Source organism: Lithobates pipiens, unplaced genomic scaffold (genome assembly GCF_037356315.1).
Source record: "Lithobates pipiens isolate NorthernLeopardFrog02 unplaced genomic scaffold, aLitPip1_a1.2 Scaffold_13, whole genome shotgun sequence".
Taxonomy (NCBI): Eukaryota; Metazoa; Chordata; class Amphibia; order Anura; family Ranidae; genus Lithobates; species Lithobates pipiens.
The window spans coordinates 119905621-119977709 of NW_027507718.1; the positions used below are offsets into that span (position 1 = coordinate 119905621).

Below are 72089 nucleotides of genomic sequence, written 5' to 3' on the forward strand. Positions count from 1 at the left end.
CATGTGTCTGTGGCAATCTGCATCTGGTGGCATGTGTCTGTGGCAATCCGCATCTGGTGGCATGTGGCAAGTGACTGTGGCAATCTGCATCTGGTGACATGTGGCAATCTGCATCTGGTGGCATGTGTCTGTGGCAATGCGCATCTGGTGGCATGTGGCAAGTGACTGTGGCAATCTGCATCTGGTGGCATGTGTCTGTGGCAATCCGCATCTGGTGGCATGTGGCAAGTGACTGTGGCAATCTGCATCTGGTGACATGTGGCAATCTGCATCTGGTGGCATGTGTCTGTGGCAATGCGCATCTGGTGGCATGTGGCAAGTGACTGTGGCAATCTGCATCTGGTGGCATGTGTCTGTGGCAATCTGCATCTGGTGGCATGTGTCTGTGGCAATCCGCATCTGGTGGCATGTGGCAAGTGACTGTGGCAATCTGCATCTGGTGACATGTGGCAATCTGCATCTGGTGGCATGTGTCTGTGGCAATGCGCATCTGGTGGCATGTGGCAAGTGACTGTGGCAAGCTGCATCTGGTGGCATGTGTCTGTGGCAATCTGCATCTGGTGGCATGTGTCTGTGGCAATCCGCATCTGGTGGCATGTGGCAAGTGACTGTGGCAATCTGCATCTGGTGACATGTGGCAATCTGCATCTGGTGGCATGTGTCTGTGGCAATGCGCATCTGGTGGCATGTGGCAAGTGACTGTGGCAAGCTGCATCTGGTGGCATGTGTCTGTGGCAATGCGCATCTGGTGGCAAGTGACTGTGGAAATCTGTATCTGGTGACATGTGGCAATCTGCATCTGGTGGCATGTGGCTGGTGGTGACATGTGGCAATCTGCATCTGGTGGCACGTGGCAAGTGACTGTGGCAATCTGCATCTGGTGGCATGTGGCAAGTGACTGTGGCAATCTGCATCTTGGTGGCATGTGTCTGTGGTAATCTGCATCTGGTGACGTGGCAATCTGGTGGCATTGAACTGTGGCAATCTGCATCTGGTGACATGTGACTGTGGCAATGCGCATCTGGTGGCATGTGGCAAGTGACTGTGGCAATCTGCATCTGGTGGCATGTGTCTGTGGAAATGCGCATCTGGTGGCAAGTGACTGTGGCAATCTGTATCTGGTGACATGTGGCAATCTGCATCTGGTGGCATGTGGTTGGTGACCTGTGGCAATCTGTATCTGATGGCAGGTGGCAAGTGACGGTGGCAATCTGCATCTGGTGGCACGTGGCAAGTGACTGTGGCAATCTGCATCTGGTGGCATGTGGCAAGTGACTGTGGCAATCTGCATCTGGTGGCATGTGGCAAGTGACTGTAGCAATCTGCATCTGGTGGCATGTGGCTTGTGACATGTGGCAATCTGCATCTGGTGGCACGTGGCAAGTGACTGTGGCAATCTGCATCTGGTGGCATGTGGCAAGTGACTGTGGCAATCTGCATCTGGTGGCATGTGTCTGTGGCAATCTGCATCTGGTGACGTGGCAATCTGGTGGCATTGAACTGTGGCAATCTGCATCTGGTGACATGTGACTGTGGCATGTGTCAGTCTGCATCTGATGGCATGTGGCAGTCTGCATCTGGTGGCATGTGGAAATCTGGTGATAGGCAACGTGGCAAGCTGGTAGCAAGTGACAAGCTGCATCTAGTGACAGATTCTGCATTATGGTGAGTTGAACTATTTCATTTTATATTACAGTATAATAATAAAAATGATGCACTTCAATCATCCTGACACCATATTAACCATGGTGTTGTGATGAAGTGCTAACACCAGCCATTTCCTGACAAAATTGGCCGCGAAAAGCCATCGTCCCCCATGCGCCCACTCCCCCGGGCCTTGCCATAATTTTCATCCACAATGCCGGTCCCCGGTGCCAAAAAGGTTGGGGACCACTGCTATACCTGACTCAAGCTGGGCCCCCTCCACATGTTGCTGCCTGGAAGGCCCAGGTTGGACATCGGAAGCCTCAACTAGGGGGAAAGGAAGCCTTTGAAGTAAGATGGTAGAGTGGTGGCCTGAGTTCCCTCGGGTCTGACAGAAAATGCAGCCTGTCTTAGTACAACATCCTGGGGACATAAATGTCATCTGCATCTCCTGATCTCATGGACTCCCGGCCCTTCTTGCTCACCCTCAGATATGTATTTCTCAGGCCACCAATTTTGGCCTTCACATAAGTGATGTCTGCCGTGGGGACCATCGTCTTCACCAAAGCAAGCAGTTTCTCCAGCGCTGCCTTCCCCTTTCTTAGGTCCGTAAAAAAGGGGTGGTTCATCTTCCACAGGCAGGGCAGCTCCCTGAGCATATCAATGAATAGGCCCAGAAAATGTGGCTCCTTGAAGGGATCCATATTCTCTGCAAGACACAACACAAGACAAACCCTAATGTCAGGCTAAATTCTCCTAATCTTGTCCCAATATAAGCCTCAATCTATAAGCAGTATAGGCTAGTGATGTACCAAGTTAAAATGATACCTTTGTTCGAACGATCGGCGCTTCAGTTCCTCCTTCCTCCGCTCACAGATCGTACGTACACATGTTACGTTTTATATACATTGCGCATGCGTGAGACTCTGCCCGCCCTTGACGTTCTTTCTAGTCTATTCCCCACCACTTCTCTTTCGGAGCAGTGGGGAGAGCACATGGTGGAGACACAGCAGGTGCGTGCTATTCCAGTAATGAGGAGGACGAGGAAAGCCCGAAGCCAGAAACATCACTATCCCGGAGGAGATTTATGGCCTCAAATATGTCTTTTGTAGAGATGTTGGATATATTGAAGAGGAACGACTCTTACCCAAGAGGAAAAGGAGGCCCCAATAACTTTAGGAGAATTACAACAGGCAGTGTATGGGATGGCTAACAAAGAATCCCCAGGGCCAGATGGTCTCCCGGTGGAGACGGATAAACATGGAGAGATTTTGCTCCCAGAGCTGCTTAGAACATTAAGGGGTGCAGCGGAGGAGGGGAAACTGCCCGCCTTGATGATGGAAGCAACTATCATCATGATGCCCAAGGAAGGAAAGGAAAGGACCCATTGGATGTAGCCTCATACAGACCGATATCTTTGTTCTGCTCAGATGTCAGAATCTTAGCTAAGGGATTATCAAATAGGCTGAACAAACTGTCACAAAACTTGTACACCCAGATTACTCAGACCTTTCGCTCCTATACTCTTGATCCGGTCTGCCTCCACCTTACTGCCGAGTATGCAGAGCATATGTCCGATGCTTTCCACCTTCCAGTACCCCACACACTCCAGGGAGGTGTCCCTCCCCGGCTACACCCGAGCCCCCAGGACCCAGCGCTAGACACTCTGCATGCTCGTCTTCTCGCGGTATCCCACAGTGAGCGTTTGGCCCTCATTCCGCATTCGGCAATCCTCTGTGATTCTCGGCAGTTCCCGGGGAGTTCCGGCAATCCTCTGTAATTCTCAGTTAGTCTCCGCGTCCTCAGCACACTCCGCCTTCTCAATCAGCACACACCAGCACATCCATCACAGGGGGAGAGCATGGAGACAGGCTGCTCACATCCTCTCACACGCTCACATGCCGCTCCAACTCACGTCCGGCCACTCCCCCGTCTCACCAAACTGGGTCCACGGTCGGAATTTCTGACCATAAGCTCACATCTGACTTTTGCTGGCAGAATTTCTGATCGTGTGTATGGGGCTTTAGGCAATCACATGAGCAGGAAATGCCATTTTTCGGAGGTGTTGTGTACACCATCTGTGCCCTCTACCATTGCTATTATCAACAGTTGTACCCATATACTACAGATAGGTGAGAGTGTTTGGGACCTTTTATGTTTCCCCTCTCTCTTCTATGCTCTATAAACTCTTGTTTTTACCATCGTATGTTCTTGGCTCTTCTATTATAGATACCCCCAAATTATGCATCTGCTCCTGATGAGTGTTATTGTAACCACGAAACGTGTAGAGCTTTTTTCATGATGCTACGTCACAGTTTCCACATCCAACATCTTACTATATTATAGTCTATTATAATGTACCAATCTATCTTTGTGATTATGTTTATATGCTACCATTACAACTCCGGTCTACATACCTAAGATTTATTATTATGTATATTATCCATGTCGAGACAATTGTTGTTTACCATGAATTGTTCAGACTTCACTTATTGAAACCTATTATCATATTGTAATATTTTATTCATTTTCTATTAATTCTATATGTACACCGATTTGTTAACAAATGGCAATGTTCTACATTGATTGATTTGTTCAAATAGTAATGTGCTTCACATAAAGTCCCAAATAGTTTCCTCTTGTATAAACAATTATTGGGGATGGAGGTACAGTGGTGTGAAAAAGTGTTTGCCCCCTTCCTCATTTCCTGTTCCTTTGCATGTTTGTCACACTTAAGTGTTTCGGAACATCAAACCAATTTAAACAATAGTCAAGGACAACACAAGTAAACACAAAATGCAATTTGTAAATGAAGGTGTTTATTATTAAAGGTGAAAAAAAATCCAAACCATCATGGCCCTGTGTGAAAAAGTGATTGCCCCCTAAACCTAATAACTGGTTGGGCCACCCTTAGCAGCAACAACTGCAACCAAGCGTTTGCGATAACGTGCAATGAGGCTTTTACAGCGTCCTGGAGGAATTTTGGCCCACTCATCTTTGCAGAATTGTCCTAATTCAGTTACATTAGAGGGTTTTCGAGCATGAACGGCCTTTTTAAGGTCATACCACAACATCTCAATAGGATTCAGGTCAGGACTTTGGCTAGGCCACTCCAAAGTCTTCATTTTGTTTTTCTTCAGCCATTCGGTGGTGGACTTGCTGGTGTGTTTAGGATCATTGTCCTGCTGCAGAACCCAAGTTGGTTTCAGCTTGAGTACACCAACAGATGGTCGGACATTCTCCTTCAGGATCTCTTGGTAGACAGCAGAATTCATAGTTCCTTTTATCACGGCAAGTCTTCCAGGTCCTGAAGCAGCAAAACAGCCCCAGACCATCACACTACCACCACCATATTTTACTGTTGGTATAATGTTCTTTTTATGAAATGCAGTGTTCCTTCTACGCCAGATATACTTGGACACACACCTTCCAAAGAGTTCCACTTTTGTCTCATCGGTCCACAGAATGTTGTCCCAAAAGTCTTGGGGATCATCAAGATGTGTTGTGGAGAAATTGAGACGAGCTTTGATGTTCTTTTTGCTCAGCAGTGGTTTTCTCCTTGGAACTCTGCCATGCAGGCCATTTTTGCCCAGTCTTTTCCTGATGGTGGAGGCATGAACGCTGACCTTAACTGAGGCAAGTGAGGCCTGCAGTTCCTTGGACGTTGTTGTGGGGTCTTTTGTGACCTCTTGGATGAGTCGTCGCTGCGCTCTTGGGGTCATTTTGGGCGGCCGGCCACTCCTGGGAAGGTTCACCACTGTTCCATGTCTTCGCCATTTGTGGATAATGGCTCTCACTGTGGTTCGCTGGATTCCCAAAGCTTTGGAAATGGCTTTATAACCCTTTCCAGACTGATAGATCTCAATTACTTTCTTTCTCAATTGTTCCTGAATTTCTTTGGGTCTCGGCATGATGTGTAGCTTTTAAGGATCTTCTGGTGGACCTTACTGTGTCAAGCAGCTCCTATTTAAGTGATGCCTTGATTGTGAACAGGTGTGGCAATAATCAGGCCTGGGTGTGGCTAGAGAAATTGAACTCAGGTGTGGACAACCACAGTTATAGTATGTTTTAACAAGGGGGGCAATCACTTTTTCACACAGGGCCATGATGGTTTGGATTTTTTTTCACCTTTAATAATAAACACCTTCATTTACAAATTGCATTTTGTGTTTACTTGTGTTGTCCTTGACTATTGTTTAAATTGGTTTGATGTTCCGAAACACTTAAGTGTGACAAACATGCAAAGGAACAGGAAATGAGGAAGGGGGCAAACACTTTTTCACACCACTGTATATACTATTATTGCCTCATATAAAGTCCCATTTTTAGCTTTAGTCGTAGGTCTTTTTCTTCTCACCTTCCCAGCTAGTGTCATTAGTACAGTGACGGTGCATTTTTTTAGCACTAATCACTGTATAGTGTCGCTTATTGTCTGGTCAGTCTGTGGCAATATCAGTCCCGCTATAAGTCCGCTATAAGTCGCTGATTACCGCCATTACACGCCATTAAAAACCGCAGAGGTGATTAAATACCACCAAAACAAAGCTCTATTTGTGGGGGAAAAAAAGGACATCAGTTTTTAGGTTCGACCGCGTAGTTGTCAATTAAAGCAACGCAGTGCCGTATCGCAAAAAATGGCTTGGTCATTTTTGGTTAATTTCTGCCAATTTTCCACCTATTACGATTAGTGTCAGGAGCGTGGACAGATAAAAAGACAAAAAAAGGGTAACTAAAAGGATATTATATATATATATATATATATATATATATATATATATATATATATATATATATATATATAAATGAAAATATAAATAAAATACATAAATAAAACATACAGAGGTTAGCTTTTTTTTTTTTTTTTAAGTGGATGGAGGGATTCGATTGTAGCAAACTTCAACTTTTGAGTGAAGGTCACCTTTAACTCTTCATGGTTCAGGTAGGACAAGTGTGGAGCTCTCTTTTGTACCATAATATATCACTTTCCCTCCCTCCCGAAGTGTTAAAACTATATAACATCCCAAACACATAAAACTAAATGAACCATGAAGACCAGCACACAGAGAGCGAACTAAAAGCTCAAGCCGCGTTCCCAAATCAGAACTCATCAGAACTCATCACTACACATCCTACAAATCCCAGCATGCTTCACGCATGACCTCACTCTACCCGGAATCACTGAGTGAATATAAATAACAAAGGTACCGCCTTCTCTAGTCCATTCCGACCTACCATTGGTGCTAGAATTGTCACACAAAGCTAATTCGTCTCCTGAGTGGCTGAGACGATAAAAGTGGTTCTAACTTCCTTAAAGGGACAGCACACTGCCCTTCCTGCAGCTGTTCTGTCATCACATGGCTTAGGAAACGTGAATTATAATTCAAAGCAGGGTCTGGGAATACACATCAACATGGTGAGCAATTGCTTCATACAGGCTTTGTCCTTATATCATGTGTGTTGTGCGGTTTACTTGCTGGGTACTTTACAATGAGTTAACTTCTGCAAGTACATGCTAAAACATTACATGGCGAATCTTAGTGTAGGATGGGGTTGCTTAGGTAATGTTATAGATATAAAGGTGTAGGTTGAAATCGGTGGAGAATTATTTGCAGTGTGAGACTCTAATACTAATGATAGTAGATTCCTGGTGCACAACCTGTGATCCGTGGGCCCCATGCAGCCATTTAGCACTGTTTGTGTGACACTAATCTGTCTTCCCAATTGCCCTGCTATAGTAGTGCAGTCTCATGTTTTATGTCTCCTAAAACATATCCCCAGTCTAATAACTCCTATAGCATTTATACAGTCTCTGACCGTCTCCTGTATCGTGTCCGCAGTCTCTGACCGTCTCCTGTATCGTGTCCGCAGTCTCTGACCGTTTCCTGTATCGTGTCCCCAGTTAGGGATGAGCTCAGGCGTGTTCGCATGGAACACGTGCAGAGCCCGCCAGGAAGTGGGCGCAGCGCTTCGCTAATCACAGGCAGTTAGACATTGCCCGATCTCTGCAGCCGCACATCGGGGCAATGTCTCACTGCCTGTGATTAGCTCCGACTTCCTGGCGGGCTCTGCACGTGTTCCATGCAAACACGCCTGAGCTCATCCCTATCTGCAGTCTCTGACCGTCTCCTGTATCGTGTCCGCAGTCAGGGATGAGCTCAGGCGTGTTCGCATGGAAAACGTGCAGAGCCCGCCAGGAAGTGAGCGCAGCGCTGCGCTAATCACAGGCAGTGAGACATTGCCCGATCTCTGCAGCTGCACATCGAGGCAATGTCTCACTGCCTGTGATTAGCGCAGCGCTGCGCTCACTTCCTGGTGGGCTCTGCACGTGTTCCATGCGAACACGCCTCAGCTCATCCCTATCCGCAGTCTCTGACCATCTCCTGTATCGTGCCCGCAGTCTCTGACTATATGCTGTTGTGTGTCTGCTTCCTCTGTGACTGAATATTCACAGAATTTTCTGTGAAGCCCTTTGATCTTAAAGGTCGCTCTGGGGGGGCTATATCAACAAAGTTGACCACGAATGTAGTAGATGTTTTCTTGTAGGTTATGTTCTTGGTTCTTTGCACCAGTGTACAACTGCTGCCTGTTTACAGCCTTGCAGCAACACACATTGCAACAAAAAAGATTACCTCTTATCACTAAACCCCTTTTTTATTTTATTTATTTTTTATTTATTTTTTTATTTTTTATGTTAAATCTGTTTTATTCAGTTTTAGGCTGGGTTCACACTGAAGCGATGCGGGAATGCCGCGAATCCGCGGCGGGTTCCCGCATCGCATGCCTCCCGGCGGCAGTTCACACTGCCCTATGCGAACTGCTGGGAGTGTCAGTGAAACGTTAATGACACCCCCAGATCAGTTTGCATATCGCAGTGCGATCTGCAAACGCGGACAGGAATCGGATCGCAGGGTGTGAACACCCATGCGATCCGATTCTGCTGCAGACCAAAAAAAGGGTCCTGTGTGAGTTTGGGGCGGGTGCGATGCGAATTCAGCCATACTATCTGTATGGCTGAACTCGCATCGCACAGAGATCGGATGTGATTTGCACTGCTGTGCGGTGCGAATCACATCCGGGTCTCCTAGCCGCAGCAGTGTGAACCCAGCCTTAAACAATATAGAGTGAAAACATGAATATCAGTCCATTTCCAATGCAAAGGTCTATTTTTAAGTGCTGTAACTAGCGATGATTTCAGGTGTGTTAAGATCCTAATCCAAACCCACCTGATCAAGCCCATCAGGAAGCTGTCACTGTCACTGTACTGGGTCATCTGCGGCCAGGGCATTCCCTGCCCATGGGCAAAAGGAATGCCTCAGCCGCTTATGGTTGGCTCAGTAGATTGACCGCTTACTTGTTTAGGTGCGTATGGACTAGGATCTTAAACCGCCTGACTGTAACCTATAGCAACCAGTTTGCTGGTATTGCAGTCAAGATCAATTCTGATTGGTAGCTATAGGTTACTGCACCTAAAGCACTTGTGATCCTTTAAAGGGGTTGTAAAGGTAAGTGTTTATTCACCTTAATGCATCCTATGCATTAAGGTGAAAAAACAACTCGCAGTGATTGCTCACCAAACCCCCCCCCCCCATTTTACTTACTGGAGCCCTTGGCATTTCATCCACGGGGGAGCGCTGTCTCTAGGCTGGGGGTTCTCGGCTGTTGATTGGATAGATTGGGAGCCGCTGCTGTCAATAAAATCCATTGACGCCTCTGCCGGGGGCGGGGCCAGAGTCCTGAATGCGGCGTCAATGGGTGGCAAATGCTGGACTTGGGAGCACGCGCACAAGGTATCCCCCCCCCCCAGGAGAGCGCTTCTCCCAGGGGGTTATCTAATGCAGGAAGGAGCTGAGAGAGCCGCAGAGGGACCACAGAAGAGCAGATTCGGGGCCCCTCTGTGCAAAAGATGTCAGTGGGCTGCCCTATGCATGAGAAACATAGAAAATAACCCTCTTTTAAAATCGTGCGGTACCATGCATTTTGGCACGTGTGAAAAGACCCACATTAGCAGTTGCATGGAGATACTATTAACACTTCTAAATAATGTAGCAAAAATTATGACGGTGCAGCTGGTGTGAATGAGAAATGGAGCAAAATGCAGTTGTAATGCAATAGGCAAAGGCTGCTTGAGAGGTTAAATACTTTTGTGTGTAACACACACACACCCACTATACTGTATTTTAGTTCTATAGTTATCTCATGTCCTATATGTGCTGTGCTAAAATAGTACTTTCTCCCTTGTATAACCAGAGGCTATTCATTGATTATTCTGCTATTTCATCTTTCTCTGTAGGCTGTGATGGGAATACAGTTGGTGGTCACTTTATTGGTGGCCAGTATCATGCAGAGAGTGTCCCCCCACTACTCTTTTGCACGATGGATCCTCTGTAATGGAAGGTGAGTTTACTTTTCTGCAGATTCTAAAGGGTTGTTGTGGGTTTTTTTTTATTTTTATTTTTTAATTGGTGCGTCCTTTTTTAACTTTATGTAACTTAAGAGGTACTATGTGTTGCAATAGGTTTTCAATAATGATGCTGGGAACACTTTATTTTTTGTTTCACCAAAACAATGAAAAATTTGCATGAAAATCCCCAAAACTTAGTCTCCAGTAATAGTTTTTAGGGATCTTTTCTGTTATTCTTTTAGGAATGCCATGTGAGACTGATATTTTAGGCTTTTGTTGTAATATTGTCCACATCCCATTAAAATATTTCAGTATCTGCAATGGCTGCTAAAGCTTCCTTCAAGCACTATAGTATTATTGTTTTACTAATATTGGCACAGAGATTGTGTACAGTATAGTTCTTTAATACTGTCCCAATGATTTTCTTTTGTTTTTATTTTAAATAGCTTGTTTCGTTTCAAACACCCAACTGAGGATGAACTGCGAGCACTTGCTGGGAAGCAGAAACCCAAAGCCAAGAGAGAAAGGTGAGGCCATCTACTATGTCTTCCAAAGAGAACAACCTTCATTTGTAAAGTCTATGTCTGGATCTTGATGTTTATCACTACTTAGTCATTTGCAGTGCCTTGAAAAAGTAATCATACCCCTTGAATTCCCCCCCCCCATATCTCACCCTGACCAGAACACCACCTTCTTTCACAGGTTTGCTGTGTTGCCGCATGGCTTTGCACAAATGGGATTTCTTATGGCTTTCTTTCAACAATGACTTTCTTCTTGCCACTCTTCCATAAAGGCCATTTGTGTAGTGCGCGACTAATAGTTCTCCTGCGGACAGGTTCTCCCACCTGAGCTGTGACTCTCTGCAGCTCCTCCAGACCTACCATGGCCCCCTTGGCTGCTTATCTGATTAATGCTCTCCTTTCCTGGGCTGTCAGTTTAGGTGGACGGCCATGTCTTGGTAGGTTTGCAGTTGTGCCTTCCTCTTTCTATTTTTGGATGATGGATTGAACCGTGCTTTGTGAGATGTTCAAAGCTTGGAATATTTATTTATTTTATACCCTAACCCTGCTTTCAACTTCTCTACACCTTTATCCCTGACCTGTCTGGTGTGTTCTTTTGCCTTCATGGCCTGTTTGTTCATTAAGGTTCTCTAACAAACCTCCTGAGGGCTTCACAGAAAAGGGGTGTGTGTGTGTGTGTGTGTGTGTGTGTGTATGTGTATATATACTGAGATTAAATTGCACAAAGGTGGACTCTACTAATTGGGTGACTTCTGAAGGCAATTGGCTCCATTTCCATTAGGGGTATCAGAGTAAAGGGGGCTAAATACAAATGCACGCCACACTTTTCAGATTATTATTTATTATACAGGTTTTATATAGCGCCAACTGTTTGCGCAGCGCTTTATAACATGAGGACAGACATTACAGTTCCATTAAAATTTGGTACAAGAGGAATCAGATGGCCCTGCTCGTTAGATCTTACAATCTAAAAAGCAAGGGTCAATTGATACAAAAGATATTTATTTATAAAAAAGTTTGGAAAACCATTTATCATTTTCCTTCCATTTCACAATTATGTGCCACTTTGTGTTGGTCTATCACATAAAATCCCAATAAAGTACATTTACGTTTTTGGTTGTAACATGAAAAAATGTGGAAAATTTCAAGGTGTATGAATAGTTTTCAAGGCACTGTAGTAAACATGTCCAAGGAAGTATTCAGTATTCACCAACGTATCCTTTTATGTACATTTTGTTGTTCTGTGTTCATGGATACCCTGGATGGCACAGTATATGGCACTTTTTAGGTGGATATTCTCTCAAAGAAACATTAAAAAATCCATAAATATGGCTTTTATTTTCATCCTAGCTTTGTGCCATAGTGCCTTGGTTTTCATTAAAAAGACAAAACTGGTTGCAACAAGCACAATATCATTTAAAATCAGCAAAAAACATAGCAAAACAAAGCAATTGGCAAACAAAATTCAACCCTCTCAGAAAATTCAACCCAGCGGTAAGTATGCAAATACTGCTAAGTCAAACACATCACTACCCTGGGAGCAAACAATTGGAGTTCCGACTATCCAAAATTAACTTGCTTAGGATGAATGAAAGATCCAAATGCTTTCGCTGGTAAGCCTTCTTCACGGAGGAAGATGGGAGGTTTTAATCAGAAAAATAGTAGGTGTTGAAATAGTAGCACACACAAAGGTCGCATCGCCTAAATTCCACTTCTTAAAAGGAAGCAAAACCTAAGCTAGGCATTGAATGATATGCTGGGGCAGCCTCCTGTGTTTTCCTGTTCAGGGTATGTCCTACAAATAAGCCCACGGTAATTGAGACTTTGTACCCAAAAAGGAAAGACTGGGTGTATGTACCCACTGCATAACGGGTTCAAAGACCCAATGATTTCCAAAACATCAGAGCACACTCAAAAATTGAAAAATGCTGCCAGGTAACCCTGTAGAATGATCTGAGCTCTGTCGTTTAAATAACGTTAACCATATAGGGGTTCATTAACAGCTACAGGGATTATGGGGGGGGGGGGGGGAAACATTGTAATGAAGGAAAAGCATTTACTGTGTGTGACAACAGACTTAAAAGGAAACTCTAACAGTTTTTGGTCAGTTCTATTTATGCGTGCAAATGTATAATCTATTTTGATTTTCTGTCTAAATTTACAAAAAAACTTGCAGTACAGGACATTTCCAGAACCTGCTGGGCCTTGCTAAGAACTGCACATGTTTACTGCTCTGCAGGTTAAAAATCCAGATGAGTTTATCTCTACTAGCAGAGAGGGACAGTGTGTACCTCCTCTGAGTCATTCAGCTATGTATGTAATCTCCACCCTGCCCTTACACATCCTCTAGCTCGGACAGTGGTTAGTGAGTCGGTGGAGGAGAAGAAAAGTGGGTCTTCAGGGTCAGACGAGGCGGAAGGTGAGGAAAAAAGAGGTATCTTCCTCCCGTTACAGGTTGTCTTTGGAAGAGGTAGACGACCTTTTAAAGACCATAGAAGATTGCACGTAAGTTTGGAAACTACATTTGACGCAGCTTTCTTGCAAGCATCACGTAACATTGACTTAGCTTTTGCGGACATGGGTGTCTTGAAAGACAGGACACTATGGACAAGAGCGCTTATTCTTTGGCTAGCATAGAATCCCAAGCCTTATTTAAAAATCTCAAACCAGCAATGGCATCAACAGTGGTAGCCAGGAATTTAGAACACTGGTTGGAACAACTAAAAGGCCATATTGAGGCAGGGACCTCTCGCAAAGATTTGCTGGATACCCTCCCAGGCCTACGAAAGGCAGTAGATTATATGGCAGATGCCTCAGCTGAGTCATCGAGGAAGCAAAAGCTTTAACAGATGCGAGCTCCTGGGGGTGGGGGGCACATCTGGAGAACAGGATGGCCCAAGGGTCCAGGACAGTGGAGGAATCCAGAAGGCCCTCCAACTGGAGGGAACTAAGGGCCATTGCTCTGGGTCCTTCAAAGAGATTGTCAAGGACCAACACATCCAGGTGTTGTCAGACAACGCCACGGCGGTGGCATACATCTCAAGGCAAGGGGGCACAAGAAGCAAGTGTCTTCTAACCTTGGCCTTACAGATTCTGACATGGGCAGAAGACAACATGGCATCCCCAACAACAATACACCCGAAGGGTAGCCTAAACCAGATAGCAGACTTCTTTAAGTAGAAGAAGGTTGCTAGAATCTGAATAAAATCTTAAGTACAGAGATTTTTCAGAGGATAGTAGGCAGATAGTGCTCCCAGGGTAGACCTGTTTGCATCCCAAGCAAATGCAAAAGTTCCAGTTTACTTTTCCCTGAACAGGCAAGACCAAGCAGCCAGTCTGGACGCATCAGCTCAGCGCTGGACCTTCCGCTTGTGTTACGCCTCCCCCCCCCCCCCCCGCATGTGCAGATGATCCCTTTAGTGCTGAGAAAATTACAGGGAGATAATATGACCCTGATTCTAGTAGCTCCGTATTGGCCCAAGAGAGCTTGGTTTTCAATTCTATTAAAGCTAGCAGTAGATCACCATTGGTTGCTTCAGGTTCAGAGGGACCTGCTGACTCAGGGTCCCCTTCTGCATCCCGATGTAGGTCAACTCAGGCTGGCAGCCTGGATTATGAGGAGCAGATCCTGAGGAGAAAGGGTTTCCCTGAAGGTTTAGTTTTGTATCCTGCTAAAAAGCAGGAAGAAGGTCACAAGGGTTATTTTATTTTAAAACGTGGAAGAGTTAACTCCTGGTGTATGTCAAAAAGTTGCTCTCCACAGGAGGACATTTCCGTTCTCGAATTTCTCCATGACACAATGGAGAAGGGTTTGGCAGCCATTACCTTTTAAAAGTTCAAGTAGGGGCACTGTCACTGTTTCTAGAGAGAAGGGTTATCTCTAGACCCTTTTGATACTTCGGTTTTTCAAGGCACTAGCTAGGGCTAGGCCGGTTCCATTTAAGTTTATCCCCAAATGGGATTTATCAGTTATTTTGCAGGGTCTGACTAGAAGACCTTTTCGAACCACCAGACAAAGCCACAATAAAATTTTGGCCATTAAAACTGTCACTGCTGATAAGTCACTTCGGCTAGAAGGGTAAGTGAACTTCAGGCAATCAATCTATCTATCATTGAGACTTTCTTGACAGCTTTCCCAGATTGGGTAGTACAGAGGATAGACCCCGGGTTTTTTTTCTGAAGGTTGCTTCAGTTTTTCACAGATCCCAAGAGCTAATTCTGCCAACGTTCTGTCCATTTCCAACATGCCAACTAAGAGGAGAGAATTTCATAGTCTGGACGTAAAGCGATGCATTTTATGCTAACTGGAGGTTACAAGAGAATTTAGAAAGTCAAATTCTCTATTTGTTTTGTTTTCTGGGTCTCGTAAAGGGTTACGGAGCTTCTAAAAGCACGATTTGGAAAGTGGTCTCGGATGCCTATCCACAAAGCTTATAAGGATGTGGAAGTAGAACACCCCACCCCCACCATATGGGTAGTGACCCATTTATTTCGGCCTGTAGCAACATCCTGGGTGGAACGAGCTGGGGCTTCACCAGGGCGAATCTGCAAGGCGGCCACATGGACGAGTTATTCCACCTTCACTCGTCACTATAGGATGAATCTGCTCTCTGCAGCAGAGCAGTCGTTTGACAGACAGGTCCTGCAGACAGTGGTCCCACCCTAGGAGTAAGTACTCGGTTATCTATAGGTGCTGTCCTGAAAGATGAGGTGAGAAAACCTTAGTTAGGCTTACCGGTAACTGTGTTTCTACGAGTCTTTTGGGACCGTACCGATGACCCTCCAAATATGGTGTTATTGCTTATACAATTTCAGCATGGCTGGAGGTACTCAACAACGACTGAGGCCATGGTGGAAGTGTCTAGGCTTTAAATAAATGACTGCAGTGTTTTCTGGGAAGTGGGTGGAGCTGCGCTCTCTCCAGGTCCTGTCCTGAAAGACTTATAGAAATACCATTACCGGTAAGTCTAACTAAGGTTTGTGTGGGGGGGGGGGGGGGTTATTTTATTTTTCCCGCTTCAGGACTTGCTGCCATATGCTGGGTCAGGTTTGTCCAGATGGGGAGATTATCTGCTTGGAAGATAACCAGAAATGGTGTCTGCTGCAAGACAGCATTTGGGGGTCCAAAACTTGAACTCTTTTCCAGAATCAACCTCTCCATTCTTTTAGATCCTTACCTTTAAAGACCAGCATTCAACTTTTCAATTACTTCTTGCTGATGTACCAACAGTTGCTAAACATTGGAGCAATCACTTTTGCCAAGTCCATGAGGTCTGTAGATGTCCAAAAATATCACTGCATTGGTGTACCTTGATAGTCAGAAAGAGGATCTTCTTGAATGTTTGATACACCCTAACTAAAAATCAATGCCGCTAATTACTTGCTGTGGTTACAGGTTTGTGGCTCCATTGATTTTAAACTTAAAGTACCACATGCGTAGAGACTTCATTTAACTTTTATGTAACTGGACTATTCCTTCAATTATTGCAGTAAATACAGTTATACTTTGCACTTCTCCTGTGAAAGTTTGAAGGGAAGAGCTGCTAAAAAAGGACAAGAATGTTACTGTGTGTGTGGTTTTTTTTATTTTTTTATTCTAGAAGAGTTAATGGGATGGCAGAAGAGAAACCCCTGACCGTGCCAAGAGACATAGACTTGCACTTGGATGTTCAGCCAAACTTGCACTTGGATGTTCAGCCAATCACTACTGTTGATGCCCTCGGTAATGTGTTTTTTTTATTTTTTATTTTTTTAAGCCTAAAATGTAAAGCTGTAACAAAATAAACAATGGGTGACAAGTGTTTTTAAAATGTACTGTACATGCTGAAAAAGATAAAATAAAATCGATGTTTCCCTTAACCACTTAAGGACCGCCTCCTGCACATATACGTTGGCAGAATGGCACAGCTGGGCACAAGCACGTACCAGCACATTGCTCTTTAAATGCCCAGCCATGGGTCCTGAGCTCCGTGGCCGCGGGACCAGTGGACCCGATCGCCGCTGGTGTCCCGTGATCGGGTCACAGAGCTGAAGAACGAGGAGAGGTCTGTGTAAACTATCCCCTATTTTGTATAACTTTTGCACAAACCAATCAGCAATTGCTAACTGCGAAAAAAAATGTAGAAGAATACGTATCGGCCTAAACTGAGGAGAACTTTTTTTTTTTTTTTTTTTTTTTTTGGGGGGTGGGGGGGGGGGGGGATATTTACTATAGCAAAAAGTAAAAAATATTGCATTTTTTTTTTTTTTTTTTTTTTTTTTTAATTGTTGCTCTATTTTTGTTTATAGCGCAAAAAATGAAAAAAATCGCAGAGGTGATCAAATGCCACCAAAAGAAAGCTCTATTTGTGGGGGGGAAAAAGGATGCTAATTTTGTTTGGGAGTCACATCGCACGACCGCACAATTGTCAGTTAAAGCATCGCAGTGCCCAATCGCAAAAAGGGGCTTGATCCTTTGACTGCAAGTTGGTCCAGGGCTTAAGTGGTTAAAGAGGAAGGAAACCCTGATGGATTTTACTTCCTTTTTTGTTCCCTGCAAAGTAAAAGCATAATGTGACACTTACCTGCAAACTAAGCCCACGCTGTCCCCGCTGGAGGTCACATTCATGTTCACCCCTCTTTCTTCCAGGGCCTCTGATCTGGCTATGTGACTGGCCTGAGTCGCGTGATGTCACTCCCACGCATGTGGATGGGAGCCCCCAGTCACGGCACTCGCTAGTGAAGAAACAGCACGGCGGGCCGTTTCTTCACAGCGCATGCACCGATGACATTATCGGCGCAGTACAAAGTAAATATCTCCTAAACTGCGCACGTTTAGGAGATATTTACTGTCCATATAGCTAAGCCTTATTGTAGGCTTGCCTATAGGTACAACTTGAAAATGGAGGTTTACAACCTCTTTAACTAGAGCAAATCAAACACTTTGTTTTTTTTGTTTTTTTTGTATGTCTGATGCCCAACTACTTATTTAGTTTGTTTATACTGAAATGCTTTTTGAGCACAAGATCATAGAATAGTACTCCTCTCTCTCTCATCGGCTTTAAGAAAGGGGATGGATGTTTCTGGGGCTTGAAGATAAAGACGGCAACAAAAAGAGGTTAAAGTTTCCTATCTGCTAGAAAAACGGTTTTTGTTACTGCCAATGTTGAAGAGGCTTTGCATAATTTTCTGTTCTTCTGACACCACCTCACAATAATAGGAGCAGAATGGCAAACAAAACCTGATAGACTCTATCTCTCTATCTCTATCTCTATCTCTATCTCTATCTCTATCTCTATCTCTATCTCTATCTCTATCTCTATCTCTATCTCTATCTCTATCTCTATCTCTATCTCTATCTCTATCTCTATCTCTATCTCTATCTCTATCTCTATCTCTATCTCTATCTCTATCTCTATCTCTATCTCTATCTCTATCTCTATCTCTATCTCTATCTCTATCTCTATCTCTATCTCTATCTCTATCTCTATCTCTATCTCTATCTCTATCTCTATCTCTATCTCTATCTCTATCTCTATCTCTATCTCTATCTCTATCTCTATCTCTATCTCTATCTCTATCTCTATCTCTATCTCTATCTCTATCTCTATCTCTATCTCTATCTCTATCTCTATCTCTATCTCTATCTCTATCTCTATCTCTATCTCTATCTCTATCTCTATCTCTATCTCTATCTCTATCTCTATCTCTATCTCTATCTCTATCTCTATCTCTATCTCTATCTCTATCTCTATCTCTATCTCTATCTCTATCTCTATCTCTATCTCTATCTCTATCTCTATCTCTATCTCTATCTCTATCTCTATCTCTATCTCTATCTCTATCTCTATCTCTATCTCTATCTCTATCTCTATCTCTATCTCTATCTCTATCTCTATCTCTATCTCTATCTCTATCTCTATCTCTATCTCTATCTCTATCTCTATCTCTATCTCTATCTCTATCTCTATCTCTATCTCTATCTCTATCTCTATCTCTATCTCTATCTCTATCTCTATCTCTATCTCTATCTCTATCTCTATCTCTATCTCTATCTCTATCTCTATCTCTATCTCTATCTCTATCTCTATCTCTATCTCTATCTCTATCTCTATCTCTATCTCTATCTCTATCTCTATCTCTATCTCTATCTCTATCTCTATCTCTATCTCTATCTCTATCTCTATCTCTATCTCTATCTCTATCTCTATCTCTATCTCTATCTCTATCTCTATCTCTATCTCTATCTCTATCTCTATCTCTATCTCTATCTCTATCTCTATCTCTATCTCTATCTCTATCTCTATCTCTATCTCTATCTCTATCTCTATCTCTATCTCTATCTCTATCTCTATCTCTATCTCTATCTCTATCTCTATCTCTATCTCTATCTCTATCTCTATCTCTATCTCTATCTCTATCTCTATCTCTATCTCTATCTCTATCTCTATCTCTATCTCTATCTCTATCTCTATCTCTATCTCTATCTCTATCTCTATCTCTATCTCTATCTCTATCTCTATCTCTATCTCTATCTCTATCTCTATCTCTATCTCTATCTCTATCTCTATCTCTATCTCTATCTCTATCTCTATCTCTATCTCTATCTCTATCTCTATCTCTATCTCTATCTCTATCTCTATCTCTATCTCTATCTCTATCTCTATCTCTATCTCTATCTCTATCTCTATCTCTATCTCTATCTCTATCTCTATCTCTATCTCTATCTCTATCTCTATCTCTATCTCTATCTCTATCTCTATCTCTATCTCTATCTCTATCTCTATCTCTATCTCTATCTCTATCTCTATCTCTATCTCTATCTCTATCTCTATCTCTATCTCTATCTCTATCTCTATCTCTATCTCTATCTCTATCTCTATCTCTATCTCTATCTCTATCTCTATCTCTATCTCTATCTCTATCTCTATCTCTATCTCTATCTCTATCTCTATCTCTATCTCTATCTCTATCTCTATCTCTATCTCTATCTCTATCTCTATCTCTATCTCTATCTCTATCTCTATCTCTATCTCTATCTCTATCTCTATCTCTATCTCTATCTCTATCTCTATCTCTATCTCTATCTCTATCTCTATCTCTATCTCTATCTCTATCTCTATCTCTATCTCTATCTCTATCTCTATCTCTATCTCTATCTCTATCTCTATCTCTATCTCTATCTCTATCTCTATCTCTATCTCTATCTCTATCTCTATCTCTATCTCTATCTCTATCTCTATCTCTATCTCTATCTCTATCTCTATCTCTATCTCTATCTCTATCTCTATCTCTATCTCTATCTCTATCTCTATCTCTATCTCTATCTCTATCTCTATCTCTATCTCTATCTCTATCTCTATCTCTATCTCTATCTCTATCTCTATCTCTATCTCTATCTCTATCTCTATCTCTATCTCTATCTCTATCTCTATCTCTATCTCTATCTCTCCGCTCACGTCTGACGGCTCTTAAATAACTAAGGGGCGGGGTCACTGGTTTGCTCCAAAGCATACCCCCAATGTTGAGGGCATGTGGCCTAGTATGGTTTGGAGGGGGCTCGCCCATCCCTCTCCCTTTCCTGACCTGCCGGGCTGCATGTTTGGCTAAGGGTCTGGTATGGATTTTGCAGGGGGGACGGTGTGGGGTCCCCCCTTCAAATCCATGCCAGACCCCACGGAGTGGTAAGGATTGGGAGGGGGGTGTTCACCTTTTTTTTATTTTTATTTTATTTTTTTCTCCTCAGTTGTCAGCGGTAGTCAAGGATGTAGCAGCCGCCTGCTCCTTAGTACAGTACACATACCACATGCCTCACCCACTACTTAATTTCCACATGCATTTAATTATTTCCTTCTGTGACTGAATTTTAACACCTTTTGCTTAACCAGCACTTTCAGCGTTTCTCTGTAAATACAGCAAAATGGTCTAGTGAATTGACCATTTCAGAATCGCATGCAATATTTAGGCAAAATGTGTCCTGACATCTAAATATCTCAGGCTAGCTCATTCTGTTAATGGAGCCCACTGTCCCTTTGCCCAAGCAGGGCAAAGTGCCAGTGTCTCTACAAAGGGCACCCTCCCATATTCTCACCTTGCCTGCTCTACCTTACAGCTTCTTGTTGCTTCACAGCCTATGTTGAAATTGACTTTGCCATTGATCCAGAGAGCGGTGATATTGCTCCCCCAAGTTGTGACAGTCTGCAGTTTGCTGCTAGTCTTGGGCAATGCCACAGGGGAGCATGTTGCATGCTCTCACATACCTGGGAGTGCCAGGTATTTTTGTCAGAGAATATGAGGAGCTGTGAGTATATGGGCATTAAGGGATCCCCTTGGAAAAAAAAGCCGTTGCTTTGTCCTGCATGGTTAAGGTGACAGTCTATCGTTAGGATGAATAATGAAACTGCTTCCTTGCAGTATGTTTAGTAGAGACAAACGCAGTGTTTACTGTATAATTTCCATAATTTTAATTTATGCTCTGTTTTATTTGCAGTACTTCGCTATTTCCTGGAGTATCAGTGGTTTATCGACTTTTCTTTGTATTCAACCATCATCTACCTGTTTACTGAGGGATACTACTGCTTCGTAGATGCGCAAAATGAAGTGAACATTGGGGTTCTATGGTGTCTGATAACTGTAATTTTCTCCATGTATCCTTATGACACAGAAATATAGGAATTGGGGAAAACTTAGTGTCTAAAATGAGTGGACTTGTATATGTTAGTCTCTCCCTCTCCCTCCTGAAGCTTATCCTGCTTAAAATTTGCCATCTCTGGTTCTTCCCTTCCCACATTTCTTTTCAAGAGTCCTCAGTGGAAATGTCTCTTTGATAGGTGAGGGGTCATTCCCAGACATTCTGCATTTGATGCAAAATTTCCATGATTGAAAGGGGGAGGCTAGGGACAGTCAGGCAGGCTGGGGATAAAAGAGCTTGATGATTCTGGCTGTCCTGCAGCCAGGCTTTATCTGAATTGCTGCAGCTTCCAATGCACACTATGAGAACTTGCGTGCAGTGAAATTGGAGTAAGCAATTTCAGTTTAGGAGAGGGTCCTTTGTAAGACTGGAAGTAAGGGTTCAGCTTTAACCAAACGCCCAAATCCAAGTTTGTATTTATTGCCAAGTTCAACCTGTGGTTTGTGTGTGTGTTTGTTTGTTGGTTTGTTTTTTTTCCCCCTCAGTTTAGGCCGATATGTATTCTTCTACATATGTTTGGTAATAAAAATCGCAAAAGGTGCATAATGATTGGTTTGTGCAAAAGTTATAGCGTCTAGAAAATAGGAGATAGAGAGAGATATATATATATATATATATATATATATATATATATATATATATATATATATATATATATATATATATATATATATATATATATATAAAAACATTTATATCGGGACTGTGACATTGTGGTGGACATATTGGACACTTTTGACACATTTTTGTCAAAAGATCAGTGCTATAAAGATGCACCAATTACTGTGTAAATGTCACTGGCAGGGAGGGGGGTTAACACTAGGGGGCGATCAAGGGGTTACCTGTGTTCCCTATGTGCGTGTTCTAACCAGTGAGGGATGGGACTGACTATAGGAGATGAGAGCTTGTGGTTCCCACAAATTTATTTTTTTTTTTTACAGACCCGCTTAGATCGTATTTTCATAGCCACTGTATAAACAAAACAAAAAGCTGGAACAAACATTTTTGAGCTCTTTGGGGCACTAGCTCCTCTCAAAAATGCAAGTTTGGTGGGGGGGGTTTTCTGCCTGTAGGCGCATATGCCTGAAAAGCCATAGTGTGCATGGACACATTGGCTAACATGGGGGGGAGTTTCCAAGCAGAAAAAAAAGAGCTCAAAGGCCTGTAGGAGCCACTTCTTTGAGCTGCAGTGTGCATGAGCCCTAAAAATGTAAAAGTAAGTTTCTTTTTAAGGATGATGTTTGTATCTCTCAAGTCATGTTGTCCTTATCTTGAGTCATTCAGTAAAGTCCTTATGACCATGATGAAGCATTACTTCCGCTCTGAAGAAGGAGGAGAGCGTTCTGTCTGTCTGACGTTTTCTTTCTTATTTCTTATCATTGCCATGATGGTAATGATTGTGAGGGAAGAGTATCTAGAGTTTGGACTGGAATCAGGTGAGCCTAAGCACCTATTTATATTTGTCTTGCACAAAAAAAAAAAAAAGCATTGTTATTATCTCCGAAGCATGATTAGTCACTTGCTTAAACCCTTTAGCCTGTTATTTTTATGGTCCAGTTCCTCACTTGTAATGTTTCTAATGTGCTATGAAACATCAGCTCATGTAATTTTCCACACACTATGGGCAACAACTCAACATTACTTGTGCAGTGTTACCAAATAAAAAATAAAAGCAAATTTAAGTCCCTGACCCGTGTGACTTGTCATGCGATTTGGAACCATTTATTCCCATGACAAGTCACACCCTATTGTCTGCAACGGAAGCAGTCAAATTGGTGCGACTCCGATCCACTGATTTTTGAAAGTAGTTCCTGCACTACTTTTTGTAAGTTCAGGTGCGACTTGCATAGACATTTGTGCATAAAGTTGCACAGATGTCTTCCAAGTTGCACTGTAATGGGACTTTGAAACCGCATGAAGGTAAAGTCGCATGATTTCAAACTATGATTTAGTGTGACCGAAGACTAAGATGCAGATTAAAGCTTTGTCCATGCAACAGCAAAGAATCTTTGGGAATAAGCTGAAGACTAGCCAAGCTTAATCTTCAGCTCTTAAATATAAAAGAAAGCATTGCGTATTTGTGAGTGTATAATGCTAATTTAAAAAAAAAAAATAGATATAGACGTATAATAAACTGCATCCTGAAGCCCATGCATCAATCACACATATATTAAATCGGTATCATTGACCACTTTTGCTCTCCTTTTTTTAGCTTTTATAATTTAAAGTTACCCAAATAGCTTACTTGTTTCATTATAGGTGTTTCTTATATAAGTCATCTACTTCATACACTATGTACTTTCTTTACAGGTCTGAACAGTGTCTGTCACAATCTGGAACTTTTAATGAAGCAGCAGGGCTGGCAGGTGTCGTAAGTATCTGTTCTGTTCGCAAAGCTTTAACCTCCCTGGTGGTATGATTATGTCAGATTTCAATTATTTTGCATAGAAATTTGGTGTTTTTATATTGTAGGCCTCTAATTTTTAGCAATAACTCACTTAAATCTGTCCAAACAAGAGTCTAGTAGACATCCCGGGTATGATAACGTTTGAAACACAAACACAATTCTGAAAGTGTTCTAATTTACTAGCGCTGTTTTCTAGCTGGTCTAAAACCACTTTTGAAATAAAGGAACACTTTTTTTGGTTGCTATGGACAATCTCCAGTTTCCAGGCAGAAAGAACAGTATATATAATCTAAAACGGCATGCAGGGCACTGGACAAAGCACTGGGGACAAAAGGGATGTAAAATGATTTCTTACAGTAATATAATCTGTAAAGAATTTTGTGCCTGGCTCTGCCCCCGTGCGCCGTGCCGCTCGCAGGTAATGGAGCCTGGCACGGAGAGGCATCGGACAAAGGACAGAGCCCACGGACATAGCGGGGGGAGATCGCAGGATCTTGGGGACAAGGGAAGTACACTGCACCAGGATCCTGCAATGCAATCCCGAGTGTGGCTCGGGGTTACCGCTAATGGTGCTGAAATTTAACCCCGAGCCACACTCAAGAAAACTGCCAGGGAGGTTAACTAAAACTATACACAGTTCAGTGTTATTTATTAAAGCATTAGGCATTCTAGGTCTACATCTGAATTGCTTTCATGTAGATCTAAACCAAATCACCAAAATCTTAAATAAGATCACCTCAAATGATGATTTTCAAACCTTTTAAATCTGCAGCTTTTATTAAAGAATACCTGCTTATCTTGCCTTGAAAGCATGTTCTGTTATAGGATGACAACTGTATGCTTCTGCATCGGCACCCTGTCACATGCACCAGTTGGAGAAACAAGCCGCTGAGCCAACACACATTCTGTAGACATGTAACACTATCCTTATTAGGAACCAATCCTGAACAGTGAACTGCAGCATATGCTACAGTGACTGGGGCAGAGTTAGTAAAACTGGTGCATACAGAATCTGGTGCAGCTGTGCACAGTAACCAATCGGCTTCTAGGTTTTAGGCAGGGTTCACACTGGTACGACAAACGCTCCGACATTGGGAGGGTTTTGATCCTACTTCAGCCCATTGACTATCATTGAAGTAGGATCAAAGTCGGATCCTTGTCCTAACCATCCGACTTTGGAATCCGACATTATGTTATTTCCTGCCCCCTGCTGTAGCCCCTCCCATTGAGTTAGTACAACTTGTCCTTTAACCAATTAAAACTATCTGAAAAGTTGGATCAAAGTCATATCCTGTTCATGAAAGTCGGGTGGATGTAGGACTGATGTTGCAGAGCAAAGTAGGATGAAAGTCGTACTACTGTAGTGTAGTATGAACCCAGCTTGAGGCTGGGTTTACACTATACTACACCACAGTAGTACGACTTTCATCCTACTTTGCTCTGCGACATTGGTCCTACATTGTTCTTACATTTGTCCTACATCCATCCGACTTCAATGAACAGGGATCTGACTTGGATCCCCGCCAATACCAGGAACTGTTTGGTATGAATCTTGAGAGGGGTATGGATTTTAAGGGGAACCCCTACGCTGAAAAACTGCATGGGGGTCCCCCCAAAATCCATACCAGACCCTTATCCGAGCACGCAGCCCGGGCGGTCAGGAAAGGGGATGGGATGAGCGATTTAAATAATTATTTTTTTTTCCTGGCTGTTGGTTGTCGGTTTGTGGGGGTGCTAATTGGAATCCGGGAGCTCCCCTTTTGGGGGTCTCTTCTGACTTCTCCGTGCTTTCCAGGCCTCTTCTGCCGGGCTCCTCCGCTATCTTCTTCCAGCTCTTTTACTGGCATTGGCCCGGTCTTCTCCCTAGTCGTCTTCTTCCCTCTTCTGTTTTTCCGATGTTGACACTACGCTCTCTCCCGCAGTAATGCCGTGTGCGCAAAGATTTATATAGGCATGGGGTGTGGTTACCAGGTGATGTCATCCGGTGACCCCGTCCCTTATGACGTCACCACCCCATCATGCCTGGGCGGTGACGTCATACTATGTACCCCATACTCATTCACATAGGGTGGGGGGCTGGGATCTGGGGGCCCTCTTATTAAAGGGGACTCCCAGATTCCGATAAGTCCCCCGTCCGCAGACCTCGACAACCAACGGCCAGGGTTGTTGGGAAGAGACACTTGTGCCCATCAACATGGGGACAAGGTGCTTTAGGGTGCCCATGTTGATGAGGACAAGGGCCTCTTCCCGACCCCCCCCACCCCCTTTCCTGACCGGCCAGGCTGCATGCTCAGATAAGGGTCTGGTATGGATTTTGGGGGGACCCCCACACCGTTTTATTTTTTTGGGCGTAGGGGGGTTCTCCTTAGAATCCATACCACCGAAGGGCCTGGTATGCCCTTGGTAGGGAACCCATACCGGTTTTTAATTTAAAATTTGACGTGACGTTCCCCCCTCAAGATCATCAGAGCACAAGTTGCATGCCAAAGTCGGATCGTGCAACATTTGTTGGCCGACAATTGGAAAACAATTGTTGAAAGGTGCATACCAACGGTAAGAACTTTGGACAATGGCCTGTCAAACTACAATCCCCTTCTTATTTTTGTACCGTGTGTACGAGGCTTAACCACTTCCCGACCAGCGCACGACGATGTACGTCGACAGAATGGCACGGGCAGGCATATTGGCGTACATGTACGTCCAATATTCGTTGCCGCCGTGCCATCGGGGGGGCGCACCCGCGCTGGTCGAGACCCCCGTGAGTCCGGTCGCGGGACCCGCGGACTCGATCGCCGCAGGCATCCCCGCGATCGTCTCATGGAGCGGCCGAATGGAGGAAATGCTGTATAAACAACATTTTCCCATTCTGCCTAGCAACTAGTGACGCTGATCTCTGCTCCATGTGATTGGAGCAGAGATCAGTGTACACTAAATGACAGCCCAACCCCCCCACAGTTAGTAACACATCCCTAGGAACACTTAACCCCTACACTGCCACCCACTGGTTAACCCTTTCACTGCCAGTGTCATTTACACAGGAATCGCTGCATTTATATAGCAGTGATTACTGTATAAATGACAATGGTCCCAAAAATGTGTCAAAAATGTCCGATGGGTCCCCCACAATGTCGCAGTCACAATAAAAATCGCAGATCGCCGCCATTACTAGTAAAAAAAAAAAATAATAAAAAATTATTAATAAAAATGCTATAAAACTATCCCTATTTTGTAAACGCTATAACTTTTGCGCAAACCAATCAATCGCTTATTGCGATTTTTTTTTTTTTTTTTTTTTTTTTTTTTTTTACCACAAATATGTAGAAGAATGCGTATCGGCCTAAACTGAGGGAAAAAAATGTTTTTTTATATATTTTTGGGGGATATTTATTATTACAAAAAGTAAAAAATAATGCGTTTTTTTCAAAATTATCGCTCTATTTTTGTTTATAGCGCAAAAAAAAAAAACCGCAGGGGTGATCAAATACCACCAAAAGAAAGCTCTATTTGTGGGAAAAAAAGGACGTTAATTTTGTTTGGGAGCCACGTCGCACGACCGCGCAATTGTCAGTTAAAGCGACGCAGTGCCGAATCGCAAAAAGTGGTCTGGTCTTTGACCAGCAAATTGGTCCGGTCTGAAAGTGGTTAAGAGGCAAATACGGGATGAAAATAAGTATTTTATGGAATAAAACATGGCATTTCTTTACGATGTGTGCACAGTGCTCTAGCAAGTCATACAGGTTTAGGGTCTACATCCACTTTGAGCACCTTTCATGCACAATAGTTACACTGCTTCAGTGGTTGTAAACTAGTAAAACAAATTATAATACTCTGTTTTTTTTTTTTTTTTTTTTGCCCCTCAGGACTCCTTTCATTAAACTTGCCTTCAAAATTGCCTTGGTGGCACTTTGCTCTTTCCTTGGTGCCTGTCTGACATTTCCTGGCCTTCGTTTGGCTCAGACTCACCTTGATGCTCTTAAAATGGCTGCAGATAGACCAATACTACAGTAAGTTATGATCTCCATGTAAAAAAAATGAAAATATTGAAAAAGCACTCTTATAAAAATCCAAAATTCAATCATATACAGCCGTGGCAAAAAGTTTTGAGAATGACAAATATTAATTTTCAGTCTTCTGCTTCAGTGTGTGTGTGTGTGTGTGTGTGTGTGTGTGTGTGTGTGTGTGTGTGTGTTGGTTTTTTTTTTTTTTTTTTTTTTTTTTTTTTAAGATCTTTGTCAGATGTTACTTTTGGTATACGGAAGTATAATTATAAGCATTTCATAAGTGTCAAAGGCCAAACAATCATCAGAGAAAATGACTTTACCCCAGCCCTCAGATCCCTGTACCTTTTTGTAGATTTTCAGTCTGTCCCTGGAGAGAAGTGGCTTCTTTGCTGCCCTTCTTGACACCGGGCCATCCTCCTCCAAAAGTCTTCACCAGATGCACTCACACCTGCCTGCTGCCATTTCTTAGCAAGCTCTGCACTGGTGGTGCCCTGATCCCAGAGCTGAATAAACTGTAGGAGACAGTCCTGGTGCTTGCTGGACTTTCTTTGATGCCCTGAACCTTCTTCACAAATGCAGTAACAATGTGGTTTGTTTTTTTATATAAGATTAGGTTCATTTTCATGGCAAAAGAGGGACTTTGAAATCATTTTTTCTGTTCACTCAATAACATTTGTGAAACAAAAAAGAAAAAAAAAAACATTCTGGGGTATATGCAGACTTTGTAAAAATTTAATATTTGTGTAATTCTCAACTTTTGGCCAAGGCTGTAAATAATTGCTGAAGTCAATGTCCTGTGTTTTGTAACCATTCAGCTTTACTCAGTTTATAAGTGCTGTTTCTCTATAACGAGAATTTTTTTATGATCAATGACAGTGTTCTATTTTTCTTGTGTTCTGGTCGCATAATTGATCCCCATTTTGTATTCCATGCAGGACTTTACTTCATGCCAGCTTTTTGCCTCCTGTCTTTGTTGTGGTTTTGTGGATTCGGCCAATCACCAGAGACTTCCTCTTAAATGCACCAATGGGAAAAGAGTCTGTTCAGCTGTGAGTTGCAAAAAGAACATTTACTTAGAAGTGTGTTTTTATTGTATGTAAGATCCTAAAAATATGTTTAACCACTTCCCGACCAGCGCACGACGATGTACGTCGACAGAATGGCACGGGCAGGCATATTGGCGTACATGTACGTCCAATATTCATTGCCGCCGTGCCATCGGGAGCGCGCCGCCGGCGGCGCGCTCCCGCGCTGGTCGGGACCCCCGTGAGTCCGGTCGCGGGACCCGCGGACTCGATCGCCGCGGGCATCCCCGCGATCGTCTCACGGAGCTGCCGAATGGAGGAAATGCTGTATAAACAAAAATTTTTCATTCTGCCTAGCAACTAGTGACGCTGATCTCTGCTCCATGTGATTGGAGCAGAGATCAGTGTACACTAAATGAAAGCGTAACACACCCCTAGGAACACTTAACCCCTACACTGCCACCCACTGGTTAACCCTTTCACTGCCAGTGTCATTTACACAGGAATCACTGCAAAATGTCCGATGGGTCCCCCACAATGTCGCAGTCACAATAAAAATCGCAGATCGCCGCCATTACTAGTAAAAAAAAAAAATAATAAAAAATTATTAATAAAAATGCTATAAAACTATCCCTATTTTGTAAACGCTATAACTTTTGCGCAAACCAATCAATAATCGCTTATTGCGATTTTTTTTTTTTTTTTTTTTTTTACCATAAATATGTAGAAGAATACGTATCGGCCTAAGCTGAGGGAAAAAAATGTTTTTTTATATATTTTTTGGGGGATATTTATTACAAAAAGTAAAAAATAATGCGTTTTTTTTTCAAAATTATCGCTCTATTTTTGTTTATAGCGCAAAAAATAAAAACCGCAGGGGTGATCAAATACCACCAAAAGAAAGCTCTATTTGTGGGGAAAAAAGGACGTTAATTTTGTTTGGGAGCCACGTCGCACGACCGCGCAATTGTTAGTTAAAGCGACGCAGTGCCGAATCGCAAAAAGTGGTCTGGTCTTTGACCAGCAAATTGGTCCGGTCTGAAAGTGGTTAATAGATGTTTTACAGGTTGTTAAAATACTGTGATACATAATTTTATTTATATATAGTGTAACAATATTTTTTACTGTCCTCTTTGCATTGTATGCTCTTCGAATTGCTGAATATTGATAATTTGCCAATATATTAAAGAGGAAGTAAACCCTTTCAAACCCCTTTGACCTACAGGTAAGCCTAGATTAAGGCTTACCTGTAGGTCCAAGCAATATCTCCTAAACCTATATGGTTTAGGAGATATTTGCCCGAAAATGGGCACCGCTGTCTACGGCGCATGCGCCGTAGACAGCGGCGCGCAGGCGCACTAAATGCGGCAAGTCCAAGAATGGATTTGCCTAATTTGTCGACTCCCGTGCGCATGCGCGGGAGTGACGTCATCGCGGCTTCGCCGAATGGCAGCGGCGGAGCTGCGAGACGCGACTCCCGTGCGCATGCGCGGGAGTGACGTCATCGCGGCTTCGCCGCTGTCATTCGTCGGAGCTGCGAGACGCCACCAGCAAGATGGATGCGGCGGACTACAGGGGACAGCGGTGACTTCGCTGGCTCCTGTGTCAGGTAAGTGACACATAATGAGCTACTATGCGATGCGTAGTAGTCCATTATGCTTTACCTTTGCAGGGAAAAATGAGGAAGTAAACCCATCAGGGTTTACTTCCTCTTTAAGATCAGCACCACTGTGCACATGCCAAAAATAAATACTATGCAAACACACCATATCACCCCATTACAAAAAGCCCTCTTTGACTTTACTGAGCCAGCCAGCCACCTTAGTCTGTACCGCATCTTTAGAGAATGGTAGGTTTATGTATTTTATTATGACTTTTTGGAAAGGAACATTTTTATCATTTTGTCAATTGACTGAGTATTTAAAGGAAGTGAACAGATGTGATTTAATATAAACCACTCACATATTACCTTCCCCAAGAAGACTATAGTACATTTTGTAAAAGCTAACAGAATTTTTCAGGAAATCTAAAGACCACAGAAGTAAAAATTACATAATTTCTATATTGCCTACAATAGTTTAAAAACTTATATATATATATATATATATATATATATATATATATATATATATATATATATATATATATATATAAAAAGAAGAATTGGATACATATGTGCATTACATTAACCAATTAACAGCCTAAGGACCAGAGGTCTTTTTACAATTTCGCACTGCTTTAACTGGTAATTGCGCGGTCATGCAATGTTGTACCCAAACTAAATTTGCGTCCTTTTCTTCCCACAAATAGAGCTTTCTTTTGGTGGTATTTGATTGCCTCTGCGATTTTTTTATTTTTTATTTTTATTTTTTGCGATATAAATGGAAAAAGACCGAAAATTTTGAGAAAAAAAAATATTTTCTACTTTTTGTTATAAGAAAAATCGAATAAACTAAATTTTAGTCATACATTTAGGGCAAAATGTATTCAGCCACATGTCTTTAGTAAAAAAATGTCAATAAGCGTATATTTTTTGGTTTGCGCAAAAGTTATAGCGTCTACAAACTAGAGTACATTTTCTGGAATTTACACAGCTTTTAATTTATGACTGCCTATCTCATTTCTTGAGGTGCTAAAATGGCAGGGCAGTACAAACCCCCCCCAAAATGAGCCCATTTTTGGAAAGTAGACACCCCAAGGAAATTTCTGAGAGGCATGTTGAACCCATTGAATATTTTTTTTTTTTTTTTTTTTTTGTCCCAAGTGATTGAATAATGACACAAAAAAAAAAAAAAAAGTTTACAAAAAGTTGTCACTAAATTATATATTGCCCACAAGGCATGTTGAGTCCATGAAATATTTCTTTTTTTTTGCACAAATTCTGCTGCTTCTCCCGAGTACGGGGATACCACATATGGGGGACTTTTTGGGAGCCTAGCCACGTACTGGCCCCCGAAAACCAAGCACTGCCTTCTGGATTTAAATATAAAACGCTACCAAAAAAAACTGTTAGCGATCGCAGGGATCAGGCCTGACTCTGCGATCGCTGTAGTTATGTGTTTAGTGTTTTGTAAGTGACAGTGTTCGATCGATACTGCACTTGGGTGGGCTGGGCGGAGGGGCAAAACGCAGGTGCTAGCAGGTATCTGGGCTGATCCTGCTAACAATGCATTTTTTTGGAACCCTAAACTGCTGGGAACGCTAGTATAGATCTGATCAGATCAGATATTGATCTGTTCAGATTCTATACCACTACGGGAGGTTTATGCTTTGCACGTGGGTGTTAGCGGTACTGGCACTAACCTAGCGCTGCCTGGGGCGATGCAGACCCCGACCCTAAACCCTAATTGATATCACCCGCCGGGTGATCAGGGGGTTAAACCTTTATTGGGTAATAAATGGTGGGTGCCCTGATGTTATAAAAAGCAAACTAACTAACCAGAGTCACCTGTAACACTTATACAGTGATCACTGGTGAAAGGGTTAACTAGGGGCAATCAGGGGGTTACAATTTTATTAGGTAGTATATGGGGGTCCCTGGCGCTATATAAAAACCTGACGGGGAACCTAAATAACTAACTGGCTAACCAGCGTCACCAGTGACACTTATACTGTGATCGCTGGTGAAAGGGTTAACTAGGGGCAATCGGGGTTAAAACCATTATTGGGTAGTATATCGGGGTAACTTGCGCTATAAAAACCTGGCGGTGAACCTAAAAAAAATAACTAGCTACCTAGCGACACTAATGCAGTGATCAGAAAAATGATCGCTTAGTGACACTGGCAAAAGGGGGTGAAAGGGTTAACTCTAAGGGCAATCAGGGGGTTAAATCTTTATTGGGGGGTGGTAGGGGGCTACCCTGGACCTAACACTAACTGCCCTGACCGTTTTTACTTTTACAACTGACACTGAATGCAGTGATCAGTAAATAAATGATCACTGCAATCAGTGACACTGTGACTGGGGGGGAGGGGGGGCGGGGGGACATCGGGGGGGTGATGGGGGGGGGGGGGGGGGGTTTGTGTGCCTATGTGTTATTTAGTGTCAGTGTAGTGTTTGGTGCAGACTTACTGTGTCCTCTCCCCGTAGTCCGGTCAATAAGACCGCCCCGAGGAGAATGACATCACTTCCTCCCTGCCTGTGTATACAATACACAGTGGGAGGAAGCTTCTCATTCGCTAGGAGCGATCGAGAGGGGATGGCCATCCCCTCATCCCGGATCGCTCCTGAAGCGAACTGGACCGCTGCATCCAGCGGGAGGGGGTCCGATCGGACCCCTCACCCGCTGGAAGGCAAGCACGTACATGTACGTGCTTGTGCCTGTACATGCCATTGTAATGACGTACAATGGCATGCGGCGGTCCTTAAGTGGTTAAAGCGGGGTTCCACCCTAAAGTGGAACTTCTGCTGATCGGAACCCTCCCCCACCCCCCCCCCTCCGGTGTCACAATTGGCACCAGGTATTTACACCCACTTCTGGGCATAGACACACACGGGAGTTTATGCCTCTTCCTGTCCCTGCGCGCTGTCTGCTGGGATACACACGGGTCCCAGAGACAGCGTGGACAATTCCTATTGCGCTGCGCGACTCGCGCATGCGCAGTAGGGAACCGGAAAGTGAAGCTGCTTCGCTTCACTTCCTGATTCCCTCACCTAGAATGGTGGCGGCAGCAGCCAAGATCCGAGCGATCGATCGGTCTCGTCTGCCGGCATCGCTGGACCCCGGGACAGGTGAGTGTCCATTTATTAAAAGTCAGCAGCTGCAGTATTTGTAGCTGCTGGCTTTTAATGTTTTTTTCCGCAGTGCAGTCCCGCTTTAAATACAATATTCAAGCCTAGAGACATCCTCTTCTACCACCTTGCTATTAATCAAAGACCCTTGTTGATACGTTTTCAAGGTATACTTTCTTCGTTAGGACAGCGTAGGTATTTACGGTCATATAGAGACATTCATTCACTCATATAAAGATATTCTATAAATAATCTATATAGAATAAAATCTGTGAAACCTTTCTTTTTTTATTTATTTTTTTATTTTTATTTTTTTTAACAAACATGTTAAACATGCTCTGTGTAATGGTTTTGCACAGAGCAGCCCTGATTGTCTCTTCTTTTTGGGTCCCGCATCGGCGATCCTGGCTCCCCCGCCCCCCGATGAGTGCTTCCAGTAGCAGTCCTCTTATTATGGGGGCACTTGAGCAGCCTCGCTTCCGAAGCCGTGCTCCTGTATGTTCATTCACACACAGAGCATGGCTCAGCCCCACTTCCTGCTCTCTCCTCATTGGCTCACTGGCTGTGATTGACAGCAGCAGGAACCAATGGCTCACTGCTATGTGAGCCAATGAGGAGAGAAACACCTGGGAGAGAGGGAGACCTGCTCTCGTGCACATTGCTAGATCGAGATGGTACTCGGGTAAGTATAAGGAAGGAATGAAGGGGAGCTGGATACGGAAGTTTTTTTTTTTTAGTTTTTTTTACCTCCATGCATAGAATGCATGAAGGTAAAAAACCTTGAGCCTTTAGGACCATTTTATTTTTCACAAGGTTAGACTAGTAACTGAACGCCTGTTTTTTTTTTACCTTAAATACCTACACTAGGCTTATGAAGCTGGTATACTATGAAATGCGTCATCTAGATATTTTTAAAATAGAATGCTGGTATAAGATAATGTTGTCGTTCATGCAATGTTGCCTGAAAAATATCTCCCTATTAACTTTGCATATTGTAATATAGTTTATCGTGTGTGTGTGTGTTTGTTTTTTTTTTGTTTTTTTTTGTGATGTAGGATATTGATTCATTATCCTAGTCCTAATGGGGTAATGCATGTTTGCATTATTGCAGAGTCTGATTGTTATGCCTTATTCCCAGTATGTCTGACTCCACGTACAACACTCTCCGTCTGTGGATCATCGTGTTTTTTTGCCTCCTCCGTCTCTCCTTGACCCGCTACCATTTGCAGGCCTACCTGGGACTGGCTGATTGTTGGGTGGAGCAGATGAAGAGGGAAGCGGGTCGTATATCTATGTTGGAGATCCAGCGTAAAGTACGTAGGAAGCACTAGATAATTTGATAGCTTGAAGATATGTACATTTAATATCTAGAGGCTTTGGATAACGCATCATTATTTTGTTTTTTTTTCTAATGTGTTTTCAATGAATGTATAAACCGCTGCTTCCCCCCCCCCCCTCCCCCTTATCCAATCAGAGAATGCTCTACATTCATAAAAAAAAAAAAAATGCAAAGCATTCTCTGACTCAAAGAAAAAAGGAAATGTATGGGACTTTGAATGAGATGCAACGGGGAATATTGTGCCTCCATCCCTGGTTGCTTATGCAAAAAAGGGAGGGGGGGACTCTAGATGAGGTGCGTGGGGTAGAGCCAGATAAAACAATATACATATGTAAAAAATGATATTCTTAGACCAAAGATAGGGCATGGATCAACCCACATAAATGCATAATAGCACATTGGCATATAAAATACAAACTATCAACATACATATTGAGGATAGTCGCCAACATGACACAAAGTAAATATTGTACATCACAGTCCCCCAAATGGAGTAGACATAACATTATATCAGGGTGGTAAAGCAATAAAACCATCTAGAATCATAAATATGAGATGGATGCATCAAAATAAGCTTGACAACGTTTCATGGACTTCTATCCACTCACCTTGAGCGAGTGCATCCATATACTAAAAAGGGGATAAAAATCACCATTATAGTTTGATATAACCACAGACTGAGGGGGGTGAAGGGATTAAGGAGGATGATGAACAGATAAATGGCCATAACTGAAAGTGTTCACATAAGAACTGATACTGAGACCATACGATACCACCTGCCGGAGGTCAGCCACATAAATATCTCCAGCACGGGAGTTGAGGAAGGGACCCGAGCATGAACCAGGAGCACACACGCAGTCCCCCAAAAAGTGTGTATGGAAAAATCTTGATGTACCTGTGGATGGGGTTTTCTATATTGTATACAATAAAGTAAGTGGTTTGTTAACATATCGGTATAAAAAATTAAATTAAAAAGAAATGTCATATAGAGTAGACCCATCACCATGGTATAGAAGTGTATTGTGGAGCATATTATCAAGGTGAACAGAGTGAAAAAATAAGGTGTCCATATAGTGAAAATATGGAAGAGGAGATGGGATTCCTGAAATCAGGAGAAAATAATGAAAGCTAGAGTAAAGAAAAAGTAATGATGCTTGTTATAGAGGAATTAAAAAGAAGCCAAGAGCTTGCTATGTATTTACCCATGTAGGTCCTGATGGGATAGGAACCAAAAATGGAGTGCAGCGTGGGGCTGCTGAGAAACGGTCACTGAAGGGGAACTGCAGGGTGAGCACAGTGGCCAGGGTCACATCCAGCGTCACACTGGCATGACAACAAAGGACAGACAGAACAGCAGCAGCCAGACCTACTCACCATGTGTCAGCCAAGCTGAAATAGCACACACCTGCGTGAAGGGATGCCCACTGGGCATCACACGCATGACGCGGGGGGTGTAGCGCAGATGCACAGTGAAGCTGCCCGCCCAATCCCCCACCCCCATAATGTGTGGGAAGGAGGGGAGAGAGAAGGCATGCAGCGTGCATCGCAGCTCCCATGCAAACAAAACACCGACCAACCTGTCGGCTGCAGAACAAGCTGAACCAAATCAGCTCAAGGGAGTAGAGACAATTACAGCTGTTTATCTGTTCATCAGCATCCTTAATAATTACTCCCCCCCCCAGTCTGTGGTTCTATCAAACTATATTGTGATTTTTATCCCCTTTTTTTGTATGTGGATGCATGAAACGTTGTTGAGCTTATTTTGATGCATCCATCTCATATTTGATTCTAGATGGTTTTATTGCTTTTCCACCCTGATATAATGTTATGTCTATTCCATTTGGGGGACTGTGATGTTCAATATTTACTTTGTGTCATGTTGGTGACTATCCTCAATATGTATGTTGATACTTTCTATTTTATATGCCAATGTGCTATTATGCATTTATATGGATTGATCCATGCCCTATCTTTGGTCTAATAAAGAATATAATTTTTTACATGTGTATATGGTTTTGTCTGGCTCTACCCCACACACCTCATCTAAAGTCCCACCCTCCCCCCTCTTTTTTTTGCATAAGCATTCTCTGACTGGCACTCATGCTGAGTGGCCAACCTCCTGTGTTCACAATGCATCAGGACGGCTGCTCAGCATGGGACCTGGAAGCAAGTGGAGATTACTAAAGTAGCGGTGTCTACGTCAGTAATTTCCAGTTTCAAGGGGCATCGGCCAGGTGTAACTATGTAAAAATGTACCATGCCGGGAATTCCTTTTAAGGGTGTGGTGTGTTTTTTTTGTTTTTGTGTGTATTTAATGGTTTTACTGTAAATAAAAACAGAATTTTTATTCTAGAATGTGTCCCATTTAAAATGTTTGGAATATTCATTTTTATGATACTGAAAAAAATGTAATCTTATTTTTTTAGAAATGGCTAAAGAGTGAGGTGAGAAGTAGGTTTAAAGGGTAACTAAGGTCAAAACTTCCCCCTCCCCCTTCTTTTTTTTTTTTTTTTTTTTTTTGGATGGAGTAGAGGGATTAGAACACCTGTCGGACATTTATTGGTGTCTGCACACTTTTATTGGTTTTAAATAGGCGACCACATTTGGCTAGCAAATGCATGCCCAACCACTAAATCTTGTTTATTAACAGTTTTACATACACATTCTCTGCACTAGCAATAAAAAAAAAACACAATGGCCCATTTAAACGTGTAATGTTTTTCTTTCAAAAAACGTGCTTTCCAGTCTAACACCAAATAATTTTTTTTTACACAGATTTCTCGTATCTTCTGCTACCTTACTGTTGTAGCTCTTCAGTATTTGGCTCCTATTATTCTTACCCTTCAATGCATTCTCTTGATGAAAACAATGGGTAAGTATTACTGAACAGTATGGGCCCTTTCACACAGACGGACCGATTTGGGTCAGTTTTTAGACTGACCCTCCAGTTTCCTCTATGGAGAGGTGAATACTAATGGACATGTGTCCATTGACACCCACCCATATCCAGTCAGATCCAGTCCTGTCTGCTAAAAACCGACAGATGTGGATCGGTTGGCAGTCGGGTGTAAGCAGACAGCCAGTCAATTTACATCCAACTGGCCATAGAGCAGAGAAGGCTGTGTTTGTATCCAGTCTGCATAAATGGAGCGGACACGGACCAGCCACCCGCCTGCTCAGCTGGGACTGGCGGACAGATTGCCCACTATTGTCTGTAACCATTTGTAGTGGAAATATTACGCTGTAATTTATTCTGGAACTACATGTGTGTGTTTTTTTTTTTTTTGTTTTTTTGTTTTTTTTTTTTTATATCTTAATCTAGTCTTTTAGAGAGTACTGAGGTCTTGGGGCTTTTTTTTTTTTTTCTTTAAACCTGTGCTTCCCGTTTTCAATAAGGTGTCATAATACATGGCCTTTTCTCAAGGCCAAGACAAAAGGGCAACACTGTGCAAGTCTTGCCTTTACCTATTTGCCAGCATCAGTGAAAGATCTATGTTTTCTTGGGGTGTTTGTTTTGGTTTCTGGATTGTAACGAAAGCCCATTTTGGATACAACTTTTGGGCTCAAACTGTATACTGTATGTCATTTATCATTTTGTTCTCCAACATTTTGACTTGTCAAACTTGAGTCTTATCTAATAAGTTCAAATATCTATTTTTCCAGGTGGCTATTCCTGGGGACTATACCCAGAGGAAGCTGGGTTTACACCTTTGGTAGATTCCTCTCCTCCACCTTCCATGGTATCCTCTGAAGAAGAAGAAGAGGACACGGAGGATGTTCAGATTGCTGTGGAGCACATAATAGGCGCGCTCAGTGCTTTTCGAGATATCTTCTCTTCCATTTTCTTTCGTGGCCTCTTCAGTTTTTTGGCCTGGTGGGTCTCTGTCTGCCAACTTGTCACCAGCCTGTTTGGTCTGTATTTTCACCAGTACCTGGGGGCTTCTTCCTAAACAAAATTCTTCATTAAGACTGAGCCTTTTGTTTGTAGTGAGAAACATAATTAGGGTCTTCCTTCACCAATGGTGATATTTCAGTTTGGGATACCAGCACTCTTCAATGGAAATTATTTAAATTTAAATTTAAAGGGAAATGTAACGAAGAAGAAAAGAATTGCCATGGATATTTTAATGACACAAGAGTGGGGATGAGTAGTGTTTCTTGATGGTAAAACGGTAAGGCTACTTTCACACTAGGGCGTTGTGCACGCTGGCGGTAAAGCAGCTCTATATTTAGCGGCATGTTACTGTTGTTTTAGCGGCGCTATGCGGCCGCTAGGGGGCAGTTTTTAAAAAAAAAGGGTTAAAACCTCCCGGCGGGTTTGCAGCGCTGCCCCATTGTTTTCAATGGGAAGGTGCGCTTTAGGTACGGTAAATACAGCGCTCCAAAGATGCAGCTTGCAGGACTTTTTTGACCACCTTGCAAGCGCACGACTGCAGTGTGAAAGCCCTCGGGGCTTTCACACTGGAGATAGTGTTTTAGGGTGCTTTGCAGGCACTATTTTTAGCACTTTAGCGTCTGCAAAGCACCTCATTGTGAAAGCAGCCTTAATGTAACAAACCTTTTATTTGTTGGATTATAAATCTCCTTTTACTGGTGATATATGCTAATTAGAAAGGTATGTTTCTACCAGGGAACATTTCAAAGCATGCCAACCTTTTTCTAAATAAATGATAAAAATTATTATTATAATAAATAAACATAATACGTATTTCCATTTCATTGAAGAAGTACTCCAGGAAGATCTGAATTATTTCCCTTACTCACAAAGGACTGTTCAGGGGCTTGTACACACACACACACACCACAATTTTAGCATTTCAGATACGTTTTTACATATACATTTGCATGCTTTTTTTTGTGTTTTTTGTTTTACACCTTTTTAATGCATCCCAGTGCATTTTATTTATTTTTTTTTTTTTTATTTGATACTTGAAAAATCTTTAATTTTCATTAGGACAATGTGCATTCTGGTGTGATGAGCATTTAAACGCATTTTGATGCATTTCAGATGAGGGGAATGCTACAGGTTATACTTTTGTTGAAGGCACTGGAACAGACTGAATTGGTGCAAAGTAGGGCTATTGGAATACCTGTCAAAAACTTGGATGCAGTTTACAAAAAGCACTGGAAAGTATCTGGTGTGAACCAGCCCTAAAGCTTTCAGCCCGTTACCTTCCATAGGAGGACAGTGGGCTCAGTGAAATCAGTTCTGTTCAAACAGAATAATATGGATCTATGATTAGGTCCTTCCCTAACATGTAGTTTTAGCAGTGCTGAATTCACAGCTGAGCTAGGAGGTCATGCAACCTTGCAGTTAAAGCATAATTAAACCCAAAACCAAAATTTGAATATGTTTACCAGAACCTTACCAGCTTACCAGACCCTAGATCAGGGGTTTTCAAACTACGGCCCTCCAGTTGTTCAGGAACTACATTTCCCATCATGCCTAGTCATGTCTGTGAATGTCAGAGTTTTACATTGCCTCATGGGATATGTAGTCCCGCAACAACTGGAGTGCTGTAGTTTGAAGATTCCTGCCCTAGATGTTATTAATATTTCAGGCTTTGTTCCCTTTTTGTTTTTCTCTTCTTTTTTTTTCTTTTTTTTTTGTTTCACCTGATAATTCTCCAAAGAATACATTTCTTGTCCCTTTGTGGTTACACTGCTTTTCCCATTCTGTCTATGGGGACCAGTATTTTCTGTACTTGCTATGGCCTGGAGCGCTGGTGTAAACTTAAATTTGTTTTTAGGTTTTAGAAAAGCTTTCCAAAAAATATTTATTTCTAGATTTTTTTTTTTTTTTTTTTTTTTTTTCTTTAAAGGACTGGAGAAGGTAAACTTCCTTAATATAGTGTGCTGACCTTCCCAAGACATGCTCTCTGAACACCCTGATGTTAGCGCAACAGTACCTTTGACTCATTGCTTCTGGTCCCTGTGCATTAGGCTTCTAGTTCCTGCTGATATTTTAGATATCCGCTGCTGCAGAGGAGCTCAGTGGGGATGCTTTTGTGTAAAATAATTCCACTGAAATCCAGAAGGTACCTAATCTAAGGTAATGGTAGGTTTTTGAAAAGCTGAAAAAGATAGTATGGAGATAAGCATAACTAAAGCATTACTTATCTTCTGTCTTTTCCAAAGTTATTTCCTGGAGCTTTTATTTAAATAAACTCTGTCCCCTGTCCCATCATGCCGAATGTATCGGAAGCAATGTAAGAAAAATAGGATATTAAATGTATCGTATATATTTTTGACACAAATGTTGACTGCGATTTAATAAAAGTCCCCTTAATCAAAAGATCTTGACTTTTGCACCTTGGTAATGGTTTGTTTAATGATCTAGCATTTTTGTTGCAGCAAGTGGTTGTCTGGCAGGCTTCAGATCCAGCCGATAATTTATTAGAACGATTATATGACAAACTTTTATTGGCCAAGCATGTGTTATTGCACTTTGCATTTTGGACGATCAGTTCTTGTGGGGATTTTAATACGGTTTTGTCCAGCATGTCTATGCTGCTACTCTTCCCTACTGTAAGGGGGTTTACAGTAGGGGGTTTGTCTGTATATATATTCAGCCATTCTTTCAGATTTTTTATTTTATTTTTTAGCCCATCACCGCAGATGAATTCAGGGTCAGAACACATATATATATATGTATGTATGTGTGTATGTGTGTATTGTTATTTCTGTTGAAAAAAAATAAATTTCAACTAATATTTCTTAACCATCTAAATTTTATTTACCATTAGATTGTACACTATTGTTTTCTTCTATAAAAATTCTCCACAGTACTGAATGGACAAGTTCACAGTAAGATGACTTAAATTAAAATTGTGATTGCCATAACAGGCAGATTTACGGCCAGTTTAGTCTAATTATATTTAGTAATAAGTGAATACTACTGTATTAACAAATGCAGATTTTGGACATGACACTTGAAGAGACATGAAAGTTTGTGTCTTGCATATGCTCTTCCAGAGGAAATATCAGAATGGGGAATACGAGAGCTACTATTGTTGACTTATTTATGAAAGCGCATGCTCCAGGGCTGTCAACCTAATACTTGCTGAGACTTTGACCCTTAGAAAACTATTGGGCATGTTAATACTCGTACTTCTTTAGTTGCATGACTTGCCGAGTACCAAAAAATTGAAAAGTTTGTTTTCCCCAGTCGGCAACGGCATATGCCATATTTCAGTCCTGATAAGTTTCTATTAACCCATAGCCTTACTAGTAAGTGTTTACACATGGGTGAACTAAAATATAGTATATTTTGTTTTTTTAATAATGTGGTGCAAATGACACATTGGTTTTATTCTGCATATTTTGCTACTAAAGGCTGATTGGTTGCTACAGGTTGTAGCACTTAATTTGCATTTAAACTATGTTTAAAAAAAAAAGCCCCTGTGTTTGAAAATGCTACTTATGTAATAAATGGATTGAATTTACTGAAATAAAGATTTGTTTTTATAAAATAAAATCTGTTGTGTTTGAGTGCTACTATCTCCTAAATACTCACTCTTCCTGCAGTTAAGATTTGTATTTGTGTGTGTGCGTGTGTGTGTAAAAAAAAAAAAAAAAAAAAAAAAAAAAAAATATATATATATATATATATATATATATATATATATATATATATATATATATATATATATATATATATATATATATAATTTTTTTTTTTTTTTTAAGGGGTGTGTGTGTGTGTGTGTGTGTGTGTTATTATATATTTTGAATGTTTGAGCTGGGTAAATCTAATAACCAACTTAAAACTTTTTAGTTGCTAAAAAAATATGTCACTGCCCCAGTGTAAAGTCTAGATTTGAGTCCAGCAGTGATTCATGAACAGACATGGTAGAGGCTACATAGTGGAATGGTGGGCTATGGTATGGTCCTAACATTGGTATCTGCTGTTAAACCCAGGAATTTCTTAAAGTGATTCCACAATCTTTCTTGCTACAATCTAAGCATATACAACTTCTTTAGTTAAAAATAAATCTGTTAAAAAAATAAAATAAAAGTCCAGATTTGAAATTGAAGAGAACATGTCAAGATATGTATATGGAACAACATATACCTTTTTTAGTCTATTGTTAGGATGCGTTAAGTGGACCTCGCGCTATGGATATATTATAAATAAATATTTGATTACAAATAAGTTGCTCCCCCTCAAAGTGTAAACCATGCTAACTTGAGTGATTTGTGATAGGAGGCGCTAGTGTTGCTGTTCTAACAGACAAAAAAATTATAATATCCCTATAGTTTTTTTATTTTTTATTTTTATTTTTTTTCTTGACATGTACAAATTAATGTACATAATAAAGTGCTACGTTCTTGTTAGGATGTACATGCAAAAACAAAATGAAAATCATAAAGGTGGTCACAAGCTGCAGGCAAAATATGGCAGTCCTAGCATGTAATATTCCTCAGTTGACTCAGACAAACATGAGTTGGTCTCTGAAGTTAATGAACCAGAGATGCCACCTGCATGTGTCTGCAAACTAGAAAAAAGTCTACATGACTGTCTTTCAGTAACAAAAATAAATAAATCTTGCAGGGTTCCCAAAGCAGGAAAAGTGGAAGCCCTAGTACTTGATCATCAGTTCACCTCTGCCAGCCTATCATGAGTGGCCTCAGAGAGAACCAGGGATGTTTCTTGTTTTCATTTAGGCTTTGTGCAATAGTTAATTCCCAATGAAGCAGCAGCTACAGGTCCTGGAGAGAAGAAACAAACCAGTCTATTCTTCCTAATTGTATTGGTGTTCACAGGAAAACTTGTATTATGGTAGCAGCCTTCCTATTTGCATGCGACTGTCTCCCTTTTACCAACAAGTACTTCAAGAGATCAGTCTAAGTAGAAAACAATGGAAAAAGCTAATGGAATTAGTGTCCCGTAGACTGACAGGTGTCTCACTGATAACAGTGGGACGTAGTGTACAGTTGTACCTGGTTCCCATTTGAGTTGTGGATATCTGCAAGCTTAAAGGCCCTAGGCTGGGTTTAGCCAACTGCCTTTAATGCTTGCCATCTGGTAAGCACAACTTACATCTACGGTGATTGGGCACTTTTTGGAGTTCATGCATGTGCACTGCAGTGGCTTCAGTATTTTTTTTATTTTATTTTTTTTCCCTGTGATCATTTAAGCAATATTTTTCTGGGACTTTTTGGGATCCTGGACATTAATGCATTCATTTTTATGGCGCAGCTTTTCTGATCTTCTGATAATAGTGGTTACTTGAACAAAAGTTTTTTTTTTTTTTTTTTTTTGCATCATGTACTGCCAAGCCTTAGGCTAGGCATAAAGGCTAGGCATAGATAGACAGAAATCTTGCTTATAGCAACAGGTACACTTAATTGCTGCTATTAAGATGACTGTGGTTAAAATCTCAGATGTCGATCAACCTTTCGAATGTTGTTAAAGCAAGATAGTGTTAAGATTATGGATTGCAAGTTAATTAATAGGTTATCATTTTAATTATATTTTAATTACAAGAAAAGGGTTGGGGGTTTCAGGTTGAATAATCTGTTAATTTATGTTGATTGACAGGCTAAGTGTCTGCTAATTTATTTGATCAATGTATGCAGTCCTTTTGATGTTTATGCTATTTTTATATTAATCTGCTGTAATAAAAATCACTAAAAAATGGCGAAGCACCTGTTTTATGATATACTCCCTATTGAGCACCCAAAGAAACCAATGGTTTTTATACAGGATGACAGCCCCAAACCATGGATTTTATTTTTTTATAGGTCTGCTTTTTAATGCTAGGTTACTCAAGATACGTAGGCAGAAGGTAAAGTTGTGTGATTATTCATCAAAAGTAGGTAGGTGGCTACAAAAAAAGCCCAGACTACAATAGAGCCCTTATTAAATACCCTTTGGGATATATTTATAAAGCGATCAATCTTCCTGATGAATGTTTAGGTGACAGTGATTGAAGCATCATCCTTGAATGTTTGGGTAAACGTCCCATTCATTACTGTGTGGTTTTTAATGTCTCTATCTTAATTGTTCTGTAAAATACACATGCTTCCATTAATGAAGACCATAGGTTCTATGACAGCGCCAAACAAAGCTGTTAGGACAGTCCATGTTGCCCCTCCCGCTCCCAGCAAACCTATGCAGGTTTCTTTGGCTGCAGAACTGGTCTGCAAAGACAGTCTATGAGAATTGTCTGAAAAAAAATTTGGTTTAACGTAGAACCCCTTTGAGCGTCCTTGGACATCTTTAGTTAGACACTTTATTGAGGAATTTGTGGGCGGAAAGAGCTCACTCTTCCTAGCAAGAAGAAAACAAAGGTGCCCACAGCAAAATCGGATTTTGGATGAGTTCTTTCATTCTTCCCAGACCTTCGCTTCTAAAGCCAAGTCCTTCAGGCTGTTCCATCATATGTATAGCTAACGTGCATCTTCCTCCCCACCCTTACTCACCTGGGGTACTATGTAGTAAATCTACTCCTGTTTCCAATCTTGGTAGTGAGGGGCTATAATAGCATTCTTAATTATTCTCTAGATAAGCTTCTCTCTCCTAATGTGATTCTCAATGATCCTTTAACTCTTTGTAAACTCTGCAAGGAATTAGGTTTACATGACCTCTAGTGCACATTTTGCAGAAATTCAGTTTAAAGCGGAGCTCCACTCAAAAGAGGAGGTTCTGCTATTAAAAATAAATATTATATATATATATATAATATTTTTTTTAAAATAATAAATATATATTATTTATTTTTTGAGGGGGGGGGGGGGGTCCCAGAAAACAGACTATTTACAAAGCCCAGCTTGGCTCGCACATGTGCAGTGGTCGCCCAGCTGTGAAGCTAAGCTGCAAGCTGTCACAGATGGGTGCCCACAGTTGAGAAGCCGGGGACAGAACACCAGTGGAAAGAATCGTTCGGGTGAGCACATGGCTGGATCCTGGGGCAGGTAAGTGTCTGTTAATTAACGGTCAGCAGCTACAGCTTTTGTAGCTGACTTTTAGTAAACACAATATGACTGAAGCTCCTCCTTTAAGTACTATTCTAAAGCACATAACTCGCTTTCTCACATTGACCTTGGCACATCAAAAAATTCTATCCTCGGGGGCGTGAGAGGAAGCCGACCTTGATGTCAGTCTAATTCCCTCGCTCTCCCACCAGCTTCCGCTTAACGGGGACCATCCGCCGCCATCCAATGGGTAGATCCAGGGCTACCCGCTCATCCATCACCAGGGGACCCTCCGCTGTCCCGCCGGGCTCCACGACGGACCTCCACTCCTTTTTCCCGACGACGGAGCTCCTGGCCGGCGGATCCTCCAAGATGGCGCCGGCTGCAACCACCGGGCCTCTTCCCTGGCCCGCAGCCTGCAGACCAGTCCCCAGTCCGGACCCGAGGGGGATAAAACAACGCAGGGGACAGCCTCGGCCCCCGCAACATCCGGTGCGGTGAGTCAGCCCCCAGTTCCGGCCGCACTTCAGGTCGCCCAGCTAGGCCTGAGGCCTACCACGCCGCCCCCATCGCCTCAGCCACACTCCTACTGGGGTCAAGTCAGCACGCTCTCATTGGGGGTCAGCACCCAGATCAACAGCCCCCCCCATTCACCTGTGGACTGGGCAACCGGCAGAGGGATCCCTGCGGGGACGATCAGAACCGGGGGCCGGCGGGACTAGGCCCGAAGTACTCAGGGAGAGGTCCCCCCCCCCCACCAGACACGCAGTGCTCAGAGGCACTCCCCAGGCTGCTTCGGACCCCTTTATCCCTGCCATATCCTTGGGGTCTCCCTCCTCCCTGGACATTATGGACTTCCCTGCCCTGCCCCCACCTGAGGAGCCACTGTCCTGGACATACCAGAAGCCCGGGAGGAAGGGAGGGCCCCACCAGGACCCCGACACCCAGTCACCGCCACCTAAAGCCCAAAGGTTGGCTCCTTCACGGGCTCCCAGCCCCCCACATTATCAGTGTGGATCCCCAACCTCCTCTGCACACTACAGGGGCCCCTCAGCTTTCCCCCCACGAGTAGGAGGGGGACGGAATCAGCCAACTCCCCCAGCTCCTGCATCCGAGTGGGCAGGTATGTGAGACTCCCCCTCTGAGCCCGCTTCTCCAATGCACGCCGACGGGCCCGCGGGTCCCGGGCCCTTGCCACCCCGCCTCCACCCAGAGAGGGCCGACCCTGGGGAGTCATGTCCCCCACCTCTACACCCACAGTGGCAATTATATTTGCAAGTGATATCCACTAAAGAGGACTTTAAGAAATTGATCGACGATGTCAAATCTACGTGCAGAGCGGAAATACAAATGCTCCACTCTAGCCTCAAGCATTTTGCGGACCGAGTGGAGATGACTGAGGAGGAGATTTAGAAAACCAAGATAGCGGTCCACAGGACCCAAACACGAGGGGCTGATCACCATCTGTTACTGAGAGATATGCAACGTCATGTGGAGGACTTGGATAACAGAGGGCGCAGGCATAACATTAGGGTGCGGGGGATCCCGGAGGCTAATGGCCTGGAGGACATTCAGATTATCCTGCAGGAAGTATTCAACACTCTCCTAGGGGGACCCACCACCAAGTTTATCGAGATAGACAGAGCCCATAGGGCCCTGCGCCCAAAAAATGCTAACTCCAGCCCCAGGGACATCATCTGTAGAGTTAACTCGTTTTCACCTTAAAGAGGACATAATGCGGCAGGCCCGCCTGGCCCGGTTGGTGACCTTCCGGGAGGTTCCAGTGCAACTTTTTCCGGACCTCTCCTGGATCACCCTGAAAAAACGCAGACTCCTCCAGCCGTTGCTCCGTACCTTGCAAGAAGCCAACATTCCCTATCGTTGGGGTTTCCCATTCAGCCTCACCGCCAAACATCATGGCAAATCAGCCTCCCTGCGGTACCCAGAAGATCTACATGCCTTCTGTGAGGATTTGGGCATCCACCCTCCCCTGCTCCCCAATTGGGACCTTGTGGCTACCCCGCTTACACCACCAACGCTGTGGCAGAAGGTTCCATCTCGACAACGACCCAGAAACCGGGATGCGCCTAAAAAGTCTAATCGACAAGGACATGGCTGACACTCCTAGCCCCAATTTTTTCTTTGTGTTTCTTTTTCTTATTTGTTGACCCCCTCCGCCCTTGTGGCTATAGGGAGAAAGGTCCACTGTCCTTTTTGGTTGACTGGTGCCTGGACGTTACATTGCTACTGGTCCCCGTTATTTCTCTTCCCCCCCCCTTCCCCCCTGGTGCCTTATCATTGATTTCCTGCTTTTAGGCTGGCATTTGGGAGACTCGAAAGAGTGGGTTCCCTTTCGCTCTCACGACTCCCACTCCTTCCCGAGTACACAAGTGGTGTACCTGGGGCCCTAGGCTCCTCTTTGCACTTACTGTTACAATTATTATTTTTCGGTTCTCTTCAGTCCATACTCATTTATCCATTTCTCAGTACCGAATGAGGAGAACTGGACTCCCATGCGGCCGCCCGGCCCAGGCCTCGGGCCCTGGGTCTGGTGGCCCCCTGGGAATCCGTGTAGACCTGAGTGATTGCCCCACTCAGGGTCAAGTAATGCTGTATGCCTTGCTCTGTTACAGATCCATGTTTGCTATAAGATTTCTCTCTTGCTGCTCTAACATCCTCTTCTTTTCTCTCCCTTCCTCTCCCCCCCTCTCCTTTTCCATTTGTCACCATCTTGTAGTCTGTAGGTTCCGGAGACGTAGATGTTGGGTCCTCCCGCTGGGGCAAGCGCACTCCTGGTTCCTGTGGGTCATCACTGGATGTCGCTACCGGGTAAGATTCCGTTTACATACCCCCCCCCCCACATGACCTGACTGATGGCTAAGATCCTATCCCTGAATGTCCATGTCTTAAATTCAAACAGGAAACGGCATCTGGCGCTAAGGGAATTTAGGCAGTCAGGAGCTGACATTATCCTTGTCCAGGAGACGCATTTTGATAAAGGGGGATCCTTTGCCTTCGCTTTCAGACACTTTCCGCTCGCTTATTTATCCTTGGGGTCCCATAAGAGAGCAGGGGTGGCTATCCTGATCCGACACGGCGCTCCATTTACTCATATTGACCACTACAGCAACCCTCGGGGGGGCTTCCTGATACTTAAAGCGGGAGTCCGCCGTTTTTTTTTTTTTTTTTTTTTTAACCACTTGAGGACCGCCGTATTGCCATTGTACGTCAGCACAATGGCACAGGCAGGCATAATCACGTACATCTACGTGATTGCCTTCCAGCGGGTGGGGGGTCCCATCGGACCCCCTCCCGCTGGTTACGGCGGTCCGATTCGGTCCAGGAGCGCTCCGTGATGAGGGGATGGCCGTTCGTTTTCGGCCACCCCCTCTGGATCGCTCCTGGCCAATGAGAAGCTTCCTCCCCTGTGTATTGTTTACACAGGAAGGAGGAAGTGATGTCATTCTCCTCGGGGCGGTCTTTTTGACCGGACTACGAGGAGAAGAGTAAAAGTAAGTCTGCACGAACACTACACTGACATGTAGGTACACACAGGCACACAAACCCCCCCGATCCCCCCCCGATCGCCCCCCGATCCCCCCCCGCCCCCCCTCCCCCCCCAGTCACAGTGTCACTGATTGCATTGATCATTTCTTTACTGATCAATGCATTCAGTGTCAGTTGTGATAGTAAAAACTGTCAGGACAGTTAGTGTTAGGTCCAGGGTAGCCCCCTATCACCCCCCAATAAAGATTTACCCCCTGATTGCCCCTAGAGTTAACCCTTTCACCCCCTTTTGCCAGTGTCACTAAGCGATCATTTTTCTGATCGCTGCATGTGTCGCTAGTGTCGCTAGGTAGCTAGTTATTTTTTTAGGTTCACCGCCAGGTTTTTATATCGCTAGGTACCCCGATATACTACCCAATAATGTTTTTAACCCCCTGATTGCCGCTAGTTAACCCTTTCACCCCCTTTTGCCAGTGTCACTAAGCGATCGTTTTTCTGATCGCTGCATTAGTGTCGCTACAGTCGCTAGGTAGCTAGTTATTTTTTTAGGTTCACCGCCAGGTTTTTATAGCGCTAGGTACCCCGATATACTACCCAATAATGTTTTTAACCCCCTGATTGCCGCTAGTTAACCCTTTCACCCCCTTTTGCCAGTGTCACTAAGCGATCATTTTTCTGATCGCTGCATGTGTCGCTAGGTAGCTAGTTATTTTTTTAGGTTCACCGCCAGGTTTTTATATCGCTAGGTACCCCGATATACTACCCAATAATGTTTTTAACCCCCTGATTGCCGCTAGTTAACCCTTTCACCCCCTTTTGCCAGTGTCACTAAGCGATCGTTTTTCTGATCGCTGCATTAGTGTCGCTACAGTCGCTAGGTAGCTAGTTATTTTTTTAGGTTCACCGCCAGGTTTTTATAGCGCTAGGTACCCCGATATACTACCCAATAATGGTTTTAACCCCCTGATTTCCGCTAGTTAACCCTTTCACCCCCTTTTGCCAGTGTCACTAAGCGATAATTTTTCTGAACGCTGCATCAGTGTCGCTAGTGTCGCTAGGTAGCTAGTTAACTAGGCTCCCAAAAAGTCCCCCACATGTGGTATCCCCGTACTCGGGAGAAGCAGCAGAATTTATTTTGGGGTGTAATTTGACTTCTGCCCATAGCATGTGTGAGCAATATATCATTTAGTGACAACTTTGTGCAAAAAAAAAAAAAGTTTGTAATATTCCCGCAACTTTTGGCAAAATATAAAATATTCCATGGACTCAACATGCCTCTCAGTAAATAGCTTGGGGTGTCTACTTTCCAAAATGGGGTCATTTGGGGGGGTTTTGTGCTATTTTGGCATTTTATGGCCTTCGAAACTGTGATAGGTAGTGAGGAGTTAAATCAAAAATTTGCACCCTTAGAAATCCTGAAGGTGGTGATTGGTTTTCGGGGTGCCGTGCGCGACTAGACTCCCAAAAAGTCCCACACATGTGGTATCCCCGTACTCGGGAGAAGCAGCAGAATGTATTTTGGGGTGTCATTTCACATATAACCATGGCATGTGTGAGCAATATATCATTTAGTGACAACTTTTTGTAAAAAAAATTTTTTTTTTTTTTTGTCATTTATTCAATCCCTTAGGACAAAAAAAATAAATATTCAATGGGCTCAACATACCCATCAGCAATTTCCTTGGGGTGTCTACTTTCCAAAATGGGGTCATTTGGGGGGGATTTGTACTGCCCTGCCATTTTAGCACCTCAAGAAATGAGATCGGCAGTCATAAATTAAAAGCTGTGTAAATTCCAGAAAATGTACTCTAGTTTGTAGACGCTATAACTTTTGCGCAAACCAAAAAATATACGCTTATTGACATTTTTTTTACTAAAGACATGTGGCTGAATAAATTTTGCCCTCAATGTATGACTAAAATTTAGTTTATTCGATTTTTCTTATAACAAAAAGAAGAAAATATCTTTTTTTTTCAAAATTTTCGCTCTTTTTCCATTTATATCGCAAAAAAAAAAAATCGCAGAGGCAATCAAATACCATCAAAAGAAAGCTCTATTTGTGGGAAGAAAAGGACGCAAATTTCGTTTGGGTGCAATATTGCATGACCGCGCAATTACCAGTTAAAGCAGCGCAGTGCGAAATTGCAAAAAGACCTCTGGTCCTTAAGGTGTTTATTGGTCCGGAGCTGAAGTGGTTAAAGCCAGCAGCTACAAATACTGCAGCTGCTGACTTTTAAAATAATGACACCCGCCCAGCGCGCCCGCGATGTCGGCACCCGAAGTCGATCTCTCGATCGTCTCTCGGGTGCTGCCGCCTGTAGGGAAATTCAGCTTCTAGGACCACCCAGATAGGTTCAGGTAATGCAAGAAGACTTCCGTAGACCCCCAGGCCCGGAGATATCAATAAGTGACACAGGAGACTGGTGTGCAACCGTTCACTTTATGATTATCTGGCTTTAGACAAGGCCCAAATGGTACTTTTATGCAGTCTTGAGATAACAAAGGAGGAGTTTCTGAAGTGTTACACGTATACAGAAGAAATAGCTTCAGTCAATATTTTACTTATTAGCTGATGCCATGAGCCAAAATTTTACATCATCTTTACTACAAAATATATGTATTCTTGAACAGATGTCGTTATCTTATCTAAAACAAACGTAAGCCTGAGCTAAGTCAAACTCCACAGTCTTAATATATATGTAAAAATGACCTCGAGAACATTTCTATAGATAACACTTTAAACATGTGTGAGTTTCAACTTAAACTCATATCTGAATTCAAGAGTTGTCATGTAACACATAAAATCTAATACAAAATGGAGTCTATCTTGCTATCGTTCTTTACAGTTCCCCTCTTTGAGACATTTATATGACTCACTACCTTTCACAGTTATGTAATCTTTCTTCTATCATAATACATACTAAGATGAACTCTATTTGCAGCAGCAGAATCAGGGGTTCGGGATGCCTTAACAATTATGCACATTATAAGCTTATAACAGGCATATAGGAACAAAACAAAAAGAATAATCATAGTTATAGTTATGGCAGCACTTTTTAACCATGTAAGTATTCCTATTCCAGAACTTAGGTTTGCAAAAGGATCCCATGTCTTAGCAATGTTTCTAGCTTCATCTTGTAATTTGCTTACTTCTTTCCGGTGTTGTGCAATTATATCATAGTAATCCGGTACCTCAATATTTGTGTTATGAAACCAGGTACAACACTCATAATCTTCTGTGTTTTCACATATCCCTGTTAAAGCAGCACTCATGCTTTCTATGGCTAACTCGTGTAGTTCTAATTGTTTTCTAATTGCCCTAGTTTCTATATTTAATTTAGTAATATCCTCAGAATTCTTTTCCATTACTTCATCAATGATTCCAGTGTATCTATTCAACCTTTTCATGAAGTCTATTCCCCACCCAGTCCATGAGGGGAACCAAGCCCATGCCATATCTTTTTCAAGAAATAACTCCCTTTTATTGCGGTGTTTGAGGGGGTACCTAGGATGCATGCTAGCTTCAAGGAGGTGTCTTCCCTTGCTATCTCCTACTACGCCCATGATGGGGACTAGGGCTGCGAGATAACACCATCCTTGGGGTTCAGTGGGGATCCAAGGGTGACAGATTTTTCCACAACAAATATAAATACTGTTTCCTAGAGCTAAAGATCGTTTGTTGAATATTGTCATCATTTCATCAGAAAGACTGGAAAAGGTTAAACTCGACAATAATTGTCCTACTGTGGAACTGGAACTGGAGCTAAGAAAGTGTTTAGGGCAGGTTCTGAAGTGTGAAAGAAAGGACTTTCAATTGATGTCATTGAAAAGTTAATTTTAGCTTGTTGGCAAACTTCAGCTCCGTTTGTGGAGTTTCCCAACCTAAAACACCAGTCTGGGAAATGACTTCTACCAATAATTTGGAAAGTAAGGGTATTATTTGAAAGCATTCTTGTAACATTTGTAAGAACGACAGGAGGAGTGCCATTAAGGAGAGGGGTGAAGTTTAGAGGTACTGCCATTAAGGGGATCCTAGCAGTGCTAGGATGGAGTTTACTACATATCCAACATTTTTCAAATCCAGACTTCTGGGCATAGCTATATTTAAACTTCAATAATAACATTTTATCGGTAAAACTTTCTGAGTATTCATTTCTCTTGTGTCTGTCATGTGTATTATTCATATTATTCTGTTGTAGAGTGTTAGAGGCTCCACAAATACTCTTTATGGGTCCCAAATCTTCAGGATGATAAATACAGTTAGTTATCAGCAAAGTTGGCAGGAACACAATCAGGGCAGCCCAACATAAGAGGCACAAGGCCTTCCCAGAAGTCAGTGGTGAAATAAGCAAAGTCATCTTGTTCAGAGTCTTGACTATCTGCTTAACTTCTCTGTGCTTTATCTTTGTCTTTGCCTTGCTTCTTAGGGTCCTGGTTGACCTTCTTTACACGACTTGCATGAATCCAGGCCTGTTGTCCCTCTACCAGAATAGCTGTGCGGGTAACTGCGATCACTGTGGTTGGGGGTCCAAAGGGATACTCCTGTTTCTTGGTGCGTTTCAATTGCTGGACCACCACGGTGTCACCCACCTGAAAAGGGTGTGTAGGTTCCTGTGAAGAAGGAGAGGTGCGAGCAACGTTCCTTTCAACTTGATCCAAAGTTTCAATAAGTTTTTTTACATATTCTTCCTGAATAAGATCTAGGTCCCCTCTTTCTAACATAAGTGGCTGTCTGGCCCATGGGGTGGGGAATGGCCTACCCATTAAGACTTCAAAAGGAGAGTATCCTGTCTTTTTAGAGGGTGTCATTCTTATCTCGGCTAGTACAGCTGGGAGGACCTTCTTCCAATTTGCATACGTACCTCCAGTGGCCTCCTGATCTTATCCTTAATGGTTCTGTTCATCCTTTCCACTATACCTGAACTCTGGGGGTGATAAGGAATATGAAACTTCCATTCTATTTTCAGTGTTTTTACCAGGTCTTGACAAACTTTGGCCACAAATGCAGGACCATTGTCAGAGTTGATCTGTAGTGGGCAACCCCACCTTGGAATAATTTCTTGTATCAGAATCCTCACTACTGTTTGTGCATCTTCCTTTGTAGTTACAAATATCTCTAACCATCTTGAAAATACGTCCAAAATTACGAGCAAGTATTCTTGTCTTTTACCTAGTTTGGGCATGTGTGTAAAATCTATCTGCAGGTGAGTGAATGGTGTAGATGGATATATCAGATGTTCATGTTTTACTTTGTGAGGGTTCCTAGGGTTATTCCGAATGCATGTGATGCATCTGGAAACATATGCCTTTACAAGAGAGGGAAGACCTGGAATGTAAAAATCCTTATCCAAAAGTTCACATGTGACTTTCCACCCTCTGTGACCTATCCCATGGTATTGTGAAATAAAAATGGGTGCGCTGGCTACAGGGATACATGGTCTCCCCTCTTGGCAGACAAGGTCAGTTTCTGGGCTTGTCTGCACACCTATTGAGTTCCATTGCTGGATGTCTTGGTCTGTGGCATATGCTTGGAGATCACGCAATGTTTGATCCAAAAGAGGAATTTCTGGTGAGAGTAATGGCATTTGTGTGTTTGCAGGCTGTGTGAATGCTGCTTCTCTTGCTGCTTTGTCAGCTAAGGCGTTGCCTTTGGCTATGTCATCCTGTTGCCCTGTATGTGCCCTACAGTGTAATATAGCTATGGACCTTGGCAATTGTATAGCTTCTAGCAAACTTGTGACAAGCGTGGAGTGTGAGATGGATTTACCATCTGCTGCTATGTAGCCCCGCCTCTTCCATATAACTCCAAAATCGTGTGCAACGCCGTAAGCGTACTTGGAGTCTGTGTAAATGTTGACATCCTGCCCTTCAAAAAGCTGACAAGCTCTAGTAAGAGCTATAAGTTCTGCAGCTTGTGCTGATTGGAATGGGACAGGGTTTGCTTCCAGTATTTTATCAGGCAGCTGAACAACAGCATACCCTGCATGGTATGTATTATCATTTGGTCTTGAACAAGACCCATCCACGAAGACATTCTGTGCTCCAAGGAGAGCAGTGGAAGACATGTCTGGTCTCGGGGATGTGTCTTGGTGAATGAGGTCCATGCATTCATGTTGAGGCACTACCTCATCTTCTTCACCTTTCAAGCCTAGCAAGGCATTCAGGATTGGAACTGGGCCAGAAGTGGGAGAGGCATATTTTATCTCAAGTTTTGGGTTAGAAAGTAAAATGACTTCATAACCGCTCAGCCTCTGGGCTGACATGTGCTGGGTATGGATGTTTTTTAGTAGAATGGATACATTGTGAGTGGTATGCAGTGTGGTGGCATGTCCTAGAGTGAATGATGTAGCCAATTCCACAACCATGGCACACGACGCAAGAGCTCTGAGACATGCGGGCATGCCCTGTACCGGCATAGGCACAACCTTTGAAAAAAACGCAATAGGGTGGAGTTTGCCCCCATGCTCCTGGGCCAGGACCCCCGCCAAAGTTTTACAATTGTCAATTGCAAACAAGTGAAACATTTTCCCATATTCAGGTAGTCCAAGTCCAGGAGCTGTGACCATTGCAGTTTTAAGATACACAAAAGCATTGTACATTTCATCATTCCATTTCACACAATCTGGCATGTCAGTACCTGTGGCTTGCCTCAGGAGATTATCATAGTAGGAACAATCAGGTATCCATTGGCGGCAGTAACCAATCATACCAAGAAAGGATAGCATGTCCTTCTTAGTAAGTGGGCGGGGCAGACCCACAAGAGCCTCAGCTCTCTTGTGACTGATTTTCCTTTCTCCTTTGGAGAGTACAAAACCAAGGTATTCAACAGTTTCCTGACACCATTGTAGCTTTTTCTTAGAAACCTTGTGACCATTGTCTGCTAACCAATGTAACAGATCTAAACCATCATTTTTACATGCTTTCTGGCTTGGACTACACAACAACAAATCATCAACATATTGAAGTAGGACGGAACCATGGCGGGGTGCCCAGGACCGCAGGGTTGCTTGGAGGGCCACTGTATATACTACAGGGGAGTCTACATATCCCATTGGCATTCGACACCACGTCATTTGCCTATTTCTGAAATTGAACGAGAAGATAGGTTGTGTCTCTTCGTCAACAGAAACTGAAAAAAATGCATTACAAAGGTCAATGACCGAAAAATACTCTGCATCGGATGGTATGGAGGTTAGGAGTGATGGCACGTCAGGCACTATGGGAGCAATGGGTACCACTAGGTTGTTTATAGCTCTGAGGTCTTGTACAAACCTGTAAGAGCCATCCGGCTTCTTTACTGGGTTAATGGGGGTGTTGTAGGGTGAGAGTATCTCTTTAAGAATTCCTTGCTGCAGGAACCTTTCTACCATTGGAGCAACTCCTTCCTCTTTTTCTTTTGAAATGGGGTATTGTTTGTGATAAACCGGCTGTGCCCACGATTTTAAAGTTGCCTTGTATGGGGTACAAGAAATAAGACCTACATCCAAGGAGCTTTTAGACCATACCGGATCATCTGGTGGAGGGAGATCACTATCCTCAGTGTAATATATTGGTATTACCTTGGAGTGTACGAAGACCCCTCCTTCAGTGGTCATTTTCAGTGTTATACCCAATCTTCCCATCAAATCTCTTCCCAAGAGGTTCACGGGACATTTTGGTATAATCCTGAAACAATGATGCAAGACTGTTGCACCTTCCCCTTCAACATCACTTACTGGTAAAGGCGGTGTTTTGTATGTTTTGGTAAGTATCCCATTAATTCCCATAGAAGGATCAGCAATTTTGGTCTCACCTCTGTAGTAGTCCTCACTGAGGGTGCTCCGAGTCGCTCCTGAATCGGTTAAAAACGGAACAGGCCTATATTTAACATATAAGGTCACAATTGGTTGCTCATTGTAAGAGTGTGAGATCAAGGGAAATGCTGGGATACTACCTTCTGGGCAGCTTCATTTCAGTTGTTGTTGATTCCACTGTATAGGGAATCGGGAACCCTGTTGTTTTGGGGCAACTTGATTCTGTTGGCTAGATTGGGGTCCCTGTGTATGCATTTGATCTTGATCTTGAGTATTCGGGTCATTCCATTCATAAGGACATTGATTTCTCCAGTGCCCCTCCTGTCCACAGTTAAAACAACATGTGCGTGACTGCTGGGGGGGTCTGGAAAAACCATGCCCTTCCCCTCTTGTTTTTCCTCTTCCTCTGCCTCTACCTCTATTTCCACCGTCCCATTGTCCACCATTAACTTGGGGAGGCTGGGCTTGCACTCCACCCTAATAATGGGTACTCACTGCTTTCTCTTGTATTACATCGAAACACCCTGCTGCTTCTTTCTGTATTAAAGTTTCCTGAAATTGGTCAATCGTCTGTGTGGTCCATTCCGATATCATCTGTTTGACCACCAAGGCGAACTGGGGTTTTAGATTATTCATATAAGTTTGAATAAACAAAGCTCCCACATCAGTAGTTGTAGCTAATCCAGCTTCTGTTGTCCAATTTTCATGAAACCTTTTCCAGAACTCAACTACAGTCTCTCCTGACTTTTGTTTGCATGCTATGGCAGTAGGGAGGGAACTTTTATTTTTAAATACTCTCATCATTTCAGTCTCTAATTCCGTCCACATGGTGTCCCTACCTGGTACTGTGTTTAACCCATATGTTCCCGCATTTCTAGTGTCAATAGTGTTTATAGTTGCAACATTTGCCCAGTTGCAGGAACTGGTGTGTCCTATGATGCCATCAATGATAAGACGCATATCTTCCTGTGTGTAATTTCTACCCTTACAGGCCTTTTTTAAGTAAGTTAAAGTACCTCCTGCAGAGGCGGTTGGTTTGGGGCAATGCTTTACTATCCTGTCAATGTCCTCAATGTCTATTGCCTTTTTCAATATTTCATTTCCAATGGTCATGAAAGGCGCTTGAAGATTAGGGTTACAATATACAGCTCCACTCTTTGTTTTAGGGGGACTGAATATTCTATCCCTATCAGCGTTTTCCTGTTCTTCCTCCTGCTCTTGGCCAGGTGGTGAAACTACCTCTCCTATAGCTCCCTGATCTTCTGGTTCAGCTACCTGGACTTGGGCTCTCGCTTCTCTCCTCTGTGGGTGCTGTCTATCTTGTTGTGGAGCAGGAAAGATCTGCTGTTGTGGTTGTGGAGCGGGAGGGACCTGTCGTTGTCTGGTTGCATAATGTCCAGCCAGAAGATCAATATCTTCCTTTGCTAAACTTGGATAGACATGTACATATGCGGGTGGAGGATGACTGACTATTGGCAGAGATGGGGCTGTTGGGTCAGGGAAAACTCTCTTTTTATCGGCTTCTTCTCTATGTTTCTGGTCATAATCTTCCTTACTTAGACATTTGGTGGGCTTTTTCTGTTTCTTATTTTCCCTCTCAAACCAATATGGGGCGTATTTTAACCAGTTCTCCCCTCCCTTTTCCATATAATCCATATCCCATTGAGGATCCCCAGGGTACCAAGGGAAAGTTCTCTTATCTCCTAAACACAATCCTTTAATCATATCCATATGAAAATGATCATTGTTACCATTCCGGGAAAAGGGGTCTACACTGTGCATGGTTTCGGTCCATCCCGCTAAATTTGAAACCCATGGGACTATAAATTCATAATTAGTACCACAAACTCTAGCTACAAAATCTTTACATGTTTCTCCTGGGTTGGGAAGAGGGGGAGGATCTTCTTTACCTTGTTTCTGACCCATATTGACAGTGGGAGCCGACTGTTTTACCACGCAGCCTTCTGACCCACACAACAGATAATCTTATAATTCCTAAGCGATAGAAAGAAAAAGCAAAAGATTTTGGGGTCACCGGAGTCTATTTCCTCATTAACCTTCTCATATTTCTTCCCAAAAGAAATGTATCTATATATGTGTATGCAGTACTGCTTATCTTTGTGGATTTCCCAAAAACCCTCCAATATTAACCTCTGGCGTGATCCTATCCCCTACTAATTTACGGGTCTAAAAAAGCATTAAATCAGAGCTGGGGTAAGGAATATTTTGTCAATAAAGACAAATTAAAAACTTACCCTTCAGCTGACCTTTGCTTATCTGTTTTTTTCTAACCCGGACGAGGCCCCCAGTTGTAGGGAAATTCAGCTTCTAGGACCACCCAGATAGGTTCAGGTAATGCAGGAAGACTTCCGTAGACCCCCAGGCCCGGAGATATCAATAAGTGACACAGGAGACTGGTGTGCAACCGTTCACTTTATGATTATCTGGCTTTAGACAAGGCCCAAATGGTACTTTTATGCAGCCTTGAGATAACAAAGGAGGAGTTTCTGAAGTGTTACACGTATACAGAAGAAATAGCTTCAGTCAATATTTTACTTATTAGCTGATGCCATGAGCCAAAATTTTACATCATCTTTACTACAAAATATATGTATTCTTGAACAGATGTCGTTATCTTATCTAAAACAAACGTAAGCCTGAGCTAAGTCAAACTCCACAGTCTTAATATATATGTAAAAACGACCTCGAGAACATTTCTATAGATAACACTTTAAACATGTGTGAGTTTCAACTTAAACTCATATCTGAATTCAAGAGTTGTCATGTAACACATAAAATCTAATACAAAATGGAGTCTATCTTGCTATCGTTCTTTACACCGCCTCCATCTTGGGTATGGGAATCAGGAAGTGGAGCCTTTCGGCTTCATTTCCCGGTTCCCTACTGCGCATGCGCAAGTCGCGCTGCGCAATAAGGATGGTCCCCGCTGTCTCTGGGATCCGTGTGTTTCCCAGCAGGCAGCGGGGGACCTTCGGAAAGGGGCGTAGATTCTGCGGAAAGGGGCGTACCTTCTGCAGAATCTACGCCGGAAGTGGGTGCAGATACCTGTACTGTACAGGTACCCGCACCCCCCCCCCACCCCTGAAAGGTGCCAATTGTGGCGCCGGAGGGGGGGAGGGTTCCAATGAGCGGAAGGTCCACTTTAGGGTGGACCTCCGCTTTAAGGGTACGTGGCAGTCTCAACCGATTACCCTGTGCACCCTGAATGCTCCAAATGTCCATCAGCATAGCTTTCTCTCTAGAGTCCTATCACGTCTCTTCAAAGCCGATCATGGCTATCTGGTGGTGGGCAGAGACTTTAACCTAGCTCACTCGGCTACGGCGGACCGCCTAGTGGCGACGACCCGTACGCCCTCAGTCAAAGCCCTCAGGGATTCAAAACTCTTTCGGCAACTTACCCAACATTATGCACTCTTCGACACGGGGCGGGCCCTCCACCCGGGGGACTGGCAATATACGTATTACTCAGCCCCCCACCAGATGCACTCCCTCATCGACTACTTCTTTACTAATAACACTACACTGAGAGCGACGCGCAGTGCCCTTATCCTGCCGATCTCATGATCGGACCATGCCCCGATCCTACTTTCCCTGGACCTGGGCTCTCCTGTAGTTCGGCCCTATAATTGGAAACTGAACACTTTCCTCCTACAACACCTTCCTTCCCAATCGGAATTAGTTTCGACTTTGAACCACTATTTTACAGAAAATATGACCCCAGATGTTACCCTCCCCACTCTGTGGGAGGCCCACAAGGCGGTCATACGAGGTAAATGCATGGCACTTTCATCAGCCATAAAGAGGGACGTCGCGGCCACCAAATTAAATACAGAGAGGAAGCTCATACAGTTAGAACAGAAACTACAAACCTCTCCATCCCTGAAACTCCTCAAAAAAAAATCACAAACCTACGTATGGCGCTCGGTGACTTGGCACTCCGCCGGGTAGAAAAAGCTCTTCTTCGGATAAAACAGACATATTATGACAGGGGCATTAAAGCGCACTCCCTCTTAGCAAGGAAACTTAGAGACAAAACCCTCCTGTCCACTCCACACCAGATCAAAAATAAATCCAACAATGTTGTTTCCCATCCTAAAGATGTCGTTGACACGTTTGCGGGTTTCTACGTGGAGCTGTATAATAGCCCTGACATCCCCAGAGATCCCCTACCGGCTGAGCTCTCACATCGTATGCAGCAGTACCTATCAGACAGCGGCATCCCTCGTATTCGAGAATCAGACCTAGCTTCTTTAAACATGCCCATCATGGAAGAAGAGATAGAACTGACCATTAAGTCCCTCCCAGCGCATAAATCCCCGGGTCCAGATGGCCTACCCTACGAATACTATAAAGCATTTCTACCTCTCCTACTCCCGCACATGAGTAAACTCTTTAACGCTTTCTTACAGAACACCCCCGTCCCCTCGGATATGCAACGTTCCTTCCTCACCCTGATCCCTAAGCCAGATAAAGATCCCATCCTTTGCGCCAATTATAGGCCCATAGCGCTCCTGAACGCAGACTTGAAAATCTTCACAAAATTGCTGTCCCTGCGACTCAACATGGTCCTCCCCTCCCTTAACCACAAGGACCAGGTGGGTTTTGTCCCTCTCCGCCAGGCTGGAGATAACACCAGGAAAGTAATAGACCTGATCGACGTGGCGAATAGGGAGGGCGTGCCGTCCTTGCTCTTGGGTCTGGACGCAGAAAAGGCTTTTGACAGAATGGGGTGGCCCTTCCTGTTTGCCGCGTTGACCCACATAGGGATAGGGGGACCATTCTTGCGGGCCATACGTCATCTTTACTCTAACCCATCCTCTCAAGTAAAGACCCCCCTTCGCCACCTCTTCGACCTTTTCTGTCTCCAGTGGCACACGCCAAGGATGCCCACTGTCAACCTTATTATTTGCCCTCTGTGTAAAGCCCCTGGCGGTGTCCATTAGACGGAATCAGGCTATTAGGGGAATTCCGGTTAGGGGTAACGAATTTAAGATCTCATTATTTGCGGAGGATGTTATCCTTACCCTGACCCAACCCAGGATCTCCTTGCCCAATCTACATATGGAGCTGGACCGCTATAGCGCCCTATCGGGTTACAAAATTAACGCCTCAAAGTCGGAGGCCCTCCCAGTTAATATCCCGCCCATGGAGGTGGATCATCCACGATCCAATTTCCCCTACAATTGGAAGTCTACCTCCTTGAGATATCTGGGGATAAACATCACCCCAACTTTCGCCTCCCTATATCAAGCAAACTACCCGCCACTATACGGAGCTATTAGGCAACTAATCTCGCAATGGCGGAAACACCAAATTTCTCTCCTCGGTAGGATAGCCTTGGTGAAAATGACAATTCTCCCAAAGCTCCTTTTATCTCTTCCAGACCCTCCCCATCCCCATACCTTATCCACACCTGAAAAGACTACAAACAGACCTGCTCTAATTTACGTGGAACTATAAACGCCACAGAATACCTCGCTCAGTAATGACTGCCTCCCGTTCAGACGGGGGTCTAACGTTCCCCGATCTCGTTAAGTACTACCAAGCATTCCAGCTCCGCGCGGTTGCTTCCTGGTTTACCCAGAGATCTTATAAGCGATGGATGGAAATCGAGAAGCTATGGTTGGCCCCGACTCACCCTAACAGTATGCTCTGGAGTGCGGCGACATCGATCCCCCAGCCCCGCCTATTGGGATCCATGTCCCATTTGCAACGTCTCTAGCATAAACTCTCAAAAATGTATGGCTTGACCTCAGATAAGTCGCTCCTGACCTCCTTTATATGCAACCCCAAGGTGCCAGATAGTTTAACCTATCAGATGTCACACCCCTGGTCTTCCCGGAACCTCTTCCATCTGGGGGCCCTGGTGGACCCCAGATCGCGGAGGCTGCTGTCCTACGCTGATCTTCAATCCAAATTCGACCTCTCTCATCAGGGATTTTACAGTTACTTGCAAATCCGTCACTTTGCCCAGACCATATCCTCCGACCTACGCTTCTCTCCGCCTTCCTCATTTGAAAACGTAATTCTAGTAATTAATGCATTCCCTATGGGTTCTAAAGGCAAACATGCATACATGCTCAAATGGGAAGAGGCGCTAGGTGAGGTGCTTACGGAGGAACAGTGGCGGGTGATATGGTCACAGGCTTCCAAAAGCTCCATATGTACACTCTACCGGGAAAATGCATACAAAATCTTATTTTTTTGGTACATGACCCCAGACGTTCTTCACGCCATCTACCCTTCCACACCTGACAGATGCTGGCAATGCTTGGAGCACAAGGGCACCCTCTTACACATTTTTTGGCAGTGCACCCATATAGTTCCTTTTTGGAAAGAGGTTCATCGCCTCTTGGCTTGTGTCCTAGACCAGCAGATGGACCTGACCCCCAAAACCTTTTTGCTTGGCGCCCCCTTTCCTAAATTGTCAAAATCCCCCAAAAAACGATCCCGACACATCTTGACAGTCACGTGCTGTCTTGTTGCCCTTCATTGGAAAAAGACACAACCTCCTACCCCAAGTGCCCTCCACGCCAGAATTAGAGACGTGGAGCTGATGGAAAAGATGACCGCCGGGATGCAGGACCGGTTGGAGGCGCATGATGTGGTGCGGAATCCCTGGAACCTCCGGGAGGACCGGACATGATCAGGCGCATGGAATACCCATGGTGACTACCCTCCCCTATCCCCTTCCCCCCTCCCTTCCCCTCTTTCCCGTCTCTCGCTTTCTTTCTCTTCCTTCTTTCTTCTCCCTCTCTTTCTGGAGAATATATTTGATAATGTTTTGTACAAGTATGTAGTACCGTGAGTTGATACCTGTTAACTCAGCATGGGATCTTTCACTGGAAACAGAGTTCTGAGGATTAGTTTATTGATTCTCAGTGAAGATCCTAACGACTGCGGATGAGACTACTTGGCCTGGTTGGTACCTGCTCCAGGTGGCTATGCTCCGCAGGTCGATAAGCATTGATTACTTGTTACTTTTCCTTTTCTTGTTATTCTAATGCTGCAATGAAGTGCATGAAGTGTATTGCATTGTACGAAACGAATAAAAAGTTATTTGATAAAAAAAAAAAAAAAAAAATTCTATCCTATATTAAATGTGAGTTTGCAACCCATTTTCTTCAACATTTTGCTTTTTTACAGTGATGTAAACGAAAAGTATGGTGCAAATCAATTCCATTTTTGTTAACTAACAAACAAAACGAAAATGTAAGGCAGGGACGTTTACCCTCCGAACTTCTGGTTTCCATAGAGCTCCACCTGCTTCCGTTCCCAGCAATCAAGCGAGTTGAGTCCGTAGCATGGTGTGCCTTGCTTAGCAGTAGTTGCAGCACTGTGCATCCAGCAAGGATTACAGGCCTCCTCTTCCTCAGACGACTGTCCAGAGCAGCGCTGTGCAGCTTCCCTACAAGTGTCCCACTCACAACAACGACCATCGAGAGCAGAGAGCACTCAGTGTGTACATTACAATTGCAGGCCTGAGGCTTCCTAACAGACCACCGTCTGTCCAGAGCACTGTGTGTGCATTATATGCCTCCTCTGACCACCGGCATCCAGAGCACTGTGCATTACACTCCTCCTCAGACCACCAACCAGAGCACTGTGCATCATTACAGCCACCATCCAGAACGCTGTGAGCAGCATTACAGGCCTCCTCAGAGCAGCGTTAAGAGCACTGTGCAACATTACAGCCATTGTGTAGAGCACTGTGCGCAGCATTACAGCCCTCCTTAGCTCAGACCACCATCCAGAGCACTGTGTGTAGCATTGCAGCCACCCGTATAGAGCACTGTGCAGTATTACAGACCTCCTTAGCGCAGACCACCATCCAGAGCACTGTGTAGCATTACAGCCACCATTTAAAGCACTGTGCAGTATTTCAGACCACCGTGCAACATTAGAGCACAGAGCACTGTGCACAGTATTACAGGCCTCCTCAAACCACCATCCACAGCACTGTGCAGCATTACAGGCCTCCTCAGCTCAGACCACTGTCCAGAGCACTGTGTGTAGCATTGCAGCCACCATTTAAAGCACTGTGTAGCATTACAGGCCTCCTTAGACCACTGTCCAGAGCACTGTGGAGCATTACAGTGAATGGCAAAAGTTCATATAATTGCATGACCTACTGCTGCCTTTTGCAGAACACAAAACCCTCCAGAGTGACTCCATGTCCGTGCCCTCTTTGATCTACTCAGCCACCTTGTGGACTTTAAACAGAACACTATCTACCAAGACTTTGCTACAGTTGCACAGAAAATGAAAGGGAATCTAACCAGCGTTTCGCTTCATTCTTAGATCCAACTGATGTGTTCTCGCCACTTGCAGCTGCTTGTTTTGTCAACCCTACTGTCTGTGAAACACTTGTTGATGTGGTGGATGAGAATATTCAGCAATAGCTTAAAAAAGAAAAAGAAAATCCACATTGCCCCACAAACAGAGAAGGGTATTCAGTGTCACAGGTGACCTCTCTAGAGGCTGGCAGAAAACGGCAAGTGTCATGTTGGCACAAAGTGCTTTTCTTAAAATGTTTAGAAACAAATAGAAGTGTTTTATTCCCCAGGTATTTCTATTTCTACCATAAGAAGCATAACTAATACTTGTGGGTTGTGCTTATTGCAATAGAAACAATCAATATTTTCAACAACAGTTTTTTAATTGTCAATTTAAATTCATAGGAAAAATGCGCATGCTACAACAAATGCTATTAATATGTGGAACTATAACAACCACCACTTTTTATCAACTCCTCTCTCAGCCAGTGTTGGTCATCTTACTTTAAAAAAGTAATTAGTTACGTTACAAATTACTTCTCCCAAAAAGTAATTGGGTTAGTAACTTGGTTACTACATTGGAAAAGTAATTAGTTACTCAGCAAAGTAACTGTGACTTTTTTTTTTATATTCTATAGACGGGACTAGCGAAGGAAGTGAATGTCGTCACCTCCATCGGCGAGATTGACACCTTGTGAGCCCCGTCTCCTGGTATGGATTTAAAGGGGAACAAAAAAATAAAAATTGTCCTAGAATCCACCTTCACCTAGATAGAATATCAGCCGATTCGTCAAATAAGACGGGATACCTACCACATAAGCAAAATGCACTATGTAATAGAAAAATTAGGAACATGGGAGTCCCATGAAAGCAAAAAAGGGAAGAATCAACCACAGCTTTTGATACAAAGTAAAAAATTGGCTTTATTGAAAAGTAGGGGGAAGGGCCACATATACAATATAACTAGTGTATACAAAAAGGGAATATAGTAAATCCTATTTTACACTATATATCTCTCTAAATATAACAATCCATAAAAATATGCTGCAGCATTATAAGATTAAAAATGCAGTGTCTTTCTACAGGAAAAAAATGGGACAAAATAAAGGCTTTGGCCACAATATGTTCCTCAAAAGCATTGGGAGGCGGAAGTCATCAACAGACTGGGTGGACTAGTAATACTGTCAAGCCCCAATTCAGTAACAGACACATTTTATTTTTGGCCTAATTAGGCTTCATGTGCTCTAGTCTACACAAGCGGCTCCTAAACTCGAGTTTAGGAGCTTTTGGCATTTTTTTTGGCCCAAACTCAGCTCCTGTTTGTGAATATGCACACAGGCTATAAGTAGCTTTTAGGAGTTGCTTTGGTTGTTATATAAATCTCTTCGTAGGGAATGGCCTATATTCCAGGGGCTGATTTTGACGCAGAGATTAAAGACACATTTGAGGGAAATTCTGGGGAAGCTGAGCAGCCGCCACACGATGACCTTAAACCCCTTTTCAAAGAACATAAAAAACTGATTATAAAATCATTGAATAGGAAATGGGACATACTGTCACTTGAATCCTATATAGAAAGGGGGATCATCCCCCGAGGTTTGAGAGAGAGGGTCGTACCGGCTGCCCACCTTCATACTGAACAATTCCTCATTAAGTGGAAAAAACAGTGCATTAGTCATGGCCTGGAAATTATGAGGCTAATTGCGGAGGAGGAAAAGGATCAACTGACTTCCTTACAAACCCAGATACGTGAGACTAGTCAGAAACTTGAACCCCTAAAAGACAATACGGATTTTGATAGGTTCAATATTTTAAAGAAGGAAATAGACAGGACACAAATTTTTTTTAAAGCCACTAAACAAAATAAATTCAAGCGTGACATAGAAGACTGGGCTAAGGGGGAAATCTTTGATCTCACTATGAGGGGAAGTAGGAGTCGATCGCGGAATCGTCGATTCCCGTCAAGATCCGATACAGATATAGGGACACAGTCATCTGCAAGTGAAGACGAAACAAGACATGACGTGTCCTTTTTCAGACAAAAACTTGCTGGACAAGTCGGAACCTCCCCAGTCTATGGGGTATCCTAAAGTTAGGCAAACAAGGGACAATAGGAGGCGGAGGGAGTCAAGGCAGAGGAAGTCAACAGGGAGATTCAGTCAGGTCAAAGCTGAGGAACACCAGGAGTCAGAGACGCCCCCGCTAGATGAATCTGTTAAAAAGTGCCACTGAAGACCTTAAAATTATTAATCTCTCCGATTTCCAGCTTGAGAAACACCATCTTGATCTACTCAGTAAAGGCCTATCCTTCTCGTCAACCACGAATATGGACCACTTTGGAGTATATAAAGATCTTTGCCTTTTTTTTAAGGAAGGTTTACTTCAAGGTGATCTATTCTGAAAAAACTACTATAAGTGATCCAACTGTGAGTTCTAGAGAAAATGAGGCCTTGGTGTCACTATTAGAGGAAGGAAATATATCCTTCGAAGAGGATGAAACCTCAGATGTACTGGGATGGGATCCTAAAATGAGAATACGTTCCACTAAAATGCCACCATTCTGGAAAAATAAATGGTTGGGTATTCCTCGACTTGTTCGAGGAAAATCTCAACAAATTGAACTGGGAGTCCTCTACTGATGATAACCTTACCCTTGAAGAAAGAAGGGCATTAAAAGAACTGAGTGAAACGGATCAGGTGATCGTTAAAAAGAGTGATAAAGGTGGCAATATCATCCTCCTCTCTGTTGATTTGTACAAAGAGGAGGTACGACGCCTCCTAAGTGATGAATCTACCTAAAAAAAAATACATTATGCCCCCTTCCAGTCCCTAGTTGTACTTATCAATGAAAAATTACAATGGGCATTTGAGGCACATTTGATTTCCAAGAAAGAACATGAATTTTTGAAAGTTGTTGACTTTAATAAGCCGACATTTTACATAATTCCCAAAATACATAAGAATAAACAAACACCTCTGGGAAAACCCATAGTATCGGCCATACGGGGACCCCTGGAACGTGTCTGGAAGTATATCGATACTCTGCTCAAGGAGATGGTCTTGTCCTTAACCTCCTATGTACGAGACATGGGCAATGTTTTGGCTGAAATAGATGCTCTTGAATTCCCTGCTGATGCCCTCCTCGTGGGGGATAGATGTTGAGTCACTTTATACATCAATTCCCCAGTGGGGCATCTTGGCAGTTTACTATTTTTTGGACAAACATTTTCCAGAGATGGGAGCCCAGAATGAATTTGTGATAGAGCTTTTGGAACTTTCACTCAATCACAATTTTTTCCAGTTCTCTGGGGCATATTACCAGCAACTCCGGGGAACATCTATGGGGGCCCCGTGGGCACCAGCCTATGCGTGTTTGCATCTGGGCTACTGGGAGGAGGAGGTAGTGTATGCTTCGCCAATGTAACTCAGTCATGCACGTTCCTGGCTGAGGTACATCGAAGATGTCCTGCTGGTGTGGGTGGGGACTCCTGCTGAACTGGATATGTTCATAGTTGAACTTGAGAACAATACTCGGAAAAATACATTTAATGTACGTCGTTGATTCTCATCAGCTGTCCTTCCTGGATCTCTCCATCCGACTTGTGTATGGGAAATTGACTACTAGCGCCTTTAGGAAGGAGACAGCAGCCAACACACTACTGCAAGCTGATAGTCATCACCCCAAGTCATTGATATGGGGTATACCGGATGGACAGTTTATGAGAATCTGGCAAAATTGTTCAAAAGATGAAGACTATCAATCCAAATTCAGACAACGGTATCAGCAATTCAGGGAGAGGGGATATCCCCATTGCACTCTAAAGCAAGCCAAGAGCATTGCAGGTCAAAAGAAGCGATCAGAACTACTACTCTCCCAGAAAAAGATACAAACGGATACTATGGAGCCAGTGAGATTTATTACCCCATATGGAGCCCAGTGGCACCAGGTATATTCAATTAAGCTCTAAGTAAGCACTGGCCTGTCCTGATGCGAGCCGTTGACTCTGGGCAGGTCGTAGGAGAACAAAACGAGCACAAAATCTCAATGACATATTGGTGCAGTCTGAGTTTGTGCGACCACAATCTAGAAGTTGGCTCACTGACCAGCCTAGGGTCAACGGAATGTTTCCATGTGGCCACTGTGGCACAAGTAAATATGTGGATCGGTCAAAGACTTTTAGGAACTTGGATAATAGCCAAGAGTTCGAGATTAAGTATTTTATTAGCTGCTCCACAACAAAAATTCTGTACGTTTTGGAATGCCCATGTCATAAATTGTATGTAGGCAAAATGAAAAGACAGCTACATGTGAGATTTGGGGAACATTTAAAAAGTATCAGGCTGAAGGAAGAGACACCTGTCGCCCAACATTTTATGAAATTCCATCAGGGCAAGACTGCAGGTCTTATGGTAAAGAGCTTTTTTGCCCTTTCGCTATCAGACCGAAGTATAACGTACTTTTGCGTAAAGAAAAAAGTTGGGTTTTAAGCTTGCCACCCTCCAGCCAAAAGGCCTCAATCCACGAACTGAGTCTATTATGGGTGCTTGATTTGATGCCCTCATGGTATTTACTATAAGATTGGGTTTAACCTCTTAGCTCAGGCTTTTACAATTGTCTGCATATTCTTATCTCTAATTGGTTCTTGATAAGTTGTTTTCCCTTCCCCCTCTCCCTCAGCCTACCCTTTTTCCCCTCCCTTTTCCCCTTCTCCCCCCATGACCATCCCATACTATGTAGTTCTTCTTTCTCTCCCCTTTTGATATGGGAAGGAATTTCTAGATATACTTTAATAGGACCATTCCATGCTATGAAGAGATGTTAATGGTTATGTGTACATTATCCTCACGTTGGGGTTATGGTTGGGGGTATTAGGGCTTCTTTGTTTTAGCCCATCCCCATCCTTTAATACCAGCGAAGGGACTCCATTGATATATATCTTGCACCTTTTTTCCCTTTCTTTTTAAATGCCTTGCATTATTTAACCTGACCACTAGATGGCAGAAGGCAAACCTTTGGCATGGACAAATGTGATTGGACATTGTCCATTACTTAAAGAAAGACTGTTTTCCATGCCAATTAGTTCTGAGGAAGTGCACAGAGGTGTATGAAACGTTAACGCATGTCATGCGGGGTCACTCTGCATGCACTTAGCGCACATTTCAACCCAGCAATGAAAGGGATGAATCCCTTTAGGACTGGCATTTGATCCTACATTTTTACAATCCACTCCATTGAAAGCAAAGTGATCCAGTCTCCTTCGCTTTTTGTTCAACAGACCTGACCGGTCATGTGACTGCTGATCACGTGGAAGGACTGGAGAAGCTCTCCACTGAGTTCAGCAGCTATGTGAGCTATGTTGGAATTGCTTGTGAACAGAGCTGATAAGCAGTAACAGCAGTGAGATAACAAACCTGAGGACTAGCGATTGGAGTGGTGAGAGCCCAGCTGGGCAGCCCTTTTGCTTATCAATAACCCCCCCTTTTACCCCCCTTAATAAATACCCCTTTTACTGTTTGACTGACATAAGCGGTGAATCTATTAAGTGCTCTGTCTGTTTTAACCTGAGCTCATGGTATGAGATGTGTGTCTGAAAGAACTTTGACACTATAAAAAGGCACTATGCAGCTGGATACATTCAGTGTGAGATGTGTGTCTGAAAGGAATTAGACACTGTGAAAAGCTGCTGCATACATTTGGATACATTCTTTATAAATAGAAATGCAACTGTTTCCAAATCTATTTAAATGCTTGGATGCTTTACACAGAACTCTGAGACTATGCTTCTTTGATAATAATATTGCTATCTTTGCACAAGAAACATATATGTATATTTTTTCTCTGGAAGAGTAATGTCTATGGAGGCCATCTCTGGAAGTGGATTCTAATCCTAAAATTAGTACTTGGGTACTTGTGTAACTATTTCTGTGTGTGGATATATGTAAACCCACATTACAAATGAGTTAATTATGCACTGAATTATGCCGTCACTTTCATCTGGGGTATAATGGATACATGGTGTGTGTTTTTTTTTCCTGTGGAAAGACCCTGCATTTTTAATCTTATAATGCTACAGCATATTTTTATGGATTGTTATATTTAGAGAGATATATAGTGTTAAATAGGATTTACTATATTCCCTTTTTGCATGCACTAGTTATATTGTGTATGTGGCCCTTCCCCCTACGTTTCAATAAAGCCAATTTTTTATTCTGTATCAAAAACCATGGTTGATTCTTCCCTTTTTTTGCTTTCATGGGACTCCCTTGTCCCTAATTTTTCTATTATTTAAAGGGTAACACCCTACGCTGCAAAAATGGCATGGGGGTCCCCCCAAAGTCCATAGCAGACCCTTATCCGAGCACGCAGCCCAGGCGGTCAGGAAAAGGGGTGGGGACGAGCGAGCGCCCCCCCTCCTGGACCATACCAGGTTGCGTGCCCTCCACGTGGGGGGGTTTGGGGAAGGGGGGCCCTGCAGCCCCCCCACCCCAAACCACCTTGTCCCCATGTTGATGAGGACAAGGGCCTCTTCCCGACAACCCTGTCCATTGGTTGTCGGAGTCTGTGGGTGGGGGGGCTTATCAGAATCCGGGAGCCCCCTTTAATAAGGGGGCATCCAGATTCCGACCCCCTACCCTATGTGAATGAGTATGGGGTACGATGTACCCCTACCCATTCACCTGGGGAAAAATGTGTTAATAAAAAAACACAACACATGTTTTTAATGTACTTTATTAGACAACTCCGGGGGTCTTCTTCCGACTTTGGGGGTCTTCTCGCCGGGCTCCTCTGCTGTCTTCTACTCTTTTACCGCTAGCTCTTTTACTAGCAGAAG

The 72089-nt window shown here is 43.2% G+C and overlaps 1 protein-coding gene across 1 annotated transcript; it reads left to right on the forward strand.

The window, feature by feature from the left end:
• The first annotated feature begins 6903 nt into the window (after window positions 1-6903).
• On the forward strand, window positions 6904-42216 carry TMEM161A (transmembrane protein 161A). Its single transcript, XM_077475465.1, has 12 exons — window positions 6904-7057; window positions 9935-10038; window positions 10492-10572; window positions 16167-16288; window positions 21035-21191; window positions 22520-22671; window positions 23546-23606; window positions 27503-27646; window positions 28579-28692; window positions 34539-34713; window positions 37515-37611; window positions 38403-42216. The coding sequence occupies exons 1-12, from the start codon at window positions 7055-7057 to the stop codon at window positions 38687-38689; spliced, it is 1497 nt and encodes a 498-aa protein (XP_077331591.1). The 5' UTR covers window positions 6904-7054; the 3' UTR covers window positions 38690-42216.
• Window positions 42217-72089: the final 29873 nt, after the last annotated feature.

Coding starts and splice junctions, on each gene's coding strand:
- TMEM161A (XM_077475465.1), top strand. Junction 27,647..28,578: donor GCAGATAGACCAATACTACA/GTAAGTTATGAT, acceptor TATTCCATGCAG/GACTTTACTTCATGCCAGCT. Junction 34,714..37,514: donor TGTTGGAGATCCAGCGTAAA/GTACGTAGGAAG, acceptor TTTTTTACACAG/ATTTCTCGTATCTTCTGCTA.